The sequence below is a fragment of the Euphorbia lathyris genome, chromosome 9, assembly GCF_963576675.1.
Source record: "Euphorbia lathyris chromosome 9, ddEupLath1.1, whole genome shotgun sequence".
NCBI classification, from domain to species: domain Eukaryota; kingdom Viridiplantae; phylum Streptophyta; class Magnoliopsida; order Malpighiales; family Euphorbiaceae; genus Euphorbia; species Euphorbia lathyris.
The window spans coordinates 67,912,076-67,984,164 of NC_088918.1; the positions used below are offsets into that span (position 1 = coordinate 67,912,076).

Here is a 72,089-nt window from a genome sequence, read left to right on the forward strand (position 1 = left end):
TAAACCTTCTTATACATATATCATTCATTTATTCATTAGATGTATTTGATGCGTCATTACTTTGTTTGTATACCATCATATATGTACGTCATTCATAATTCATTTATTCATCAGACGTATTTGATACATCGTTACTCCGCCTGCTACGTACCATCCAGGGTCGTAAGGCCCATGGGGAGATAATAAATCTAGACCTCTTCATACATAAATTCTAATTTTTTTTATTAAAAGTTGAAGGCTATCTTAGATGAAATAGAGATTGTCAGATATTTCAACTAGGTTAGCACCCTCTAACGAACCCCTTATAACACTTAGGTCAGACTTTATTAATATACAATGAAAAGGAACAAAACAATTAAGAATACAATCGCAAAAGGGACTAAATAAAATCAAAATTGCTCTAAACCACTAAAGAGATCTCTCTATGTTGATATTTTTCATTTCCAAGCTATTTTCCAATCCATCAAGATCATCTCTCATCATCTATAAAATAAAGTATGAAAATAATAATAATAAAAAATTTGTCATCTCTCATCATCTATAAAACAAAGTATGAAAATAATAATAATAATAAATTGTCCGAGCATTACGAGAGCCAAAATCATTAATGATAATATCATAATCAATGTTTCCCAAAGTTTATTTCTCAATAGATAAAATTGCTAAACCACTTGAGATATGGATGACCTCAAGTAAGTTTTTATTAACTTTAATTTTGAAAAGCTTCTTTTCGCTAATGCTATGGTCATAGGCACAATTAATAAAATCATACAAGCAATAGAAAAAAATTAAGATAACAATCTCTAACAAACTCAATAATTTCAATGGTTGACATTAATTCATCATATGAAAAAGTAATTTGCAATAATTTCAAGGGAAAAGTATAAAAATAAACTTTGTGGTTACATCTGTTTTCGATTGACACCTTTGTGGTTTAAAAATTTATAAAATGATACTTTGAGGTTCATTCCGTTAGCGAACACATGACAAATTGACTAACGGTGTTAAAAAAAGTCAAAAGTCAAAGAAAAAGAGTTAATTTTATCCTTATATTTATTTATTTTATAAATTAACCCCTCTTATTATCACAAACAAATCCCAAAATAAAAAATAAAAATCAATTACATCATCTTCTCTTTAATTTCTTAATTTTCTTCTACTTTCTCTTTCTTCTCTTTATTGATTTCTCTTTCTATAATCAATTTAACATAAGAGCAATGGATGTATGTGTTCGTATATACCGATTGGTAGAGGATGTTTCTTCATTTAAGAAATTTCTTTATTTAAGAAATTTCTCCCAATTTATCTTCATCTCCAAATGAATTGAATTAGCACAAGCATTTCTCTAGCATATGAATCGAAGCAGCAACTTTGAAGTCTCTTGCTCGGAGAAATTTCAAAAGTATAATGCCAGCTTTCTCGTCGCTGGTTAAAAGAGAAACTCCCTACATGGGACATTCGGTACCTTCAGAATCAGAGAGTTTGTCCCTCCGCTCTTTGAGGGCTTTCTTCTCGGATGATTTAAGGTGAGAGAGGAAATATGTGTCTTCTTTGAAAGAAGGAGAGCGAAGAGTGGCGACCTCCATTAAAGTAGAAACAAAGCTTTTCTTTTTGTAAGGTTTTGGAGATGAAGCTTCCATGATAGAATTCCTCAAAATTATAGAGAAAACTGGTTAAAAGGACAATGCATGACAAATTTGAATTTGGGGAAAAAATAATTGAAGGGTGGAGAGTTGGATAATTCCGATCAACATAGATTAGGGGAAATTAAGTTTTGGAAGTTTTTAGAGAGAGGACTTAGTAAGAGAAAGGGTGGAGATAGGAATTACAAAAAAATGGGGAGGGAAATAAGGGTATTTTAGTAATTATAAAAGGGATAAAGGGTATAAAAGTAATTTTATATTAGGTGATTCAATTTTTGATGAATCATCTTCTACCAATCGGTATACTCGAACGCATACATCTATTATTCTTATGTTGAATTGATTCTAGAGAGAGAAAAAATAATAAAGAGAAGAGAGAGAAAGTAGAAGAAAAATAAGAAATTAAATAGAAATAGATAAGATGATGTAATTGATTTTATTTTTTATTTTGAGGTATGTTTGTGATAATTAGATAATAAGGGGAGTTAATTTATAAAATAAATAAATATAAGGATAAAATTAACTATTTTTTCTTTGACTTTTGACTTTTTTTTAATATCGTTAGTCAATTTGGCATTTGTTTGCCAATGGAATGAACCTCAAAGTACCATTTCGTAAATTTTTAAACCACAAAGATGCCGATCGAAAACAGGTGTAACCACAATGTTTGTTTTATACTTTTTCCTAATTTCAATTCAGAGAAAAGATCATTTAAATCAAAATCTAATACACCATCATGAGAAAAAGTAGAGTGAAAATTACCACGATAATTTTATAAACCATCATAATCTAATGATTTCAATTTTTTTTTATATAAAAATCCAAAAAAACTTTTAAAAATCTTTAATTGCTCAAATCTACTTTCTAAAATCCACTGCAACCAAAAAATAGTCTTGCTTAAATCTAGCTTAATTGCACAATCAAAAAATAATTTTAAGTAATCTTCATCCCCAATTTTAACAATCCAGTACAAAATGTAAAAAACAACATTAACCCCAAATACAAAATAAATAAATAAACATAATAAAAAAACTGAAAAAATACCATAAATCATAATCATATTTATATATGTTAATTGTTATGCAAGCTCTAAATTTTCTAAAAACACAAAAATTCCACAAATATGAAAATTAACTGGAAATCCTTGCAATGTGATAAAATTAAGAGTTGAAATGGAGATTTCATTTAATCTATCTATTCAGTGTTAGTTATACTTGGACAAGTAAAACAAAAGTCTCATTATATATAACTTGATAGTTCCATAGTTATAGATTCGTTTAAAGATATAATTGATGAAGGATCGTATTATGTTGCACTTAATACAGAAAAGTAAACGTCAGAATCAATATAACTTCTTATGGCTCTAAGAGAATGTGACGATTTTGCTGATAACAGTTTGCGCACTTATTCTACTATACGTTTGATTGAATTGATTTGTTTAAGTTAATTGTAATAAACGTATATGGCTAGTTGCGGTAAGAACCTAATGGATCACACACCAGAATTAAGACTGAAGGACAAAATGATAATTTTATATGGGATAGTTGAGTAGGGCCAAAATATATATGTGTATTAAAAGGATGAAATTAATTGATTTGTCATATAGTTATGATTATGAATGAAATTAATTAAACTAGGGATAATTGTAAAGAGATAATAAATTATTACTTATATATGATATATATTAAGATATATATGGAATGTAATTATGATAATATTTCTATTTAATTAAGTATTATAATGTGATTATAATACTTAATAAATCAAATAATTATTTCTTCAAAAAATAAATAAATCAAATAATTATTCTAAAAGAAATTAAGAATTCTAATGAGATTAGAATTAGAATTGTTAATTATATTTGTATTAGATAAGATATTATCTTCTTTTATTTAATTAGTTAAGCTAATATGATTAGAATACTAACTAATTAAATTAAACCTAATTGAGTTAGGGGAAGGAAAAGAAATAAAATCCCTATGTATACTACATAGTGCAATTCAACCAACACTAAGTAATCTAGGGGCAATTTTTCCCCCAACCATACATATACAATTATCTAAGTTTCATCGATTCGTTTCTTAGTTTGTGTGGATTGTTTTAGAGATAATCTACTCGTGATTGTTAATAACGGTTGATGAAGAACATTCATGACTCGGGTTGATTAAGGTTCGTTGAGACGGTTGATTAATTTACATGGAGACTTCATTTGCAACGGTAGATAATTCGTCAATGCAAGGTATACATATTTAATCCCTTTGATATGAAATAATGATTAACAAATCATATGATTAAAGGAAATAGAAAAAAAGGCTTAATACCTTTCCATTCCCTTCAAATTGGCCCAATATTGCAACTGACCCCATACTTACACTTTTAACAAGTAACCCCTTCAACTTGCTTATTTGGAACAAATAACCCCTCAAATTGCTCAATAGAATAAATAACTCCTTAAGTTGCTTATTTAGAACAAATAACCCCTAAAAAAATATTCAACATAATATTACATCAGAAATAAAAGATTTTAAATTATCGGTTGCCACATCTAACTAATCTAGTGATACATTAAGTAAATGGCAAAAAAAAAACTCCCGAAATAACCTATTTGAGGGGTTATTTGTTCGAAATAAGCAAGTTAGGGGGGGTTGTTAAAAGTGTAAGTACGGGGGGTCAGTTGTAGTATTGGGCCAACTTGAAGGGCTGAGAGGGTATTAAGCCAAAAAAAAAAACGTTGCGCTTATGTCTGTCTATTTCATAGCACCCTTTTCTATGAGATGCACAAGCTTTCTTTCTCTTTAGACATTTCTTCAACTAGAGATTCTAGTGAGGAAGACAATAATCATTTGGTTGAAAAAATAACGATATTAGATATTACTACCCACCATATAAGGACATCCTTTCCGACCATAATTAAGTATGTAGCTCTCAGGCTTTTAAGGATGCTGACATTGATCTAAACACGCTATATGAAGATGCCAATGGAAAATTGTGAATTGAAACAAAGCCATGGAGTATGTGGGCAATAGATTCGAGCATTTCCATCACCTATATACCCCCGAAAAAGCTCTTCCCCGTTAATGAAGTCGACAATATATTAATGTTGGAGGATATGAATTTAATAGCTATTGTATATAGAGTTTGAGGGGCATGTGTATTAAAGGCTCTAGGGCCTGAGATTTGAGCGAATAATTAGATGCCTAATAACGCCTTTCGAGTTTCATTGTTGTTGTTCTTTCAAAAAGTTTTTCGTGATCTTGGCATAGCCCGAGGCAAATAGGACCCACCGCTTGGTCTCAGCTGGTATCCATGTATTAGTACTGTTGGTGCAAAAGATGCAGTCACCGTCTCTCTAATGTGACTACTCTTTATTACAAAGAATAAAAAATCGTGTCATTTACATTAGAAAACATGGAACTGCCCCTTCCATTCAAAACCCGCCAATGAACTCCCCGAATGGAGAAATAAATGTTTTATTGTGAGAAATAAGACACCTTTCCCATTTCTTACAAACTAAAAACCCTCTTCCTTGGACTTAGGTACTCGTAAACCTAGAAGGGCTCTGCTCGAAGCAAAAAATGAGACTTGTGAGTGGTTATATATTGGCGTTGTCATGTATTAATATGAAGTGGACCTTTAACTATCAGTTTGAGCTTTTAGTTCAACTGGTTCTATAACATGGTATCAGAACCTCTTTGATCAAGTGGTCTAACTTTTGATTGCTTTTTGCAGGTACCACGAGTGAGAAAGAGTAGATGGATTGGTGCCTGGATCTTGATTTGACCAAAGTTGACTTCACCTTGCCCGAGGAATACGATAGGATCAACCTTCAAGACTTTGAAAGTGGCCTCAACGATTTTGTAGGTGCCAATGACTTTATTGCTCCTTATTTTACCCAAACTCTCCAAACTAGAAAAAAAGACATAAGGTTATCCAAATCTTCTGCCTCGAATCCCCCAGATCCGGGGTGGGTGGGTTGGGGGGGGGGGGGGGGGGGGGGTCACAGAGCCACAGTTAAGGGAGCCCAAAGAAGGTATGCATTGAATTCATGATTTTTATCCATATGATATTTAACCTTACCCGTTTCTTGTCTTATTTTTAACCATGTCCTTTGTTTGACCTTGGATTTTCCTTTATGCACTAAGTCTTAAAAGAAAGAAGAAAAAAGATATGTGTCAACGAGAATGCCTCACATATAACGGAGCCAACAATACATGTTGTCAAACCCGAAAAGAGGAGTTCAGGCAATGGATTCTTGAGAAGGCTACTAATTTTGGAGCCGGAGCTCAACGCTTTAGTGAATCTCCCAACACTTCTAGAATTGAACATGATACATGTAGTATGTCCAACAAGAGTAAAAAGAGACGCAAGGATTGTGATGACATATCTTTAAAAAAAAGTAAAAAAGTTCAAAACAGGAAGATATAAAAATCCACGACATTATAATTAAGGTAGTTCCTAAAGCTAACAAAAACATTAAAGGACCCCTCAAGTCGAGAGTTTTGAGCTTTAGTGTCGAGGGAGTCGAGACTAAGCAAGAACATGAGAAAAAGCACGCTACAAATAAAATTTATGAGTCTATCATCCCATGCTTCCATGCAATCTAGCAAACAACACTCGTAAATCGTTCGAGAACACCCATTTCTACTAAAAGCTTGGAGGAGCCACGTGAACGGGGATCATACTATGTTGTGGTACTCCGAGTAGCAAATATTTCGTGGAACGAACTGGAAAATGGAAAGAAACTCGAGCATGTCACTCTCATCCCTCTAGTGCCACCCTTAAGTGTTTGGATGTTGATATGGAAACATATCGAAAGTGGCTTCATGAAGATGCACTCCACTCAAATAATATGCAAAATTCTAAACTCATGCTTTTGGTGTGGACCTATTTAACTCGTTTTATGGGGTTTGTTATATATATGTTCAAAATTATACAATGTATCGTTGGGTTCCTTTTATGCTTACTTTGTTTTTTCTACCATTGGATAAGTTTACTTTGCCAAAGTTTTATTTTTGTTAAAAATAAAGTAAGTATAACCTAATTTTGTATCGTTTTTGTTTAGGTTCAAAATTATCGTGGGCTGAAAATATTAAAGACAAATTTTTACTATTTTTAATGTTAAGACTAGATCTAAACATCGTAAAGAAAAAGTTAGATCAAATTTACACTTTTATTATTTTTAATAGGGTAAAGTTCAAATAAAATCCATGTGGTTTTACTAATTTTCAGATAAAGGATTATGGTTTACTTTTTGTCAAAACGAGGACTAAGGTTTTCAACTTTAACAAAATAAGGACTTTTTCGATTGATACTATTAAAATCACCGTTAACAACTTCAAAAATTACATATTTTAAGAACTACTAATATTCTAAGCAACTTTAATTCTTCAACTTTTTTATTTCGAGATTATTTAGATGATGTTTGATAAAGATAGATAAAGTTAATGTTTAGAGAGAGAAAGTTCCAAAAAAGATGATTTTCTAAAATCGAAAATGTAGTTCCACAGAAAATATGACATTGAACAACTTTAATTCTTGAAAATTTTCATTTTCAGACCGTTAAAGATAGTTTTAATAGCATTATTAAAAGTGTGAAACTTCAGTGCTCGTTTTGACAAAAAAGTAAACCACAATCCTTTATCTGAAAATTAGTGAAACCACGTCGGATTTATTTGAACTTTCCCTTTTTAATATTTTAAATTGGTTTTGCAAGGACCAATTTGCCCTTCCTAATCTAGGGTTCCAAACCCCGTCTTCTGTAATGTCCAGACATTTCTTTCGTACCTGAGCTCAAGAAATTCTGCGATTAAACGTCGTCTGTTGTACATTCTCTTGGATTTATGTTCTGTTGCGAGAATTGTTCGATCAAACCCAACTTCATACCATAATTTCCTGTATCTATTTCTCCGTTTCCTTTGATTCAATGGTATTACCCAGAATCTCTCGTAGGGTCTCTAAACTATCCCAGGTGATAGCTCAACTCAACAATTTCCCCGTTTTTTCTCCTGTTGCCAGTGAAAACCACTTCTCCACCACGAACCCATCTTCGATTTCGCTTAAGTTTCGAGTCTTTTTCAGTACTAATGTAGTCCAAAATCCAAAACTATCTAGTTCTGCATCGATTCAATCACATAAAACCAATTTTGGTAACCATAGATCTCGTAGTCGTATTACCCAGGCTGAAAAATTGCTCTTCAATTACTTGCATTTCACTAGGAACTTGAGATTCACGGATGCTGAGCATATTAGCAAGAATTCACCTCTTTTCCTTAAGAAACTGCTCTCCAAGATTGACGATGACGAAGATGTTACTCGTTCATTAGGTAAATTTCTCAGATATCATCCAATTAATGAGTTTGAGCCATTCTTTGAGAGTTTGGGTTTGCGCCCATCTGAAATCTCTTCACTTCTTCCACACCACTTGCTTTTTTTGAGTGATGATCATCTCTTGCTTGAGAATTTCTCCGTGTTGTGCACGTATGGGGTTCCTCGTAGTAAGATTGGCAAGATTTATATAGAAGCGAGAGAGATTTTCAGTCATGAATTCGGTTCATTACATTTGAAACTTGATGCTTATGAAAAGTTGGGTCTAAGCAGAGGCACTGTTGTTAAGCTTGCTATTAGTTGCCCTTCTTTATTAATTAGTGATATTGATAAGGATTTTGTTAACGTTCTTGAGAAATTAAATAGATTAGGAATGGAGCATGATCAGATTGAAGAGTATTTGTCTTCTAAAATCTCTTATAACTGGAAAAATGTACTTGCTACAATTGATTTTCTTGGTAAAGTTGGTTATAGTGATGAGCAGTTGTATAACTTGTTCAAAAAAATCCCTCAATTAGTCCTTGAAGATTCAGGAAAAAGGGTTTATGTATTGTTAAGCAGATTCCTCAAATTGGGTCTAGATCGAAATGTAGTTTATTCATTGATTATAAATAATCCGGATCTATTGTCTGCTAAGGGTGCGAAAAATATTTTACGGGCATTGGAGATTTTTGAATACATTGGAATGGAAACAGAGGAAATTGCAGATATTTTATCTAGCCATATGGAAGTTCTGTGTCTGTGTTCTTTGAAAGGAGGTAAAACTGTTTGTTCAGAACTGAAGATCAAGAAGGATAGTTTACGTGAAATCATAAAGCAAAACCCGTCTAAATTTTTCAGCATTGCTTCTAAAAAGCAACTAAAACGCAGTGAACATATTCTATCTCAGGATTTTCATAGGATAAGAATGGAGAGAACAGCTTTCTTGTTGAGGTTAGGTTATGTTGAAAACTCCGAAGAGATAATGAGAGCTTTGAAACAGTTTCGAGGTAGAGCAGATCAGTTACAGGAGAGGTTTGATTGTCTCGTAGAAGCTGGTTTGGACTCCAATGCCGTGTCAAGCTTGATTAAACAAGTTCCAATGGGACTTAACCAGACCAAGGATGTGATTCAAAAGAAGATTGATTGCTTGAAAAGCTGCTTCCCACTTACTTCACTGATAGCATTCCCAGCATATTTATGCTATGATATTAAAAGGATTAATCATAGATTTGCTATGTATGTCTGGCTAAGAGATAGAGGTGCAATAAAACGGGATATGTCATTGGGCACTATCCTTGCTAGTTCGGATGCGCGATTTGTAAAATTTTTTGTGGATCTTCATCCAGATGGTCCTGTCATGTGGAAAAAATTGAGAAGTGCATCATCTTAATGCTTAAAGCTCAAAGACTAGTTTGACAACAATTAGTGTAGTCAGGTTGAAGATATATTTTCTGTACTTAAGTTGAATTTTTTATGAAATTTCCATTTCCTCATATTTATAGTATTCTTAATTTTGCAGGTTGAGATGTTGCTCTCCCTCATCTGCATGTGTATATTTTTCATTTCCTGGGGTTTATAGCCTTGCTTGCTGATCAAATGGGGCTGTTGTTTCACTGTTTTTTGGGGGTGAGCATGAACAAAACCGAACTTGAATAGAAGGAAACTTTTTAAACTGAACCAAGCCAAATTACATGTCGGTTTGGTTCGGTCCAAACTGAACAGAACAGTTCGGCTTGGTTTGGGTATAAACTGAACGGATTGAAAAAAAAATTGATTTTAAAATTTTGTAGTTCATTTTAAACATACTACCCAAGACTAATGCTAATTTCATATTGTAAATTTATAAACATAATACTACTAATATCATTTTACAATTATAATTATATTAAGTAATAAAATTATTATCTAGTCCTTTTACAACCATAATAATACTAATGTTGTCCTTTTCAAATCATGACAATACTAAATAATAATACTTTGACAACCATAATATGTCTAATTAGCCATTCAATTTTCGAATAAATTTAAAAATTTCTATTAACAAATGGTGAACTGAGTTCGGTTTGGTTTTATTTGGTTTAAAACCAAACCGAACTCCATGAAAAATACAAACTAAACCGAACTATAAATCGGATTGGTGCTGTTCTGTTTGGATCGGTTTTGCTCACTCCTACTGTTTTTATGGGGTTGCTTGGCTTAACCACTCTGAGCTGACCACATTCTTGCTTTTATTTATTTATTTATTTAAAAAGCCCTGTTTTGCCCTGTTTATTCAAAAATAATTTGCCCCCCATCAGGCAGGCGGGGCAAGTTACAAGTTTTAAAATGGAGGTTGCTTTATGCCTTCTATTTGAGGTGTTTTTCTAAGTTATTTTCTTTTTTCATAATGAGTGTTGATTGTTGAATTCTGTATCTATGTTCTTCATATCAATTGATGCATAAAACTTCAAGGTTAAATTACCAATCTGGTTTCCAGGTATACTAGGAGAAATAAACATCAAGTTTTATGTGGAAAAACTGAGTTCTTGCGTTGACTAATTTTTAGATTCCGTCAGTTTCACAACTGAAAATGTAAAAGAACATTATGGATTCTTGTGAAATTGGGGCTGTTTTGTTTCATTTTGCGAACATTTTGCAGGTATAAGAGAAAGTGTTTGAAGCAAATGTTGGAGGTAAGACTTCTGATTCTTCCTTCCTTTACATCAAAATTTAAATTTTGCAGCTTAAACTCTTAAACATGTTCTAAAATGGTTAACCTATAGACTCTACACACACACTTTAAGTAAAGGATTATAGGTTGAGCACTTGATCTAGTATCTTACATGATTTGGTTCAAAATTTACAGGGCATGTTCTATATAATTTTAGTTTAGGCTAAACTTCGTTGTGAAATGCCTGTTATATCAACAGATTTAGTTAGGGATATATTTGATATGAATGCAAATGATAATCGTGTCAAGCGGGTTGTCTCCGTAAATCGTGTCATCGTGTCAGAAATTTACAGTTCTAGATAATATAGTGTCATCTACGCGTGTTCACGGTTCCCTTTAGACTTGAAAGGGAGGTTGTTTATATCTAAACCTCACACTGTGTAGTTTAGTTTGTGTTCATCTGGACCGATTTTTCATTAAAGGTTTTGCTATTTTCTCTTTTGCATATCTGCATCTCTAATACTATCTTTAAGCAGCAGCCTTTTGGGAGACAAAACATCTCCTTTCTTGAGTGATCATCTGAATTTTGTCTTCTAAAACACACTGTAGTATGGATGGAAGTTTATAAGGTTGTAGTTTAGAGTTTAGACATCTTTTTCCGTTGTGTCGTAAACTAGAACTTCCATTTCAACTTTGTTATTCAAGTTAATCCTCAGTGGAGAACCCAAAGCAATAATTAGAGCTTGTTTAATTCAGTTGTTTACTGTTTGCTGTTGATGCATCTTCAGAAAGCAGTGGAGATCCGAGAAAGGGGAAGAAATCGCCGGAAATGGGAAGAGACGATATGAAATAAGAGAGGAGATCAGCGGCAAGAAAAGGAGAGGTTTAAGGCTAGACGAGTCTAAGCGTGATTAGAAAGTGGATAAACTCAACTTGCCATGGCAGCATTTAAACACACAGTTAAATGTGTATTAGTTATTAAAACCTCAAGTTGAGGCGTGCAATAGGTTCATTGTAAAGTATAAGGTACCAAATGATATAGTCATGAACTCTGGTTGAGTGTTCTGTTGTGTTGTCTTGTTGTGTTGTCTAGTTAAGTTGAACACGGATAAAATCCGAGTAAAAGATTCAGAATTATATTGAATTTAAATGTTATACAACATTTTTGTTCATTCTATCCCTGCAAGTAAAGTAATATATTTTAGGCATAATAGAGATTTGGATTCCTAAACTAAGGCTTCAAAGTCAATTAGGACCTTAAACTATCAAAACCATCAATCCAATCAGGTCTCTGAACTAACAAAAAATTATCAATTGAGTCCCAATTTTAAACAAAAACCTCCAATTGAGTTGAAAAGTTTTAGATTCTCTTTTCTAAACCCATTTTGAACCAACACAGAGATTATTATATTTTATATCAAATAGTCACAATTGATGATTTTACTTAGTTCAGGGACCTAATTGATGATTTTGATAGTTTAGAGCATTTTCAAAAGGCTCTTAGTCCACTCTTTAAAAATAATATAAATTACCAATACTCCTTATATTCATTCCTTATTTATTATTTTATAATTAAAATTATTAATGATTATTATATTTACCAATGCTGAAAGGAGAGAGACTTTTTAATAATAAATTATTAATAAAAAATGAAGTTAGAAGGCATTAAGAGTTGGAGAGAGGTACTCTATTAACAGAGAGGACAGAGAAACTCTTAATGATTTGAGGAGCCATTAAGAAACTGTTGGAGTTGATTTTTTACTCTTCCTCTTCAAATTTTAACTTAAGAGCCAATTTAAAAGGTCTATATTTTATGATCTAAGTTCATGGATAAGGTATTATCATGCCAGTTAATCAATTTTATCTTAACATTATAAGCTTACTTCTCGGTTATAATTTGATCAATTTTATCTTAACATTATAAATATTCTTACTAGTCAGTTATAAATCAAATTATCTCCACAATACATGTCTTTCATGTTATCATAGATCAAAAACAATTTACATAAATTATATTTTTTTGACAAAAGAATAATTAAAATCTAAATATTATATTTAGTCGAATTTAAAGCCATTCTAACTCCAAATCTAAAATCTATTTTGAAATTAGAGAAAACCTTGTCAATTTATGACATTCACTGGGGTAAATTGCTATTTAATTGTAAAATCTGAATGAATTTCTGCAAGTTTCTTTCTTGCAAGCAACTGAAGAACAGTTCCTATGAATTATAGAAAAACAGCGAGTCAGTGGCCAATGGCTTCAACATCTACACTTGTGCTACTAAAGTCAGTTTTCTGCTAAAATTATACAAGCAATGCCAAAACTTGAAACCCTTGTGTCAAAGCAACCTCAAAGAGGTTTATTCAACTCTGATATTATACATACATGTTATGTTGTTGCTCCTCATGATTTTCTGAGCTTCTTACTAGACCCATCTCTTAGAGAAGACGAAGACGACGAAGCTGACAACCGGGAATGTTCCGCCTTGTCCTTACTAAACGCTTTCTGAACGTCTTCTTTCAGTTCCATGAATCGCATTCTTTTCACTCGTTGTTCCTCTGGTGTGCCCTTCTCCAGGTAAAACAAATCCGGGAGGTCATCTTCCATGAACTTATCCAGCACTTCCGAGCATTTAGGGAAGAAACGTCGACCCATTTCCACTGCCATCACCAGAAAAATATACAGAGAGAGCTTATATGAGACTAATTATAGAAATATATCAGTCATCAAGCAAAAGTCTCACTTAAGTTTTGTCCTAATTCCCAAACTGTCACCAATCTGATTTGTGTCACAATCTCAGTTAAATTACATTGTGCTACTAACATTATGACTCCTAAACTTCATTTTTTGAAGTAAAAATAATTGAACTTCACATTATTGTAATATTGAAGTCCAAATCAACGAAATCAGTTAAAAATTTCACGAGAAGGCGAGGGTAAAATAGTTTCAGTAACCAGTATAAATGTATAGCCAAACACCTTAAAATGCAACAATCACGAAACTCATTAAATAAAAAAGTAACCGGATAATGGTTTTATTATTGTAAGCAAGTACCTGTTTTCATAAGTTCCTCCAGCCTAGTATGAAGTCTTTTATTGCGATTTGCTGGCGTCTCATTTAAGTCAACCTCTGTCAAATTCTTATTCGAGCCTTTTGATACAGAAACAACTGCGAATTCACGAGTCGTCTCAGCATTTGCAATCTCCATGGCAACTTTGGCTTCGGTTGGGAAGAACAATCGTGCAAATGCCACTGCAATACAAATACAGCAATTGAATATTACTTCAGCTAACCAATGCAGCATGTTCACGCCACCACCTCAGAACGGGTTGTTACAGAATAAAACAAAATAATACAAGCTTTTAGCAAAAAGATAAGTGATCAGGTTCAAAAGTACCGTCCACAAAATAATACCTCTGTTCTCCAGGTAGAGAAGCTTCATGTGCAGATCATCAGATATTGTATGGGAAGTGATGGAAGAATCTCCTGCCATCGGATTTCTCCGCATTTCCCTTTCTAACACATCAATGCATAGCCGATTCTTATTTGCTTCCTGCCCCTGCTCCGTTTTAGCATGATAATCTTTCGGTCTTGTTAACCTTCGGCAGATGCTAACAGCACTTCGCCCATCCAATGTTATGTCTAATGCACAAGCCCCTTTGTTGAGCAGAGAAACTATCACAGATGGTTGTCTTCGCATTGCAGCAATGTGGAGAACTGTGTAACCTTGAGAATTTCTCTGGTTAACATCAGCAAGGCCAAGGCCAAGAACCTCAGACACAACCTTGGGATCACAGTAAGCTGCAGCATAATGAAGGGCATTGGCGTCATCCAATGTTACATCAGACTCTGTCAGCAGAAGTTTTACAAGTTCAACATCATCAGAATCCAATGCCTTGTGTATTCTCCTGATTCTCTTTTCGCGCAAGGGGTCCACAACCTCCATTTCCACATCATCTGAAACGGGCTTTTTGCGAAGCAATTTGATGTTCTCTGAAACTTCATAGGGAAGCTCTTTCTCTATCGAGATGTTATCAACACTAGACCTTGCAATTCTATCCATACATTGAGCAACAAGCTGGTTTGCTTGACAGTGAAAAGCAACCACAAGGATTGGGATAACATCCTCAACATGAGCCTTATCGACAAAGTTAAGAAGGCGTCTCTGTAAACATGTAAAGTATCATGTCAAAATCGGCAAACCAGGTCAAATGAATATAATTTGTTTGATAACGTCTCCTTATTTAACTACCGAAGCCTTCATAACATAAGGATAGAACATGCCATGATGAATGGAAAATGGAAACATATATAATAAAAAATCCCCAATTAGTTATATGGTTTCAGTATTAGCATTCACAGTATTTTCTATTAATGCATTTGGAAAAAATCAAATGGAAAAGATGGACCTTGGATGTGTAAACAAAGGCCTAACTCACCCGCAAGAAGTACCTCAAAGGAATAGGATTTTCTCATATATATATATATATATATATATATATATATATATATCGAGCCAAATAGCTTCCTAAGTAAATATCTATAGGTGACCCAACATTGAATACAAGGCTCTGGTATGATGTAAACAAATGAGTTGAAATTCCGATCAACTAATTGAATTGTCAGAATTTGAACCCTCGACCACTTGGACTAGAGGCTTTGATACCATATCATCAACCTGTTTGATCCAAAAGCTTAAGCTGACAGGTAAGACCTAAGAATAGTTTTTATCTCCGATACAGCTGGTAGCTTCACACCACATCGCACCTAGGAAGCCCAACGAGACAACCCCTCCCCCATAGCAGCCCATTCTCTACATGGATGGAAGCCAAGGCCCATCCCATCGTTAGCCGTCATGGCAGATAAAGAAGTACATTTCAGACAAGACATTTCACCATCTACATAACCTATATATTAGCTTTAATGCCTCTCCTCAGGGGACACAAGGTTAATTAATTTAACTCTCTCTTTTTTCTTTCTCTAAGATTTGTACCTCACACGTACAACTAACTTAATCTTCGGAGCTTGCTAAGGGGCCCCACCCCAGCAGGAACATTTAGCCAACAAGAACATTCAACCACAGCAGAATTCCTGGACTTAAATGATACCTCATCATTCTCTAACATCATGAAAATGCAAAAAACAAAATAAAAAACAGCATACTAAATTTCTTCATGTCTTTCAACTATATATAGCACAAAGATCGGCTAGAAAAGGCACGTCAGTAAGCAATGAGCAGAAAGCATAAAATTCAATTCCACCACTAGCATCAAACTATGAAAACCTACCATGTGCAAGTAAATCAAAGTAACAAATGTTGACAATGATCCTAACTTAAATGATTAACTCGGTATAGCATTACATATAATACAATCCACTAACCTGGAAAAGAGAAACAAGCTCTGACACTTGAAATATGGACGAAGCATACAGCAACTCCACTGCAAAACTAATTGCAGGTCTACAAGCATCATGAGCACATACATTATCAACACAGGTTGATACCTCCATTGGAGATGGCTTAAGTTTTCCAGTATACAAATAGCTCAAGAAAATCAGGAATGCTTCATGTCCAACCTTTCCATATGGTAACAGATCAGTCATACAATACTTAGGCTTCCCTTCCTTTACAGAAGACCCTTTTTCTTGCTTAAATAGTTCCTGAAAAAACTTACTCCTAGCAGCTAGAATACATCGATGAACGCCCACAGGGCTTCCCTCAACAACAATTTCAGCATCACTATAATCACAGCTCGAATCGAGCAATAGCTGCTCCAAATTGGAGCTAAGCTTGCTTAAACTAACCACCTCAAGATTAGGCCTAGCATCAAAGCTTGACATGTTTTGATTAATCGAGCCATTTGATTGGTGAGAACAAGAAGTAAAGCTCAAAGATGATGATGGCTCAGAAAAATTAGCCATTCATTCACCACCTGAGACTTTATAGTAGGTTGTTGAGATCAAACTTCTGATCCATAGTACAAACTAACTAACTAATTCTCAATTTTTTTGAATAAAAAAATCTACATATTAGGTAAAATCAAAGAAATTGCAACCAACACAATATCCTTATGTTACACAAATCAGGGGTTTTCAAGTATATTTTGAGAATCTAAAAAACAAAGCAAATGAGACATTCAGAAACAGAAAATTACCAAAATTGGGATCACTCAGTTGAAAAATCAACATGATGTATATGCATACAATTACACACAAAAGTTGTTAAATTTCTGCGAAAATGAATTGAAATCCTTCATCAGAACCACCATAAGTCTAGGACTCAAAGTCAAATAACTTCTGTTGAATAATTCATTACAGTACAACAAACATGGGAAGGAAATTCTAACTTGAATTTCCAAGACCACCAAGTCAACATGCTAGAAGACCCAAAAATTTAGCAAGAACAACAACTCCATATATGTTTCAACTTCAAAATGAAAATAACAGCACAAAAATTGTTACTCCCAAAAGTAAATTACAAGAAAAAACAAAGCAATGATCCCAAAAAAAGAAAAAAAGTTATAATCAACCAGATCTATCCAAGATTTCTACCCACTAAGTGAAACCAAAACAAGAAAAAGTACCACAAAAACAAAAAAAAAGGTAAAGTCTTTCTTATTTCTATTGTTCGATTGTGTGATATCAAAGAGAGAAAAAGGGGATTAGAAGGAGGAGATGGGTAATGATGAATTGAAGGGCACGTGAGAAATGTGACGGGGGGTTAGGGTGGAAGCTTCAATTTTCACTTGGAGAAAGAGGGGAGAAAGAGACGTTTCTTACTGTTCTTGGGTAAGGGGGAAAAATAAAATAGCAATAAAAAAATAAAAATGATTCCTTTGAGCAACCGTGGAAATGGTGGTACTGGTGATGATGATGATGGGGTCGGTGGCGGATTCTTTGGGAGGTGAAGTCGTTTTAGTGACGATTGTTTTGGCGTCAGCTTTCGTTGCTGTGTTTGGCTTACGCATACAATGGTGTCATCTTCTTTATTATTTTTCATTTAATTTAATCTCTCCCGATGAAGACCCTGAAAAGTCTTCGCTCTCCCTATTAAAAAATCTATCCATTTACCACCATTATTTATTATTAATAATAACACAAAAGTTAATTTTCACTATTTTTTAAGTTGCTATTTCTTTGATGGGTGTTCTTATTCCCGGCCACAATTTCCCACCCTAACCACCCCAAATGATGAAAATACCTTTTTAGGTGTTGGAGTGGGATAGCCACACGCCTCACCATATGGCGAGGCGTGATGTCCTCACACCCGCATGTTGGGAGAGAAAAAAAACAAGTTTTCAACCTTATAGTTTATTGCGGATTATAATTTGAATTATTACGGATTAGTGGTTTATTGCGGATTATAATTTGAATATTAATCTTTTAGTTTTAAATATAAATAATTATATATTACAATTAATTAATATACAGGCAGTATTACATATGTTTTCAAATGTGTTAAAAACAATAAGTTTCACTATATTATAACAGATATCAGTTCGCCCAGTGCGACTCCTCCATAAACTACTCCACATCAGTCATAATAGGTAGAGCCTCCTCATCCTGATCGGCCAGGCGTGAGATCGTCCGCTCAGCGATGCCTGCCAAACGGCTAACCCACTGCAGAAAATTAAATATTAGAAACAAACATATGTAAAACAATAATAAATAAAAAATAATAATAAACCTACATATTCACTGTTGGAGCGAGAATGGTGGACCGACGCATCCCGAGGGGCACGAAGCAGACGGGAATGTGAATATCGTCTGTACCACTCCATGTAGCCGACATCACAAGCAGTGGGATCGGCTCCAACTGGCTAACATCTCCTCCGATCAACCCCACAAGTCGATGGAAATCTCCATCAAATATCATCAACTGTAACAGATGAATGCGCGAGTTTGTACGATAGAAACTTCCATGGCCGAAATGCAGTATCAGGTCTAATATGCTTAGTCGAGATAGGCTGAACATAACCGACCTGACATAGGACTCGATCGGGCATATATGGCTCAACAATGTCTCTACACCGTATCCAACCGACGTAGGACACTCGTAGCTGATCTTCATCGGCGACTGGACCATATGACAACCACGTCTCCTGCAAAAAAAATATATAATAACATGAAAATAAGAAATTATATTTATTTAAGTAAATTATTGCAAGTTATAAAATATTATTTTACCTCGGCTGTCGTCATGTGGTCCAACTGTGCACGAATAGTCTCGAGTCGGGCGACCTTCCTGTCTGGAGTCCCGACCTCCCATCTGCACGCCCGGGGAGCATCATCTGGAATATGGAGTGGTAGTCGATAGGACTGGAACACCGAAAAATACTCATATATCCACGCCTGGAGGAGGGTCAAACATCCATATATACCCGAGCACTCTCTTCTACTCGTTATCCTCAGCTACCGATATAAGGTGGCAAGTGTAGCAGACCCTCAAGAACGTACAACTGTCCCTCTGACACCACCGTGAACCTCCTAGAGATGGGACGGTCTGATCTTATCGCCACTCATGTCGACAAACAAGGTGGATCCTAACAGAAGCCATATCCACGATGTGGCTTGAGTCCCGTCCTCCCAATTGTTGGGGTTTAGTGTCCTATAGACAATTGTTCTAGGATATAAACTTAATGTAAATGAAGTGTTCTTTATATCATTTGTTTTAAATAGATATGGTTTCGTAAACTATATAAAGACAACCTCTTTTAAAGAACTAAATAAGTCTAATAAAAGGAAATCCCTAAGTTTGTTTAAAGTGATTATAAAGTGTTCATACAAGTATAAAGTGAGACGAAACTTTATAATAAACTAATAAACTTAAAACCACCCCAAGTCAAGTAATATGTTTAGAAAAATGATTGACATATCACTGCTGAGACTTGCATGTAACAATATCTTCTATCGAGACAGAGAGCTGATCTCACAAGCTTCAGATATGCAGATATCTGGACAGTTACATGGATCCGATGAAAGGGAGTTCATTAGGATTGGGGACCCGACTTGAGATAACAGGATGGGTAGATTTATCCTTGTCACATGTTCATCTCATTGGTATTAATAGGTATAAGTAATCCTCAGACTCAAAGGAATGTTAATTAGTGATTCTGAATTATGGAATGTGATGCTTTGATCCTGTTGTAACACGATCCATAACAGAGATGACTCTGGGATGTGAACGTCAGACGTTGGGTATCATAGGAAGTAATTGCAGGATAGTTATATATTGGATTGAGCATTTGTCATTCCTGATAAATGGGAGATACATCCAAGGATCGCTTGTGGAAGACTTGACTCTAAATCCTTGCAAGGTGATAGCTTAAGACTTGAAATGCAGATTTCACTTAACCTATCTAATTGGAGTTAACTCGGCCTGTACAAGTAAAACAAACGTCTCGCTATATGTGACTTGGCATTATCCATAGTCATAAGATTCAGTTCAAGGATGTAGTTGATAAAGGATCAAATTATACTGTAACTAATACGAAAAGGTCAACGATAGAATCAACCTGTCTTCTTATAGCTCTGGGGGAATGTTTCGGATCTGCCAATCACAGTTCGCGTACTCATTCCATTATACAAAGATTAAATATAATTCTGAGAAAATTAATTTAATAGTTGTATACGGCTAGAAGCAATAAGAACCTAATGGGTCACACATAAGACTTGGAACCCAAAAGAGAAATAGATGTTAATTAATTGACGGAAGCCCAACTGAGTCCACTAAGGCCTAGTAACATGAGGGGGGCGAATTTATGTATTAAATACATAAAGGAATTAATTTATTTTTAAACAATTATAATCAGATTATGATTGTGAATTAAATTAATTATAGGATAAATAAGTTAGGAGGTTTAATAAGATTAAATTGCTTCTATTATTATCCTATCAATAAGTTATTATTATCTTTATATTTAGATATAATTATAGATAATAATAACAAGAGTATTATTCCGAATATAACTCTTATTAAGTAACCTAATTCTATTTAACTAGGGTTTAGATACAAGAGGTTATTTATACCCCTCCTATTAGCAAATTTCGGCTAACCCTAGTCTCTTCCGCAGACTGAGAATTTCGACCACTACAGTAGAGGACGAAATTCCACCGATTGCTTCCGAATCAATTGATTTCATCTCTTTCTTTTTCTCCTTGATCTTGTGTTGATTAATTAGAGGCAATCTATCTTGATTGCTATTACTTGGTTGAGTTCTAATCGAACACCCATATATATTTTGTTATGTTCATGAATGTAGAAAAGACATACAAAAGAAGAAATTCGTTTTGCTTATCCTACATCAGGTCAGTTCACGATTTCGCGCATTCCCGGAGATTGAACCGTCGGATCGTCGCGATTTTTGGACAGGAGCTTCTAGACATATTCTTCCACGTTTCCACTGTTGGGACTGTCGTTCGGAGGTCTGGAAGGTCTTTTCGGGTAGGGGCAGATTGGTAGACATTTTCCATCTCTTTTGAAGTTGTGGGCACTTCGTTTGCAACGGTAGATTGATCGTCATAAAGGTATTTATGTTCAATCCCTCCTTATATGAAATAACGATTAACGGATCTTGGGGATAGGAAATAGGTAAAAATTTTATATTTCCGCTGCCAAACGTTTGCCTATTAACCAACACCGACCCCCCTCTGGTTGGGTAAGTCTCTCCACAGTATCAGCATAAACACCTCCACCACTCCAGTAATGCGCCACCGGCAATAGGAACTCCTGCTGAGTGACCCCAAACATCATTATACACATGCCCTATAGCCGCTCAACAGTGCATGTATCAAAGATCATCTGACCGTGCACCGAAATACGTAGAATCTGCTATACATCGTACAGAAGAATAGTCATCTCCCTGAACGACATGTGAAAGGAGTTCGTATCGGGATGCCACCGCTCCACGAACGCAGATATCAGAGGCGCATCCAAGTTCTTGAACATGGTGGATGGGAGGTGAGACAACCCAGTCCTCTCTACCATATCCCTCAGCTGTAAACATGACATATATACAATTACTGAATGTTTTTTAGGGTTAGGTTAAAAATAATAAGTAAAATAATTTATTGAGCAAATTATTCTTACCTCGAGTGTCGTACCCCGATACCATCGCTCCAATGTGCCACATGCTAATGATCTGTTGTAGCACGTAAGATAAGGTCGATGTTTGCCTCCCAACATCCATGAGGCAACGTGTCCTATAAAACTAGGAATCACATAACCATCACTGGGGCCACCCTCCACCGCTCCCGAAACAATCTGGCTACGGTCCTCAGTAGCTTTGGACCGTTTTCTGGTCCCTGAAATAAATAATACTAAACTTTAAATAATACCAAAATTATAAATAATACTAAACTTTAAATAATATTATATTATAAATAATACTAAAATTATAAATAATACTCAATTTTAAATAATATTATACTATAAATAATACTAAACTTTAAATAATACCTAGCAAATCGACCACCCCTGCACTGTTTGCTCGAGCCCTGGGTCGGCTGCACATGATGATGATCATCATCATCACCATCATCAGATCCATGTCGTCGCTGCGCCTCGGCTCTCTCCTGAAAATACTCATCGACAACGTCAAGACCAGGATCTCGGTCTCTAGAATCATCCGACTCCTCTCCCCCCCAACTCGAGCTGATACAACACACGCTGATCTATCTGAGCCGCCCGTAACTACTGCGTCTCAGCCGCTCTCCGTCTATGACCTGATATATCAACACCATGCCTTCTCGTATGTCGTGGTGTATCATCAGCTTCCATATCTAGCTGCCTAGCTACTATCGTGGTGTATCCTTGACATCCATATCTAGCTGCCTTCTCGTATGTCGTGGTGTATCCGGCTACACTCTCCCTCTCCATCCACACGTATTGACCACATTATTTAACTAAATTTAACAAAATAAAAATTTAACTAAACAAAATAAAATTTACAATATAAAAATTTAACTAAAATAAAAAAAATAAATTGTACAACATAAAAATTTAATTAAACTAAATTAAACAAAATAAAACTAATAGAATAAAAATTTAATTAAAATTAATAAAATAAAAATTTAGTTAAACTAAATTAAACAAAATAAAATTTACAACATAAAAATTTAACTAAACTAAATAAAACAAAATAAAATGAACAAAATAAAAATTATAATAAAATTAATAAAATAAAAATAACACAAACTTAACTAAATTAAATTAACTAAAAAAAAATTAATTCGAATTTCGCCACACGGATGTATGGGCATCACACCGTCACACAGGTGACAATGTATGAACATCACATCGTCGCTTGTGGTGAGGCGCACGGCTATCACGTCCTCACATGTGGTGCTGCGTGATGTTCATACGCCACACCACAGGTGACAGCGTGATAGTCATGCGCCCCGTGTCGCGAAACCCGAATTCAAAAAGCAATCAAAAGATTCACAAATACGTATCAAAAGCATCCAAATCAGTAGTTCATCATATTTGTAGGTGGTTAAGTCTTGAGCTTCCCTAACAACAGTCTTCTTTGCTTGCCAGTTTTTAGGACGACTCCTAAGAATCTTCTTGACTTGTTCTTCCTCAGTGAAGATCTTCCCAAGTCTCTTGAGCTCATTGATGATGTTTGTAAACCTTGCATTCATGCCAGAGATTCCCTCATCATCGTTCATCTCGAACAGCTCGTATAGTCTCATCTGCTGGTTCACCTTGGACTCATTTACTTTGTTGGTTCCTTCGTAGGTGACCTCTAGCTTCTTCCAGATCTCTTGCGCTGACTCACAACCTGATATCTTATTATATTCTGCAGCATCAAGCGCACAGTGAAGCGTGTTTATAGCCGAAGCGTGATTTTGTAGCTTCTTGAGATCATCCTCTGTCCATTTGGCCTCAGCTTTGACAACTATTTGGCCAGCCACAACCTCAACAGGAACAAATGGGCCTTGGACTATTGAAAGCCATGCACTCATATTTGTTGCCTGAATAAAGTTTTTCATCCTATTCTTCCAGAAGGTGTAGTTAGACCCAAAGAATAGGGGAGGCCGAGTAATGGATAGCCCCTCAGGTAAGATCTGAGTTGTCTGGTTTCCTGGGAGAAACCGAGTGCTGTTTTCAGCCATAGTGGGGATCAGCTCAAGGTAGTTAAACCTTTCTCAGTGAGCTTTTAAGCTCTGATACCACTTGTTGGTCCCTTATAACGTAACAAGTTAGTTCCAAGGGGGGGGGGGGATAGGAACTATTTAAAATTTTAATACGTTAAGGCTGACTTCTTTTTCTTTGAAAAAGGATTACACAGCGCGCTGAGTAAATTAAGACACTAGCTTAGTCAACTAGTGACTAAGTCAGCTTCTTTCTTTGAGTCAGGAGATAGCACTTGAGTCTATTCCTGAACTCAGATACTCAATACAACACAACTCAGCGTGACCTCTTTACTTGGTCAGTTTTGTTTAAGCAAGCAATATATATATTAAGGAGTTTAAGGTTAGAAAGATGTTACTCAGCAGATTTATCCAGGTTCGGCCTCTAAGCCTACGTCCTGTCCCCGGAACACGTTCCGAGCTTTCGAATTCTCTACTGAGCTCTTTAACGGTAGAGCATCAAACCTTTTACAACTTAGAAGCTGAGTATAACAAGAGTACCTTCCTCTATACCTCTACTCACTCCTAATCTCTCGCTGAGTACTATAACCGAGTACTCAGCCTCTCCTTTCTAATCTCTAGAAATGATAAAGATTTGTCCTAAACAACAATTGCTAAGACACATTAGATGATTGAATAAATCACTCTAGAATTTTACACGAAAGATATATAATTTGGTGTAAGAATTTTCTTTGCTTTTCCTCACAAAACTTTGAGTAGAATTTTGGTCAGCGTAATGGCTTGATAAAGTTCTGTGTTGAATGAAGCAACTGAAGGGCTCTATTTATAGAGACGTCTGAGGCATCAGTCATTTCGAATTTCGAAATAACCGTTGGAGGGAAACAGCTTCCTGTCGTTGTCACTCAGTCTTGCTCAGAGCTCTCGGCCAATCAGATTTGAGTATCTTTTGTCCTCGGTCAGCTTTTAGTCAGTTCGGCAGAATGTCTCTCCATTTATGGTAAGGTCAACTAGACAACATCCTGTGTCTTCTGAACTTTACCCAAAGTGGAAACACTTTGTCTGGAAGTTGTTCTTGCTCAGCTGCTGTCTTGTACTCTTTGTCGATTCAACTCAGCAGCTTTATTCTGAAGTTGTTCAACGAAGGTCTTCTAGATCCTTCTCTCGCTGAGCTGCATTTTTTTCATAACGACAGTGTTTTGCACACGCGGGCCGAGTGGTCTTGATCTGTTTGACTTGGGCTTTGACTTCCGTATTGGGCTTTAAGCCATTTAGTCTTTATGTCTTATAAACAATTTAACTCAACATTGAACAAACACATTAGTGTAATAAATCAAAGCATTTAAACTTAGTGTGTTTAGAATATATTTAATCTTACTTAAATAATTTTGTCAAATCAAAATCATGTGGAAAGGTGTTTCAACAAAAGAGTGGAGGGCCTATCAACAAGGGCCTCTATCAAGAGCAGGCCAGTAAATGAACCAAACCACCAGTGATGTTCCTGACATACAGCAACTGAACCAACCACCTCGACAGCAAGTTGAACAAGTTGCATCATCAGCGCACCTCCCAATCAGAACCACCATTCGACACCAGTAGAATTCCGAAGTAGGCGGGACGGTGCAGTTGTCGGATGCAGCAGCACCATCGACGGAAGCCGTGGATCAGCAACGTCAATTGTTTGCAATCCAATGTGAGCGACCGAGCAGCAGCAACACTCGGCAAACAGTTGCGCTGATGCCAGAAAGTTCGATCAACAGGCTCACATCACGGACAATGGCGATTCAGAAATGGAAGCCACCGGAACCGGGCTCAGTCAAATGCAACATTGACGGTGCCTTATTCAAGGAGATCAAGAGTAGTGGGATAGGTGCGGTAATCAGGGGTGAAGCGGGTGAGTTCCTTTTCTGCAGCAGCAGTTTCATTCTAGGTATAAAAAAGCCACGAGTCATTGAGGTGCTTGCATTACGCACGAGCCTTATTTGGCTAGCTTCTATGAGGTGCATGAACGTGGAGTTTGAATCTGATGCTAAGCTAGTTGTTGAAGCAATTCATTCATGCAAACAGGATATCTCAAAGTTTGGATCGCTCGTTCATGATTGTTGTTGAGCGATTTCCGCAAGTGCACGGTATACGCTTGTAGTAATAAAAGATATCGAACCCACAGGGAACGCTTTTTAACTAAAACTTTATTTAATTCGGTTTTAATCACGTGTTTAGGTTTAATAAAAGAAATACGTTTAATTGATGGAATTGGTTTTGGTAAATTAGGATTAGATAGATGTATTATATCGAGTTTAGAGAACAGTTCTGTCTTGGGATTTTGATTACAAGACAGATACTACCGTAATTGGAATAAATAGAAGGTATAAAACTTATTTTCATAAATCAAAGAAAACAACTTTAACTTTGTAAAGATTATGGGCATGTAACAATATAGCGATTTATTCAATTAAATGGCTTTGAACCGTAGAAATTGTCACACCCAACCCTAAATGACCTCAATCGGCATCGGGCGTGAAATAGAAAGATCACAATCAACACTTAGGAGTCTCCAACCTCGCCTAATCGGCCGGTAACCTTCTCTATATCTTGTACTTTATCACCTAAAAACAGTAAAACATTTAAAAACGTGAGACAAAAATCTCAGTAAGAAACTATCCGCTATAAAAACCAACTTTACTTAACATAGCTACATATATACCTTTAGAAAAGGATTTAATCAAAACATTATTAAATATACTCAAAACCAAAGTTCATAATATAGTCAAAGTAATAAACCAAAAACCAAAAATATATAATCTTGTATCGACTCTTGAGTTCAAAACCTTATTAAATAGTATAATCAAATAAGCGTTTTATCAAACCCAAATCGTAATCAATAAAACGTAAAACCTTATACCAAAATCAATCATAACGTAAAACATAATCCAAATGAACTTAAAACATTGTATCCATCCTCGAGTTTCTCCCCTTAAGTATCAATCCATAGCCACATATATAGTCGAGACGTCTCTTAACATTGCCTATCCCATATGGTCTTACCTGACACTTCTTTGCCATACCTAATAGGTCTTTCAAACTGTGTACACAGGCCATGTCCCTCACTGAACATGGTCTTCAAATATGGAACCACCGATCCGGATAGCTCTCGATGGATATAAAATCATAAAATCATAACGTGCTCAAATATCCTTTCACAATCAAATTCCAAACTATTTCATAACCAAAAATCATTTGGCTTCAATTAGCCCTTTTGTATGATAAAAATCATATTTGGACTTCAATCCAAAATAATAACAACAATAACCGCAACAGATTTCTCAATCCAAAAACAATTCGTAAGAAATCATCAAATTCATTTTGTTCAATATAGATTTATATTGAAACCAAAAACATATATGTATATATGCAAATCAACCAAATTAAGCCTTAAATCAACATAATCGAGTAAAATCTGAAATTCACATAGAAGCATAAGCAATAGCTTCATTTGAACCGTAATTTCACAATAAAAAGCAAAATCAGGAAAAACCCCAATTTTAAATTCCTGCATAACCCTAAAATATCAATTTTTGAAACTTCTTTGATTATATATATATATATATCTGTTTACATAAAACTCAAAATATAGGTGATAGTTACTTACCTTGGCTATTAATTGAAAACCACAAACCCGTTCAATTCGCCTCTAAACTCTGTCTAAGACATTTCCCTCCAAACACTGCCGAAACTCAAAAACTCTTTGGCTAGGACTTAGATCTATGTATAAGGATGCTATGATTCCAATTTCAAATGATTCGGACGGTCGAATCTCCGTAAATCAAAGAAACGGTGGAGAAACGGTCGAAGAACGATTTGATAAGGATAAAAGAAAAATAAACAGAGAAGAAAAGAAAAGAAATAGAAGAAGATGGTGGAAGTCTGTGGAATTTTGGGATTTATATTTCAAATTCAGCAAATATCATATTTGATCCTTCATCCCTTTATAATCTTTTATAATCATCCTAAACTTTTAATTTACACATAAAATCATCGAATTAACCCCAAACTTTTCCTATAGCACCAAATAAAAATCACACATCTAATAATTATCATATATACTAATATCAAAATATAAATTCTAGAAATTTAGTCACGGACGTGACAATTCTCTCCACCTTAAGAAATTTCGTCCTCGAAATTCACGTTCTCTAATCTAAATTTTCTTCCTCAAATAATCTCCAAGATCACAAAATTATTTCACATTATCAAGATTTCTCATAATCATCATGAGACCACAAATTCTAATGTCCATTAACTCCATGATTGATCAATATCAATAGAACTCTTAGTAACTCTAAACTTCAACCTAGTCAATTGCATCCCAATAAATCCATAATAAAATTTCACATATCATTCATATCTTCCTAACATACACCAAATCTCACTTCAATAAATTTAAATCATAATTGATTCCATCAATTGCATATATATCAAATATATTTCACCTATCTCCAAGTTCTATAGACTTCAAAAATATCACTTTTGAACCGCTACTATATACGATATTATATTTTTCTTAACCTTTAAATAATCTGAATCAATAATTTGCATCAGCATATAATCTTACTTCATCATAATAACAATACTTATATCTATAAATTTTGACTCCAATCATGATTCGTATCATTAACTTCAATCATCATTATCAATCAACTATAAACCTTATTATGATGATATAATTTCCTATCAATAAGAGTCATTTCATAAACCTTTAATATCAACATCACTTTTATAAGTCTCCATTTGACTCCTTAAAATCAATCCAGCTAATATGTTTTTTTTTTCTTTCCAAACTCCAAATAATATCTTTACACCCATAAAAGTCAATAAATCTATCTATAATATCATTCAATTTTCTTATTTGAACTATAAAAACTCAATTTGATCCTTATATAAATTAAACCATAATCACACAAACTTCAACTCGAAATAACTTCAACTCCAAATAACTTTTTTCATCTTTATCTCTTAATTTCCTACCTCAAATTGTGCTTAAGATCAGAAAAATACGTCCTCAAAATTCATATCTTAATTATTTTCCTCAAACCCTATTTAAGCTTACCAAATTTTCATATTACTCATCAAATCATGAACTCTAATATATTCTCCGACTTTACTTCTCATTGATCACTAACATCGGTATCTCTCTAAACATCATTCATATAACTCTCAATAATTCTAAACCTCAACCCAATGAAGTTCACCAATAAAACAGTAATTTAAATTTCAGATCTCATATAATACTCTAAATTAATGTTATAATCTCTCAATCATTAATCATCTTCCAAACACATTAAATGAAACCTTCATATTGTATCTTTCTCAATCTCATATAGTCCTAATAAGGAGAAAAATCAAAGCAAAAACCAAATTCTGGTTTAACGCTAAAATGACCAACATATGCCGTTTCCAGCATAACTTTTTCACACGGAGTCCGATTAAGGCGATTCAAAAACTCTTGGAAACGTAAGATAATAATAAAGAACTTTCATTTAGGACTCTATGACAGATTCAGCCTCTATGTGGTCGAAAAATACATCATAAGATCAAATACGAATCTGATTCTCCCACAACACCTATATAGACAATTCTTTATTATCTCTAGCTCAAAGTGATAATTTACTCCTATCTCATATATCTATGGTTGTAAGCTAACGGTTAAACTCTCAAATATCAACTCCAAGTGATACTTAATATCATGTATGTAACCCATGTCGCCAAATATCAAATAATTTACTAATTTTTATACACTCAATATTATACTAACCATCAAATCTCATGTCTACTCCTCATTAGCTAGTTACTCAATCCTCAAAAACATTCCAAATTATTTCTTAACTATCACCAAGTATCCATATTCCGCAATTACCATCGATTATTTCTTAGCTATCACCAAATATCGATATTCCTCAATTACTATCAACTTTAGGTCCGAAGAATTTAACCTAGAGCTCTGATACCAAACTGTCACACCCGACCCTAAATGACCTCAATCGGCATCGGGCGTGAAATAGAAAGATCACAATCAACACTTAGGAGTCTCCAACCTCGCCTAATCGGTCGGTAACCTTCTCTATATCTTGTACTTTATCACCTAAAAACAGTAAAACATTTAAAAACGTGAGACAAAAATCTCAGTAAGAAACTATCCGCTATAAAAACCAACTTTACTTAACATAGCTACATATATACCTTTAGAAAAGGATTTAATCAAAACATTATTAAATATACTCAAAACCAAAGTTCATAATATAGTCAAAGTAATAAACCAAAAACCAAAAATATATAATCTTGTATCGACTCTTGAGTTCAAAACCTTATTAAATAGTATAATCAAATAAGCGTTTTATCAAACCCAAATCGTAATCAATAAAACGTAAAACCTTATACCAAAATCAATCATAACGGAAAACATAATCCAAATGAACTTAAAACATTGTATCCATCCTCGAGTTTCTCCCCTTAAGTATCAATCCATAGCCACATATATAGTCGAGACGTCTCTTAACATTGCCTATCCCATATGGTCTTACCCGACACTTCTTTGCCATACCCAATAGGTCTTTCAAACTGTGTACATAAGCCATGTCCCTCACTGAACATGGTCTTCAAATATGGAACCACCGATCCGGATAGCTCTCGATGGATATAAAATCATAAAATCATAAAATCATAACGTGCTCAAATATCCTTTCACAATCAAATTCCAAACTATTTCATAACCAAAAATCATTTGGCTTCAATTAGCCCTTTTGTATGATAAAAATCATATTTGGACTTCAATCCAAAATAATAACAACAATAACCGCAACAGATTTCTCAATCCAAAAACAATTCGTAAGAAATCATCAAATTCATTTTGTTCAATATAGATTTATATTGAAACCAAAAACATATATGTATATATGCAAATCAACCAAATTAAGCCTTAAATCAACATAATCGAGTAAAATCTGAAATTCACATAGAAGCATAAGCAATAGCTTCATTTGAACCGTAATTTCACAATAAAAAGCAAAATCAGGAAAAACCCCAATTTTAAATTCCTGCATAACCCTAAAATATCAATTTCTGAAACTTCTTTGATTATATATATATATCTGTTTACATAAAACTCAAAATATAGGTGATAGTTACTTACCTTGGCTATTAATTGAAAACCACAAACCCGTTCAATTCGCCTCTAAACTCTGTCTAAGACATTTCCCTCCAAACACTGCCGAAACTCAAAAACTCTTCGGCTAGGACTTAGATCTATGTATAAGGATGCTATGATTCCAATTTCAAATGATTCGGACAGTCGAATCTCCGTAAATCAAAGAAACGGTGGAGAAACGGTCGAAGAACGATTTGATAAGGATAAAAGAAAAATAAACAGAGAAGAAAAGAAAAGAAATAGAAGAAGATGGCGGAAGTCTGTGGAATTTTGGGATTTATATTCCAAATTCGGCAAATATCATATTTGATCCTTCATCTCTTTATAATCTTTTATAATCATCCTAAACTTTTAATTTACACATAAAATCATCGAATTAACCCCAAACTTTTCCTATAGCACCAAATAAAAATCACATATCTAATAATTATCATATATACTAATATCAAAATATAAATTCTAGAAATTTAGTCACGGACGTGACAGAAATCCCCCTGATGTTGAGGTGATTTCTACCTTAATCAAACTAGTATTTTATGTCTGATAAGCCGCGATCAGCGATCATGTCATCCATAAAAACTAAATTTGTCAAGTGTTCAACAAAGTTCTTATATGAATAAGATGGAATAGAACGTTTTAATAAAAACACCAATTTATCATTTTGAAAATCATTTTGTCAGAACAATATCAAAATAACAACAGTAAGAATGTGTTGAATAAATAAGTATATCATTAATGAAATGTGAATTTTCACAAGTTAACAGAGAAGTAGAAACTTGGATAGCATTGTAACGAAAACTTTGAGATCCGGGTTGACAATCTTTCTCTCAAACTCCGTAGGTGCGTCAAACCTCATGCGCTTCAGCCGTCAATTCTTCTCGCTGGATCTTCGGAATAGAGACTGCTAGGTCCACTACCAGAATAAAAACTTGTCTCTGATCAACCTTAGAAACTAAACTGATACTGCGTTTATAACTAATCTAATAACAACTTGTGTATAGCAAGTTTGTTTACAGAAATGAAATCTAACTTTCTGATTCTTTTCTGAATCAGAAACTCAACATAATAACTTTCTTCTCTAATTTCTCTAACTTTTCCAACCTCTCAATTTCTGAAATGGATCACTTATTTATAGTTGTTGAAGGGTTGTAAATGATGGGTCGTGTCCGTTGGTGAAGGGTCGCTTTTATCCAAACGAACAGACGCGTTTCTCGGATTAAAACATGTGTTTTGTGTGCAGAATACTTCGCTGTCGCGACTGAGATTTTGAAAAACTCAGTCGTGACAGGGGATACAGGGGCGAGTTGAAGACTTCGTCTTTCTCCCGAGCTGGCTTCCGTAAGTTGCGACTGAGATTATGAAAATCTCAGTCGTGACAGAGAGATATTTCCCTGTCTCTTGACTGCTTTTCGTCCTCCTTGAGCGTTCTTCTGGCTGTTATGCGTTCTTGGTACGTTTTTTAGGTTTTTCCTCCATTTTAGCTTCGTTTTAGCTCCGTTTTCGCTCCTATTTGGATTTAACCAAATAATTAAGTACCTTGCATCAAAGAAGTAAATAAAGACGTAAAAGTATTCCAAATGAATATAATTAACACGATTTCAATGTAAATTTAATGTATTTATGTATGATATTTTAGGTATATTTTGGGCTTAACAAACTCCCACACTTAAGCTTTTGCTAGTCCCGAGCAAAATTTCACTGAATTTATTCTTTAATCAATCTCTTTATAAATAGAACATATATCCATATATTCCTCTTTGAATTAGTTAAACCGAAAGATAAACTTTCATGGTAAATTTATACGCAAAGTATCAAACTAGCTAGTATAAAAGAGATATATTACTCGTCTTGTATCTCAATTTTTATATTGAAGTATTCGGGACGGTGTAAGCACGCATGTTTCCGAATCTTTCATCTCAATGCATTTCTAAGCACAAAATTTCCTTTCCCAAACCTAAACTATTACAAATATAGATTTATTAAGGACTTAGGTTTGATATATTTGCTTAGTTACGCCCAAGATAAGGGTGGTCTCGATCGTAACTTTATACGAATTAATTTGCTTTCGTGTTCGTTTAAGAGGTACTGACCATGCCATGGGTGGACGCAATCGTTACTTAAAACTTTAAACACGTTTAATTTTGCTTTAATTTCTAACGTTCCTTTCATACCCCGACCGTGATAAGGGTGGTCGCAATCGTGGCCAAAAGTAAACGGTACTTAATGTTCTTCCCTTTCATACCTCGATTGTGATAAGGTTGGTCTCAATCGTGGCCAAAAGTTAAGAATACGACTACTTGATCAAATTAAAATGTAAAAATAAAATTGGGAAAAGAAAAATAGCACATTCATCCTATATTGACTTGAAATTCAACATGTATTATGGCTAAAGTTTCCTTAAAAACTTCAATTGGTTTTTAATGTAAGACGAAAAAAATAATAATATCGAGCTAAAAAGCTAAAGTTGTTAGTTCGATTTATGCCTATAAACCTAATTGAAAACTGAAAATAAGATTTATATTTATCATGAATTCATGATATAAAATAGAGATTTGAATTTAAAGAAATTTTACTTATATACATTTACTCGAGACGGTTTTGTTAAAATCGTATCGGAGATTTGTAAAAAAAAATATTTGTAAAAATATAGCCCGTATAGAAATATTATTTCTACCAATAATGATAACCTTAAAATATGCTTAACATTATTTTGAAAATAGAATTGTTTGAAATATAAGAAAAATATACTTGACAAAAAATTTACGTTTATGAAAAATAGCTATTATTTTTGAAACATGTTGCACTTTACGCAAAAATGTTGCAATTGTTTTTGCAAAATGTTGCATATCATACGTGACGAAAAATTGAATAACAATATGCAAAATAAATAGCATTCATTCTCATTCGTGGCATTCATTCGTACTTAAAATTAAAATGAATATGAAATATCTCCTCCCACACTTAATTTGGACCATGTCCTCATTGGTGCAAAAAGCGATAAAACACGAAAAATAGTACGAAATAAACCATACGAATTAGAATTGAAAATAATGGTACGATAACATTCAAACATAATAATAAAGATAAGTGTACCAAACATAAATAAAAATATTGTACCAAATTGAACAAGACATAATAATAATAACGAAAATGAGTTAAAGATGGAAATGATAAAACCTGTCAAGGTGAACTCGGTGGAGAAGGCGTAGTCTCAACTCCTTGGCGTCGGAAGAAAGATAGCAACCGGCGACGAGTAGAGTTGTGCTCACGTCTCAATATAGTGATATTGGCATCCACCGTGTTTATCCTCGAAATCATTTCGGTATTGGTGGCAACGACTTCATCTAACCGCAGATTCATGTGACGGTTATGCTCGTTCATTTGTTGCAAAACACGTTGCCATCCAATTTGTTCTTCAACATTTGGTTCTACATTTGCTTGCTCGGTGGTATTAACATCAACATGCTCCTCCTCCTCCTCTTCTTCATCAAAGTCCTCTTCATCATCCTCTTCATCATCTTGGGCACCCAAACCTTGAGAACTCGAGGCTTCACTACCCATGGTAGCAAAAACACGTCTTGTACGAGCTTCATAAGAGATAAAGGTGGGCGGTCCATTTTCTTCAATAAATTGGCCCTTTGAAGTGCCGTGAGGTCCAATGAAGGTAAACCAACATGAGGCATATTTTGATAATCCACTAATTCACCCCGAGCACCCAAAACAATGCCGGTAATTAAATTGCCCATAGGCACTTGCTTATTGCGGGACTTGGAAGCTCGAACTAAGTAAATATCATCTCGATACTATCAATGGTCAAACCCTTAAAAATACTATCAAACACAACCAAATCACGAACTTGCACTTTTGAACTTTCAACCCGACCAAATAAGGAAAATGATAAAAACTTGTGAAAGAAGAAGATACAATCATCCTTAAGTAGCTTACTAGATGTATTCTTTGGATTAAAAACATCTAAACCGGTTAAAGATTGCCAAACCGTGTGTGAATTAAAAGGCTTTGGTTTGGAATAAAAATTCCGAGTAGGAAAACCAAACCAACGGTTTATGGCCGCATACCCAACGTCATAACGAACTCCATCATTCCGAAAAGAGATAACTCCTTTCTTCTTGTCATAGGTTAGAGTAACCAAAAACTCAATAATATACGATTTAAGACTAGGAAAATGCATACTAGAAAATTGTTTCCAACCAAGAACGAAAAGAAATTCATCAATACGCTCGGTAAAAGAAAGTGTGTTTACCGTGTCGGTGTCAAGAAAAAGCATGTCGACGAACTCTATTTGGCTATTAGAAAATCGGCGATATTTGCGTCCTTCGGCTTCCGTCGCAATATCGAACGGTGCTCCATATTGAACCCGTAATCGATTGACTTCGGTGGCCTTAGCTTTGTTAGCAACGGTCTTTTATCTAGGCATTTTGTTTGTGAAATTTGGGTGAAAGAGATGAAGAAAATATGAAAGGATGAAAGAAAGAGTAAAAGATAATGGTGGTGATTTAGGGAAGAAGAAGATGAATAGGGTAAAGATTTATGGGGAAGATGAGTGAATCTTGGTATTGGGAAGAGAAAAGATGATTGATTGGTGTAAAAAGAGGTGGTATAAATAGGTGTAAGTAATAGGTATTGATTAGGATAGATGAATGGGTAATTAATTAGAGTAGGAAGAGGAAAAGAAGGAAAATTCACCCAAATCCCGTCCCTGTAAGTCGCAAGTCGCGACTGAGATTTTCAAAATCTCAGTCGCGACAGCAAGTACGTAAGGGGGTCGAAATTTCGCTGAAAGTTGTCCTCTTGCTGTCTCAACTGAGAAGTCAGAATCTCAACTGAGATTTTGGAAATTCTGGGTAAAATTGTGACCATTTTTGATGATTTGAACACTTCTAAACCAATTCCTCTTATAATTAAGTGACATTAATGTAAATATTAATCCCTGAAACTGAGATAAACAAAACTGAAACATTAAATTAAAGGAAAACCAAGGGTTGTTCCTTAAATAAAAGAATAAAACTAAGGAATTAATGCACTTTATTTATTATAATAAAAAATATAAACAATACCGTATTATATATATTACATAAAAACATCTTACTCCTAAAAATACAAAATAGAAACACTCATATATATAATAAAACAACAGAAACTCAAATTATATCCCTAAGTAGATGACAGACGACGTGCATTGGCCCTATTAATCTTTGTTTGAATGAAGACTTGCCTTTCTGGTGCAGAAAGGAATGTTGGACCAGAACGAAAAACTCGTTCTACAAGCCCCTCGTTCTCCAAAAACTCGTAGTCTAGAATAGGAAACGGTTCTGTACAGTGGATAAAAATTCCAGAACCCAATTTCCAATAATAGGAAATTTCATAGAAACAAATTTGGTCCAACCCAAATTAGTAAGATATCGATCAATGTCTTTGCTTATCCCAAGTTCTTCGTTCAGAAACTCGTCCATATACATCATGCCAAAGAATTGAGCATATCTAAATTGCAGAAAGCGTTTCCCCTCGTCATGGGTATAAATTGGAAACCATGCACCATAACGATCGGAGATATCAACTTTCCCATTTTGAGAAGAAGTGTGTTGTCTAACATTTTTCAAAGACTTAGTCATGTTTGTGAGAGAGAAGAAAATGAAGTCTGTAGGATTGAGAATTTGAGAAAGAAATTCAGAAAGATAAAATGAAATGATTGAAGTCTGATCTTACAGGAATATATAAGACCTATAAGTGAAAGGTTGTGTCTGTTAAAAAGAAAAAGGTGCCAAATTGATACCTCTTTGATTCAACTGACAGAAATTTTCAAGAAAGAAGACTGTAATCCCTTACAGTTATTCCAATTGCAAAAAACTGAAAATCTCAACTGAGATTTTCGGAATCTCAACTGAGATTTCCAAATCCTGAAACATGGAAAATCTCAACTGAGATTTCTGCACATTTAATTTCTCAATAACACTTAACACTTAATGAAATCATTTTCAAAACATGACTAAATTAAAATTTTAATGTTATCAAAACTCATTTGTACACAAAAATAAATATAAAAATAAAAATAAAAATTAAAGTAAAAAAAAATAAAAAAAATAAAAAAAATAAATTAAAAAGAAAAAGAATAAGATTGATGAACATAAAATAAGAAAACTATAAATTAAAAATATGAAAACTAAATAAATTAGTTTTCATAGAATTTATCCACGGATTCAATTGCTTGAATTGGAGCTCCGTCGAAATAAACCTTGCAACGATTACCATTAACCTTAAATCGTTCGCCATTGGATTTTTCTAGCTCCAAAGTTCCGTAATCAAATGTTTTAATAACCAAAAATGGTCTAGCCCATCTAGATTTTAGCTTACCTGGAAATAACTTTAATCTCGAATTAAAAAGTAAGACTTTATCCCCAACATTAAAGTTTTTAATTTTGATTTTGGCATCATGCCACTTTTTAATTTTTTCCTTATAAATTCTGGCATTTTCGTAGGACAAATAGCGTAGTTCATCCAACTCGTTTAAGTCGAACAAACACTTTTTCCCTGCGCTTTGCAAATCATAATTAAGAGTTCTTATAGCCCAATATGCTTTATGTTCTAATTCAACCGGCAAATGACAAGCTTTACCATAGACTAATCTATAAGGTGTCATTCCGATAGGTGTTTTAAACACAGTACGGTATGCCCATAATGCATCGTTAAGTTTATGTGCACAGTCTCTTCTAGAAGACGAAACTGTTTTCTCAAGTATCCATTTGAGTTCTCTATTTGAAATTTCTGCTTGACCATTCGTTTGAGGATGGTATGGCGTAGAGATACGGTGGTGTACTCCGTATTTTTTCATAAGTGATTCAAAACTTCTATTTACGAAATGAGTACCACCGTCGCTTACCATAACTCTAGGAACTCCAAATCGACAGAATATGGAATTTAAAAACTTAACAACTACTTTAGAATCATTTGTCGGGGTTGCAATTGTTTCAACCCACTTTGAAACATAATCTACGGCTACTAATATGTAATTTTTGCCAAAAGAAGTAGGAAAAGGACCCATGAAATCGATTCCCCATACATCGAAGATTTCAACTTCCAATATGTTCGTAAGAGGCATCTCATCTTTCCTTCCTATATTCCCGGTTCTTTGACATTTATCACAGTGGATAATAAATGAACGGACATCTTTAAACAGAGTAGGCCAAAAGAATCCGCATTCAAGTATTCTAGCTGCTGTTTTGCTTACGCTATTATGACCTCCGTAAGCGCTAGCATGACATTCCAACATTATGGAGTCATATTCAAACTCACTAACACATCTCCTAAGTATTCCATCGCCGCATGTTTTGAACAGAAATGGATCTTCCCAAAAATATTTCTTAACTTCTGAAAAGAATTTCTTCTTTTGCTGAGAATTCAATCCATCTGGCACAACATGTGCAGCTAAGTAATTGGCAATGTCCGCATACCATGGAGCTATGACACTTTGTACTTGCATGAGATGTTCATCGGGGAAATCATCTCGAATGCCTGATGTTTCACCGATGGGACCGTTTTCATCCTCAAGTCTTGATATGTACCATAAGTCCCTTTCTTTTGCCGTCCCTCCCTCGATCCATGTTTTTCGTTAATAAATTAGTCCGGATTAGATTAAAGGGAGTTTAGGTTGTTTGAGAGGATTTGAGAATTTTGAAATTTGAGTAAATAGTATTTCAGTCTTTTTCCTATGCTAAATGTGGGAAATGGTGACTAGGTATAGTAATCCACTTTTTTAATTGTCTTAATACATCATCTGTCCTTGAATTTATCCCCAAAAAAAAATTGATTGACATCCTGAACTTTCAAAGTGTCCTGATAACCTCTGAACTTACATAACATGTTCAATTAATCCCCTGAACTTCTATAAAATATGATCAATTAATCACTCGGTTGTAAAAAAAAAGTAAGTTAATGGGGAAGATGGATCGCACGGTCTTAAAAGAAAAGTAAAACAACCAAGGTCGAGGTAATGTGGTTCTAATATTAGAGAAGACAGATTTTACAGTTGAACAAGTAAGAACATATTTTTAATCTATTACGTGAATTATGTAATAACATTCTAAGGCCTGTGCAATACATTTTCTGTACTTCACTTACTTTTTTACAACCGAGTGATTAATTGATTATATTTTATACAAGTTCAGAATGTTAACTGAATATTTTATGCAAGTTCAAGGAACAGGACACTTTGAAAGTTCAAGGGGTCAATTAAGCTTTTTAGACAAGTTCAGGGAGCAAATGATATATTAAGCCTTTTTAATTTGATATATTTATAAAGGCCTGTTGCTCCTTCAGTCCCCTTAACTTGTCCAAGTTGGCCATTTTACCCTTCCAACTAATCGAATGTCTTATTTACCCAATTACCTCAATAAAAATTGTATTTCTCACCCCCTTAACTTGTCCAAATTGCTCAGTTTACCATTTCCTAACTCATCGAATGTCCTATTTACCCCCTTAACTCTATAAAGGTGGTATTTTTCACCTCTTATGATCTTATTTACCCCCTTAACTCCATAAAAGTAGTATTTCTTATCCCTTTATAGTGCAACATTAATAAGACTTGTTCAAATGAGTTTGAAAATATTTTTTTTAATATTAACTATTTTATTTTGTTTTAGTTTGATAATTATATTGATCATTCGTGTGTTTATTACAATAATATTGTATTACAATAATTAGATAATCAAAATTTAACTAGTCAAAAAATTGAAAAGAGAATGAACGAATAAAAGATACAAATAACAAGAACATTAATATAAACAAGTTAAAGACATTATATGTAAGGATAAGGTATCAAAATAGGCCTATAGTTTTTGAAAAAGTATCAATTTAGGTTCCACGTATAAAATAACACCAATATAGGTTTAACGTTTAAAAAAATGTATCAATTCAGGTCTCGATAACAGATTGCAAGGGGTGAGAAATATCACTTTTGTGGAGTTAAGGGGATAAATAGAACATTCTGTGAGTTGGGGGGAGGGGTAAATGGACAAGTTGAGGGGGTAAGAAATATCGCTTTTATGGAGTTAATAGGGTAAATAGGACATTCGATGAGTTGGAAGGGTAAAATGACCAATTTAGACAAGTTAAGAGGGCTGGGAGAGCATTAGGCCATTTATAAACACACATTAATTAGTGAGTTTTTTTTGAAAGAATTAAAGAATTTTATTGATCAGCAATAAGCAAGTTACATAAAAAAAAGATGGGGTGAGCCAACCCACAAACCCGAACCAGACAAAGAGTCAGCGGCCTTTGCTAAAGCATGGGCACACTGGTTCGCTGATCGACGAACATAACTGAGAATACAGCTTTCAAGGCTTAGTAACATTGCCTTACAATCTTCAATGATGACACTAGAACAAGAGTCATAAGCTTTGTCGTTGTTAATCGCCATAACCATTAGTTGTGAATCCGATTCAAATTGAATCCCGACCACCTTGCTGCTGGCTAGAGATCCTCTAGAGTTGAAATCCTCTAGAGTTGGTGGAGTTATATACATCTCAACCATTAATTACAAAATGAATGGATGAGATTTGATTGATCAATAAATGACTAATTAAATATTAAAATTTATCAATTAAATCTCATTCATTAATGTTGTAATTAATGGTTGAGATGTATATAACTCCACCAACTCTAGAGGATTTCAACTCTAGAGGATCTCTAGCCAGCAGCAAGGTGGTCGGGATTCAATTTGAATCGGATTCACAACTAATGGTTATCAATCAAATCTCATCCATTCATTTTGTAATTAATGGTTGAGATTAAAACTCCACCAACTCTAGAGGTTTTTCAACTCTAGAGGATCCCTACACCTTGCTGCTTCGCCCAAGTGAGAGCTTCACGACACGCCAGAGCTTCCGCCAGCAGCGCATCCTGTAAACATATCAGGAATCCATTGGCCCCTGCAATGAAAATGCTATCAGAGTTCCTGCTAGAAATCCATACGACATCGCCTCAGCGTCTTTCCAAAAGGCAGCATCAACGTTTATTTTTATGGAATGAATAGGCGGAGGTAACCATGTATTTCCAGGACTAGGCGCTGTCCTTCCACACACTGTTGTTGCAGCTTGCCATTCCGCAAGGTAAACTTGCGCCTCTTGATAGATCATTACAGGGAGTAGATAGTTTCGGTTCCAAGTCTAATTGTTCCTATCGTTCCACAGTGCCCAACACACACAGTTGCTGCTAATTAGTGAGTTCTTAGTTTAATGGAAAACTTAATTGTAATTAAGCATTAATGCATATAAGTTAAAGGTATATTATATATTTTTTAGGATTTAAAATTTATAAATTAAAACAAAAATATACTTTATTTGTTTTTTTTTCTTTTTTTTGGGTAATATATACTTTATTTGTTAATTTGTAATTTTATAACTAATTGTCACTTTCATTTAAAAAGCCCATAAAAGAATGCAATTAAGCCCAATATGTAATGGTATGGGTTGGACTGACACCATTGATGTTTTAGGTCCACTCTATTGCTGGGTTTAGAGAAAAATATGGGCTACCATCTCAGCCAGACCTAAGCTTTCAAATATACTAATTTCAGGCTCAAAATTACAACACTACCAAATATTTTTGCAGGCTTAAGCATTAAAATTAAAATTGAAAGGAAATTATCCTTTTAGGAAAACAAAATTATCCAAATAATCCTGATCGGGAGTAATCACAATTAAAACTCTTACTCTTTCCTTCCCGCGGATGTGTTTAGTGAGAATCGAACTTATTATCTCTTTGCACAAACTCAACCTGAGTCGATCCAGAGTGGGTGATGTTTAGGTATAAATGATGAGTAATGAGCGGTTTTAAGAGATGACGATAAAGCAGGAATAAATTAACTCCTAAATTTAAATGAAGGGAGAATGACTGAATCTTATTAGTAATATGTGTGTCCCATGATTGTCAAAACCAGATAAGTCAAAGAACCGAAAAAGATAAAGGATCAAAGGATTAGAGGTTCAATCGGTTTCAACGAGAGTTCAATGAAATCATGTCAAAAATAGACCCAACACTAATATTATGAGCAAATTCAAAGATCAACGCACCAACAGTGTTCTAAAAAACTATACATTTTTATGAGTCCGTTGGCCTGTCCAATCCGCCCATGTCTGTCCTTTATAGGTTGGACTTGGACATTCATATTTGATGTTTGGCCTGATCCGGTTCAAACCTATTCAAACCCATGCATAAAATAGGTTGGGTTTGAGATTGGTCTCAAAATCCCAAGTGAACCCCATCCGGTCCGATTTTATATTATATAATATTTTTAACTTTTTATATATATATTATTAATTCTGTATAGTATAATAGAATAATAGGTAAAATAAATTAATTAATAACAATATATCTAATTAGTTAATGATATAATTAGATAGTATACTTTAAAAAAAATTGCTCTTGTCACATTATGGAATGAAAAGAATTTAAGAGAATTGATATCAATAAAGTTCTAAAAAAATAATTATTTTTATTTTTTAATATCAACATATTAGATGGGCGGGCAGGGCCGGATTTGGAAATTACTTTTTTATAGTCAAGCCCAGTCCGGTCCGAACCTGATATAAATATAAGTGGACTGGGTTGGACTTGAACAAAATAATTATATGTAAAGTCCGATTCAGCCCGATCCAAGAAAAGGTCTATTAAAACCCCGCTCGATGAAAATAGCTTCAAACTCCAGCCTCGACATCCCAAATATCATCCATGACTCATGTGTAATCGGCCAACATCTCAATCATCATCCATCTCTCTTGTGTGACAACTTGTTTTCTCAACATATCTCACCGTCAATCCCATCTTTCACAACCGTATGGTAAACATCTTGAAGTTTATACCTTCTTTGTTCAGGGTCAATTCACTAAGAATTTCTTCAATGTTCGGTTTATTCCAAGTGTCAGATCAAGTTAACTTCAGGACAAGTTAAGCCTTTTTCTTCAAACCAGCTCAACTTGTGGGATAGTGATAAGTGTAGTAACATCAAATTATGTTAATATTTTTAACGTATATTACAAAACTAGCACCTTTTAAGGGGTTAGTTTTCTTTTCTAACACACTTTCAAAATCTCACCAAAACTAACACATTTCATTAACTATATTCCAACCTTGCCCTCATCTCTAACCTTTTATAACGTTGTCTTTCCCCCCATTTTCCCCTTTTCGTCCCGCTCTCGCTCTCTCTCTCTAAAGAACGAGATCAATTTACAGACGCCGATCAACATTCAATCCAATCCACAATGTGTGCTTCAAGATTTTATACACAATCATATAAGTTTTACATTTATTTACAATATTTAAAGCTTCGTCCTATTCATGGTTAAGATGTATCATTTTGTTTCTCTAAAACCCAATGTATATCGTTGCTGTTGCCATTTCATACTATTACTGTTCGTGCGAAACCCTAAAATGAGTGACATTGTTGTAAGAAGATGCATTTGATTTGGAACTTCAATCTGCGGTTTTCCCGACAGTGTGTCGATATTTGTCGATATAGATGAATATCGACAGACAGAAAATAAGGAAAAACACAAAGCACATAAAACATAACCATATATTTTTATATTAAAATAAGGAAAAACATACATAAAACATAAGAAAACGAGAAAAAACACAGGTAAACATAATAAAAAAACACAAAACACATAAACAAAAAAAAAGAAACAAACACAAAACACCTAATTATAGTACGTAAACATTAAAAACAAAAAAAAAACACATAATAAACTAAAGGTACTCATGACCCATTAACGCCTTAGCGTAGTCCTTCCTGGACTTCTCCAAGTCCCTCTTGAGGCGCCTCACTGTCCTCCTCAGCCGCCTGTTTTGTCCCATGACTGACTCCAGAAGGTCAGACGTTTCTTCTGCAGCCCAAGATATGGTGTGTGCCATGCCCCTCATGAACCTCACTATTTCGTCCGTGTCTCCATCACGGAACGAAAGGATGAAAGCAGCCATGAGTTCTTCGAACTCGGGCAGAAGATGAGGTGGTGGTGGTGGTGGTGGTGACTGTGGTGATCCTGGTGGTGTTGCTGCATTTTTTTTGATAAACTTGAGAGCTGAAGAGTTTACTAGAATGAATAATAAACTATGAACAGACAACGAGTCTATTTATAGATGAAGGAACTGTAATATGCATGGGGAATCTCAACAGACTATATATTCATATGCGAATAAGAGTGATCATTACATGCATTTAATGCTCATTAACAGATCATTCTAGAAAAAAGTCTATTCATATTTCGTCGATATATGTCGATATATGAGCACTATCGACATCTATCACGACAATACTTCGCAGATATGTGCTGTTATATGTCGATATGTGCCGATAGGTGTCGTAACGTATGTTGTATCGACATATATCGACGCATTTAATGCTTAGAGTGAAAGTCAAAGTGATCATTACATGCATTTAAGGCACCGCTTAACAGATCATTCTAGAAAAACGTCTTTTGACCTTCCGTCGAAATCAGTCGATACATGATCACCATCGACATCTATCACGAGAATACATTGTAGATATGTGCCGATATGTGTCTATATTTAAGTTGTATCGACATATATCGACATATCTTATGTTTGAAGTGTGTATACCAATAATATATAATTTTCGTTAGCTTTCTTCGTTTAGTTACAATAATATATAATTTACTTCTGTGTTTATGATAATGCAGAAATATGTCCACCCCGAATATTTGTCTGTGTATGCTTTCGTGGGATGGAGAATGGAAAAAAAAGGGACCCATGGACACTATGATATACGTTGGTGGGCAATCGAAGGTGCTCCATTTTTCAACACCAACTGACTATCAAACTTTGAGAGATAGAATTCACGCTTCCTTGAATGTTGATGCAACCTGTTTTGACATACAAATGGCAATGCACACAACATACGGTCCAAATAAACTTTTTGGAAGATTAGCAAACATAGTGGATGACAGTGATATTGCTGGTTTCGTTGAGTTTTGTAGATGGAATAAACCCGATGTGATGCCATTATATGTGACTCTGACTTCTCGAACAAGTGTTGCGGAAGTAAGGCGACCAATGGTTGCTGAAGTACGGTGACCAAATGTTGCGGAAGTAAAACGACCAATTGTTGTAGAAGTAAGACGACCAATTGTTGCTGAATTATGGCCACAAAATGTTGCTGACGTAGAGGCAACTAGAATAAGTTATTGTGTACCTAACATAGCAATTGAGACTCGTGGTCCGGCAAAACATGTCATGAATCCATATACCCAATCTCCTGTTGGGCTAGACGATATTACATTGGATCACAATTGTGGGTATGATAATGTAATGAACGGGGATGATCAAGGATACGGTAATGGATGTGATAACGGTGACCATGGATATGATAACGAATACAATGGATTTGACAATGATGATCACGTATATGATAACGATGATCGCCAAAGAGACGTTTCAGAACCATCGATTGATAATGTTCAACCAAGTTTGCATGAGATTGATGATGAAGCAGGAATGAGAAGGAGAACAGATCCATTTCAGTTTGTTCCACAAGTACCAGAGGATGTAGACATTCCGATGAAAACTATAGAATCTTCGGGGGATGGTGGGTTGAAGGCGCATGATATGTTCAAAAGCAAACGAGAACTTCAAGATGCACTTGGGAGATATTCAATTGATAATATGTTCGAATGGAAGGTGCACAAATCAACTAAGTCTTTGTTTGAGGTCCGATGCAAGCATGTTGACACATGCAAGTGGCGGGCTAGAGGTGGAGTCATACTCAGTTCAGATATGTTCATGCTCCGGAGAATTGGCAGTATGGACAGTCACACTTGTGATAGGGGTGGACAACTATTGCCACATCATAGGCAAGTGGGGAAACGAGTAGCAGGTATCATACTTAGTGAGAAGTTAGATATGGAGAATCGGGTGTACCGTCCAAGTCACATCATTTGGGAGATTGAAAAATTGTTTTCAATCAACTTATCTTACATGCAAGCTTGGAGAGCAAGATGTTGGGCGGTAGATAGCACGAGTGGTACACCTGAAGAATCGTACATGTTGTTACCTGATTATTGTGAGACACTGAAATTTGTTAATCCAGGTACGGTGACACATATTGAAACTGACGATGAAGATAATTTCAAATTCTTCTTCATGGCCATTGGTGCTTTGATCCGGGGTTTTAACGCACATATTCGACCCGTTATATGTGTAGATGGAACACACTTAAAGGTTAAATATGGCGGGGTACTTTATGTTGCAGTTGGAAAGGATGGTAATAATCAAATTTACCCAATTGCATTCGGAATTGGGCCGAATGAATGTAATGAATCATGAGCTTATTTCTTCACCAGGTTGAAAGAATGTATTGGTGATGTTGAAGACCTCGTTATAATATCAGATAGGAATAAGAGCATTGATTATGCAGTCAATATGGTGTATCCAAATGCGGTACATGGAAGTTGTGCTCAACATTTGAAACAGAATGTGAAGGCTAAGTTTGGGGGCGGGAAAAAGTTAGACATAGCGTATTGGCAAGTTGCAAAAGCCTGGCCGACCTCTGATTTCCAGGAAAGATTCGCCAGACTTCGTAGTATATGTCCGGGGGCAGCGGACTACCTAGAGGAAGCTCGAAGAGAGAAATGGACACGTGCGTACTTTTGCGCACGTCGGTATAACATTATGATGACAAACATATCAGAATCATTCAACGCGAGAATGGGAGATGGTAGACGTCTACCGATCACATTATTGGTTGAGTATATAAGGACAATCCTCCAAGCATGGTTTCATGAGAGACGCACAAAAGCAGGTTTGATATTAGGACCTTGTCCCTAGTATAATGTACTAATAGTTCTTATATGCTCATATATTGAAAATGTTTTTGCAGGGGAACGGGAGACATATTTGTCCGCGTTTTATAACAAGAAGATGCATAAACATGTCAATAAGTCAGTTCGGTGTTCATATAAGCCCATTGATGCTCACAATTTTGAAATCGGCGATCGAGGTAAGGGTGGAATAGTGAATCTGCGCGCGGGAACATGCACGTGTAGGAAATGGCAATTGTCACAATTTCCATGCAGACATGTATGTAAGATTGCATCAATGCATCGATTAGAGAATGCATATGCGTGGGTGCATCGCTACTACAAAAATGAGACTGTACGATTGTCCTACCATGAACCCATACATCCACTAGGCCACCAGTCTGAATGGAAAGTTTGTGAGACTCCTAAGCGGGTGCTTCCTCCAAAAAAGGCTGCGCCTAGAGTGGGACGTCCGAGAAATCAAAGTCGAATACCGTCAAGGGGCGAGGAGGTAACTCCAACAAGATGCACCAGATGCGAGCATACTGGTCATAATCGAGCGAATTGTACTAGTATGTTACGAGTCCCATCTCGGCTTCCACCAACAATATCAAGTGAAGCAAGCTGCTTTAAAAACTCAGCTGGCAAATAATGTACTCTATCTTGTGTATTGATAATTTATGTATTGATAATTTGTGTATTGATAATTTGTGTATTGATAATTTGTGTATTTTTCCATGATAATTAAACGATTGAGAGTTTGTGTCTTTTGAATCAGGAGTTTACGCAACAATATGTCATATATACACGCCGATATGATCCAATATCGACTATGTACACGCTGATATGGTTCCATATCGGCGTCTATCAAGGCCGATATGTTCCAATATGTCCAACATTAACACCGATATGGTCCCATATCGGCTATATAGACGCCGATATGTTCCAATATGTCCAACGTTAACGCCGATATGGTCCCATATCGGCTATATAGACGCCGATATGTTCCAACATGTCCAATGTTAACGCCGATATGGTCCCATATCGGCCATATAGACGCCGATGCGTTCCCATCTGTCACCAACAAGTGTATATCACCAATAATTCACATTAATAAGTTACCAACAATTTACATTCATAAGTTACCAACAATGGTTTACATTTTACAAAAGATTACAATCCAAGCAAATTAGGCCTTGTAATTAGATCATTCTGGTTCAACAATCGTTGGTTGAAGAGTTCCAAGCACACCCGCAGCCTATAGAAACGTCCATCAAACCCGGAGAATCCATAATCCGTACATAATGGCCCTTTTTCAACATAATGCTGAGCAAACAAGCATAGGAAGACACCACAATCATTGGATTTGCGCAGCTGTTATGGGCACCCGCGAGCCCTCTCCCACTTTATCAACCGATTACCGTTATCAGGCCTCCCACTTTTATTCCAATATTCGACCTCTTCCATTGCTCTTGTCATAATACGAAACCGGGGTTCTAGCCATTTGTTTATTGATTCGTTGGATGCATTTGACTCCAAACTATCATAGAACTCCATCCTCATTTCTTCAAAGTAGAACACACTGAGTAACCAGTGTTCTCCTTTATAGTTGATGGGTATTAGCACATGTTTAACATCATACCAAGGCCGAGTGTGAAACTCTTTCATCCCAGTGATTCGTTGCACAAACAACTTGGATTGTCCCCATTTTCCGGGTTTGTCATAATTCTTGGTCATATTTGCAAACTCCATAAATCCAAAGAAATTTGAGTCGATGGCAGTCCAATCCTGACTCTGATGGATGTATTTTCCGTTCAATAACCACAAAAATGCATTTACAAGCTGCAACACATGCAAAAATAAGTACAAACACAACACATACAAAGTGAACAACATAAACCAAAACATGGAAAGTGAGCAATATCTTACTTGGCTGTCTATGTACTTTCCAGTTATCTCTGCCTCTTCAAACCACGATACAGTCTGTCCCCAATCGGTTCCACCTAACGTCCTCAGCTGATCATAGGGGGTACTCTTCTTCCAGTCATCATATGTCTGTAGAAGGTGTCCTTATATACGATCGCGACCATCATGTTGTTCCACGGGGTACTGGGCATCATCATCATCAAAATGATATTCCATCCGCGGATCAGTGAATGGTGACTTAACGTCTTTCCCACGTTTCTTTTCTCGCTGGGGTCTCCCTTTCACTTCTTCCTCCTTGATGTTTCCATCCCTTCCTCTCCCTCTTCTTCCTCCTCTAGTCCCTCTTCCTCCCCCTCCTCTCCCTCTTCCTCCTCCTCTTCCACCTCCTCTTCCTCCTCCTCTACCTCCTCTTTTACCATGCCCTTCCTCCTTATGTTTAACCTCGATAGTCAAATCTTCTATTTCTCCTTTGTCTTCACGTCTAGGTAAAGATGATTAGACAACTTGGTTAACCAGAAGAGTAAGCTGTCCATGATCGATCTCAGCATCATGGCCGTCATGGCTCTCATCCTATTAAAACACCATTTAGAAACACAGATTATATCATTGTGACCTCAGTTAAAAGCACCATATTAAACGTTAAAAACAAACTTACATCAATCATTATAACAATTTCCCTCTCCTGCTCTTTCTTCTCCATATCCTCCTGCTGTTTCTTCTCCCTCTCCTCCTGCTCTTTCTTCTCCCTCTCCTCCTGCTGTTTCTTCTCCATATCCTCCTGTTGTTTCTTCTCCCTCTCCTCATGCTCTTTCTTCTCCATATCCTCCTGCTCTTTCTTCTCCCTCTCCTCCTGCTATTTCTTCTCCCTCTCCTCATGCTGTTTCTTCTCCCTCTCCTCCTGCTCTTTCTTCTCCCTCTCCTCATGCTGTTTCTTCTCCCTCTCCTCCTGGTCTTTCTTCTCCCTCTCCTCATGCTCTTTCTTCTCCATCTCCTCCTGCTCTTTATTCTCCATCTCCTCCTGCTCCGTCTTCTCATTATCCTCCAGACCTTATCCTCCAATCTCCATCTCATACATATCAACATCCCGTTGTGACTCCAGTTCCTGCACATCACGTTCTACAATGGACAATCTATTTACAAATGCATTCATTATCCGCTCTTGCTGACCAAACTGTTCAGTTATCATCTTCTCTTGCTCAGCAAACTTGTCATTCATTTTCTTCTCGTGCTCATCAAACATCCTCCTCAGTAGTCGTTCCAGACCAGATTGTTTCTTCTTCTGGACAGGTACTCTAGGTGATACAATGAAGGCATTTTCAGCATTATCAGTCTCAGATTCACTGCCATCCTCTACATCAACATATCCCCCTTCATATGTACCCAATCCCTCATGTTCCTCCTTTTCCATGCCTTCATCTTCTTGCTCCTCTTTCCCCTCTTCTTCCACCTCCTTCCCCTTTGCAACCTCTTGCCCCTTTTCCTCCTCTTGCTCCTTTTCCAAATCGGTAAACACTTGGTCATAATTACACTGCAGACCATCCACATGGTTTACTAGATGATCATACCATGAGCTTTCTTTCTCTCTTTCTTCAGCTGTAAGTTTCGTGGCATTTGGTTTTACACCCGACTAGAAATACAAATGTACAAATAAACAAGTCAGTCAGATGTATAGCACAATAGTGACACATATAGGCACAATGCTTGGTCAACTTACCGATGCTCGTAAAGTATATAGCATTTAATAGGACAAGTGTATCCTATCGCAACAAGTAATATTGTGCTAAGCACGAGATCGAACCACAAAGACTATTCGTTATAACTAGTAAATCTACCTAGAATGATCTAATTGTTTAGAGGGTTGGATAAAAGTTGGGTTTTTGATAACTAATTAACTAATTGAAAGCAATAAAGATAAAAAAATAAAGTGAACAATTGACAGGGTAGAAGGTGAATTGACGGATGGCACAATATAGGTTGAGGACTCCTTTGATTAAATCCTAGGTATGGGTTAAGGGAGTTCAGATTTGTGTTTTACCAATGATTGAAGGTAATTGTCCTAAGTGAAAGACAAATTTGTACGGGATTTGTCTAACCTATTCACATGCATTCGGGTGACGGCTTGATTAGGCATATACCCTAGGTCATGCAAAGCATTAGGTTTATTGACAACTAAGGCTAAAGCCGTAGCCCAGCCACAAAGCCTCATTCCTAGTGGTCTCTAGCGAAGTCAGGTTAATACAAATTCGGGATAGACGATTCCGTGGTCAGGTTCTCATCTATCTATAATCCTATTTAATGTCAGGGTCACAGGCATTAGGCACATTATATACATAAACAGGCTAGTTGATCATTATCAATGTTCATTCTAGCATAAATCCTGTTTCTAACAATATCTAGGCATTAAGCATGCATAAACTGATCAATCAAAGGTCCTAGATCCCTAATCATACAACCAATTTCATCCTCATCCCAAATTGGATGGAGATCAGTTCATAGACAAACCAATCATAGGAAAAAGGATAATAGGAATAATGGAAAAAGCTTCAATTAAATATAATCGCAAAAGATAAAAGGGAAAGAGATAGAAATCCAAAACCCGTTTTGCCGATTCTGATTACAAAAATAGAAGATGAGGAACTTCTCCCATCAATTGTTCTTGAAAGAAAAGACAAAACAGAAATAAAACCTAATCTAGAAAGCAGGAAATCTAATCTAAAAGCTAAAAATCTACATTTTGGAGGAGAGAAAACCCTAGCGGCTCTCTAATTTATTAAGTGGCTAATCCCCCCTCAAAAGATTAGGTTTAGCTCCCTATTTATAGAATTAGGAAGGAAACCCTAATGCTTCAGGGGTAAAAATGGCATTTACAAAGTATTTAATGGGCTTTTGGGCCCAGATCCGCGAATTTCAGCAAGGGGGAAGGTGCTGGTGCGCCTTTCCCCGCCTTGTCTCGTCGAGACAGGGCATGTCTCGACGAGACGAGGGCCTGTCTCGACGAGACAGGTAATGTCTCGCCGAGACAGGTCCTATTTCAGGAACTGTGGCTCCGGCTTTTATCTGATTAGGTCCCTGGGCTTCCGAAAAGTGCTCTAATGGTCCCTGACGAATCCCAAAAGTGCTCTAATGGTCCCTGAATGATCCGGAAATGCTCCAATAGGCTTGGGTCTGGTTCGAAAATGCACGAAAGGTCCTTGAAAATCCCTGAAAACACCGAAAATGCCAAAAATAAGGGAATTTGCTAATTTAAACTAAAAGATAATAAAACGCTACTGAAATTAAAAGGAAATAAAGCAAAAGGAAGCTAAAAGGGGCCTAAAAACCATATACAAATGGGAGCTATCACTTACTTCAAAAATGGCTAGGACTTTGGGCAATTTAGCGATACTGGTCTTTTTCCATCGTAGCCATCGTGGGATGCGAGTGCCTTTCTTCTCATACCATGTCCGAGTGGCATCCCATACTTCCAACAACCAAGCCTGCAACAAAGTTCCAATTCATTATTTATACCTATTACCAACATTTCTAGTATACAGAATATACACACATCATACCTGAAATACGTGTGCAAAACCATATAGGTTGCATGAGACACGTTTAGTCCTTAACTTCGCCCTATAAGCGATCAATTGATCAATTCGGTCTTTTCCACCATCTATCCCATTAACAAGAGACCTGTAGGTCACATCCCAGCCACAAACACCCCACGGGATCTCGTTAAACATTCTTGGAAATTCAGCAAGTTCCAACACCCAAGGAAGAACTTTTTTTCGCGAGTGTTATCCAACACACAGCCAATGGAAAAATACAACATGGCAAATGAAACTGCATCCTGATCAGATTGATCCTTCCAAACAGTTTGCAGCATAATTGTTTCCACGTCTTTATAGGATGGTGTAGGGATGCCTGGAAAAAACTTATTCCTAAATCTATATGGCTTATTTATCCCACTGAACCTTTCGAGAAATGCTTCCATGTCTCCAAACCGTAACCCACTTAGGAGTCCAAACTCCCAATCCCCAAATCTTAACTCAACACCTCTAACTTTGAAGCAAAGCTCCATGGGTTTGAGGTCTTCACGTATGATCTCCCTTGTTAAAACAGTATGGCAGAGGACTCCTGCAAATACTATATTGGTCATTTCCAAATACTGGCCGAAGCAACTCTTCCTAAATAGATTTAGTTGGTCTGATGTTAAGCACCCCTTTATCTGGTTTGCTGCTTCTAGGTTACACCTAACTGTGATGACGCTTTCCGTTCCAAATGCTTTTTTGTATTTATATGTAGATTTCTTCTTGGCTTTCTTCTTCGAAGGAGAGCCATGCTCATCTCTCTTCCTCTTGTCTACACGATCATGCTGAAAAATATCGAGTGACATATCATCAGGGAACATACAATTAAGCTAATTATAACGTTGAGCTAGAATGAGCTAGCGTATGCTAAAATAAGAGAGTTATCAGTAATAGGTCGTCGATATGAATGTTCTATCGGCAATAGGTCGTCGATATGAATGTTCTATCGGCAATATAACGTCGATATGAATGTTCTATCGGCAAAATGATCGACGATATGAATGTTATATCGGCAATATATCGTCGATATAGATGTTCTATCGGCCATTAGGCTGTCTATGACTATGTACTATCTACAATTAGGTTGCCGATGAACATACACATCGACGAATTTCAACCAAACCGAATGACTTCCTAACACCAGACGAACCCAGAAAAAACCCTAACACCAGAAGCAGTAAACGAAACGAAACGAAACGAAATGTTCCTTCTCAAACACAACAAATGTACATGCAATAGAAGAGAGAAACACAAATGTAAAGTCAAGTTATTTACCCTCTTTTTCGTTCTTCCTTCTGAATTCGATTCGTTGTCTGAGCTTGGTGTTCTCGCCATGTCCACTCGAAGTAACAGAGATTCGCCGGATGAAATGTACAGAATCGGCCAATGAATCGCCAGAAAGTTAGAGAGAGGAATAGAGGGGTGTTAGGTTAGAGTGATGAAAGTTCGAATGTTGAAGAGCGGGAGCGGAGTGTTAGAGATGAGGGCAAGGTTGGAATATAGTTAATGAAATGTGTTAGTTTTGGTGAGATTTTGAAAGTGTGTTAGAAAAGAAAACTAACCCCTTAAAAGGTGCTAGTTTTGTAATTGTCCCATATTTTTATGGCCTAATACATCACCAACTCTCTGAACTTGTCCATAATAGTAGATTGGCTCCCTGAACTTGTCAAGTGTTTCACCAGCTCCCTAAACTTGCTTATTTCGTATCACCAGCTTCCTAAACTTGCTTATTTCGTATCACCAGCTCCCTAAACTTGTCCATAAAAATTTATTAGCTCCCTAAACTTGCTTATTCCGTAACAACTAAATACAAAAATCATAATACTAACTCAGATTAAAGTGCAAAAATACTCCTAACATTTTGGGCCAAGAGTAATTTTACCCCTAACGTCTAAAATGGTGCAATTTTACCCCTAACATTAGTAGCCAAGAGCAAATTTATAAATTTGGTGAATTTTTTTTGTCCAATTCGTACAAAAGTCGGTATTTTTTTTATTTTTTTCACATCCCAACATATGTTTGTGATTTGTTACTGATAAAATGACGCACGTGTGAAGTGTAGATGACAAGATTCATGACCGAGAAGACAGTTTGATGAATTATTTCTCAAATTAACCCAATTTATCAATGTTAGGGGTAAATTGCTCTTGGCTTCCAACGTTAGGGATAAAATTGCACCATTTTAGATGTTAGGGGTAAAATTACTTCTGACCCAAAATGTTAGGGGTATTTTTGCATATTAATCTGAGTTAGTATTATGGTTTTTGTATTTAGTTGTTACAGAATAAACAAGTTTAGGGAGCTAGTGAGATATTTGCAAAGTTCATGGAGCTAATAATTTTTTATGGACAATTTTAGAGAGCTGGTAAGACACTTGTAAAATTTAGGGAACCAATCTACTATTATGAACAAGTTCAGGGAGCTGGTGATATATTAAGCCTATTTTTATTGATTAAAGTATATGTAACATCAAATTATCAGTCTAATATACGAATGACGTGTAGTATGCATAAAATATCTCATTTTTTATATGAAAAACAAAACTTAATTATACAAAGAAGCAAAACATATTAGAATAAAAGATAATTTAATAACTTGAAACTAAATGATGAGACATATCCATTGATTAATCAAGTAATCAGCATAAAATCAAAATTGCTGCAATTAAGAAGTTTCATCTAAAGCACAATCCATTGGTTGAAACCCAATTCTCTCATTCTCCAAATCATAAACAACCTTCAAATTCTGTTGCTGAAAGCTCCCAAAAACAGCAGCAGGTCCAAAATCCCCATCTTCCATGCTTTGAAACAGCAGACATTTCACCACACTTGAATTACTTGGAGCACTCATAGCATAAAAATGGTTTTCTTGAGGCAAAACAACACTCACATTGTTCAAAAAATGGAAACTAATTGCTGGAAATTCAAACCCATTTGATGAACTATTATCAGAACAAGGAACCTTGTAACAAAGATCAAACCCACTTCTCATTTCAACCTCAAAAGCCCTAGGATAATCAATGGCTGATTTAAGAGCTGAAAGAAGTTGAGAATAGAGTGGTTCAGGTAAATGGGTATAAGTAGTTCCTGAATCAATTAACATTCCTCCATTACCTAATGAATCAAATTCCCTCAAATTTGATTGCACTTGAGTATTAATTGCACTAATGTTGTTGTCACCAATTAGGGTTATGGATTCTAGACCAATGTAGTAGTAATTAGGGTAGATAGGGCTCTTCAACATTGGAGTAAATTGCATAAAGTTATCATCTTTATCATTAGAAGATAATGCAACATCTCCTATAATCAACGAGCTTGAAAAATTTGGGTTATTTGAGTATTTGAAAGGCAAGAAACAATGAGAAAACCCCTTTTTAACAAGCCCTAATTGGGATGGGAAAGAAAGTTTCCCCCTTCCAAATCCTGCAATTCCAATTGGTTCATGATAAGTAGAACCAACACACCCAAAAACAAACTTAGAAATCTCTCTAAAACTAAAACCCCTATTTTCATGAACCCTAATTGAATCTCTAGTTAGGGTTCCAATCACAACCCCTCCAGCTCCATAAGTGTAAGCAAAAGAAGGGCAAGGTCTAGGGCAATTTCCCTTGACAATAGTAGCTAAAGAACACCCTGACATAGTGCAGGAATCAAAAGGGTTATCTGAGCTATGAATTTCGATGCAAAAGGGGCTAGAACATGAATCTCTGTAATATGTTGAAGAAGAAGAAGATGAGAATGCAGAAGTTAACTTACTGTTCTTGTATTCGTCGCAATTCAAGCAATCAAAAGAGAGATTTCCACAGGGAACCCAAGTGAGATCACTGCCTGTATCCATATATACTTGAATGACTTGTGGAGGTGTGCCAATGTTTAGAGATATTAAGTAGCCATCTCTTACTTCTCTAAGTGGTTCAATCATGGTTTGGTCTAGTTGGGTAAGTTTGGTTCTTGAGTGTTTTGGATGAGGAAGAGAAGTTGAAGAATGGGTCAGACTCAGAATTAGTCTGTTGTTAGGGTTTTTTTGCTTAGCTAAAGATTGATTAGAGATGAAGAATAGATGGAGAATGAAGAGGAGAAATTTTGTGACTTTGTTTAGTGTTGCCATTAGAGGTAACTAATAATTTTGTTATTTGTTTTTAAGATTGAATGATAGATTGGGATGCTAACATCTATTTATACATGATCAAGAAGTAATTAATTAAGGAAAATTCCTGTATATGTATATATATATATAGTTAAATTTGTACTAGATTCTCTCAAATTAATTAATGATGATAAATATAAAATTGTTCAAGTAATCTTCTTTCTTTTATTCAATTTAAAGTTATCAATAAATTGATTTCAAATAAAACTCGGTGGTTTCATTTTTTTTTTTTTTGCAGATTGGTGATACGTGTGGTTGATAAAATTTTCATCTTTTCAAATTTAACCGATAACAAGCTCAAAGTGAAAATTTTAAGAATTAGGGTGCGTTTGTTTTGATGTTTCTGTTTGATGTTAGAAAAAACTAGTTTTCAAAAAGCACGGATTCCCAGCTTTTGTAAAATGTTACTTTTCAGGTGTAAAAGATAAACAGAAGATCACTAACCAAACACCTAAAACTCTCATTTTTGAAGTGAAAGGGCAAACAGAAGCATGAAAATGAGCAACTAAATACCCATTAGAGTTGTTTAGTATCATATTTACTATGGAACCACATTTTTTATTTTTCAAAATCATAAATTTTGGAGTTTTCTGTCTCTAAACGTTAACTTTCTTTCTCATAAAAAATAACACCTAAATAACGTTAAAAATTTGAAGAATTAAAGTTGCTAAAATATCATTTATTTTTTAAAAATTTTCATTTTAAGGTCGTTATATGCCAAATTTGGAAAAATGAAAATTTTACCAACCATAAGTACCAATCTGCAAAAATGTGAAACCACATACTTTTATTTGAAATTAACCCGAATTAAAAGAAGCATTAAATTTTGAAGATATTACAAAGTCTATCGAAGCTCGATGAATTTCGCGACGATTCTACAATTTATGAATATGTTTACAGATCGTTTTGTTGTAAATTGGGTGAATCAAAATTAATAAAATTTTACCCAAGAGTCATGCAACTTGGTAATTAATTATGTGCATAATTCATAATTAATTAGGCAAAAATAAGTATAATTAGTGGCAGAAAATGAGGAATTATGCAAAAAGGTAGGAGAAGAATATGAGTGACAAATAGGATATTTGAGTGGGGAGGGCGTGGGCATGAGATTTCTAATAGTAGAAATAAAAAAGAGTGGAACCCAAAAATGGTATATATATAGCAATTAATTAGCATCTAATCAAAAACTAATCTAACCTAATTAGTGGGCATGCATTATGCAATTTTGTACTTTCAAACTATTATAATATTACTTCTCAACTTATTAAATAAAGAAGAGAATCATATGCTTCATTTTCATGTGGGTACTAGTGCCTAGGAAATTTTGATAACGTATATTTGGATAGCACGTGCATGACTCGTGTATCCTAGGTCATTATTTCTTTTTATAATTAATTCTATTGTTCGGTTTGAAACTCGTGACATATCCATTGGTCCCGTTCAGTAAGATGTAATGATATTTGTAATGGAATGATCATTATATTGAAGGTTCGTTACCATGTTTGATTGCACATTACAATTTTGTTGTAATGGAATGAGAGAACCATGAGTTAAATTTTTTTCAACAAATCTTAAATCTTGTAATTCCCATTACATAGAAAAATGACTTGAATTATTGTTAGATCTAAAACATCTAATCCTAATTCCTACTTTCAAAACTCCATCTAACCTCTTATTTGTCAAAATCTCAAATCTCAATCTAACCTCTCATTCTTGTAAAAAACGTAAAATGTAGAAAAACATGAAAAATTGAAAAAGAGAAAAAAAGAGAAAAAGGGAAACCGGAAAAAGGAGACAAGAGAAAAACAGTGAAAAATATTAAAGATGGAAATTAAAAAAACGAGAAAAAAATAAAAAAATAAAAAAATAAAAAAACAAAAACAAAAAACTATACACTAATTTATTGATTTCAGTTAATCTAATAATTTTATATTTGATTTCGATTCAATTTTTTTTTTTTTGCAATTTTTCATATTTTTCACGGTTTCATATTTGTTTTATTTTAATTATATAAATAAAATTTTATGATTACATTTAATTAGGAAGACACAAGTATTGTAATGGTAATTACATTCCATCATTTTCTTTTTTATTTGTCAACCAAACATGGTAATAAAATCACTATTCCATTCCATTCCATTCCATTCCATTCCATTACAATTTTGATTACATTATATTGAATTACGATATATCAAATGGACCCTTTATATTTTTCCTAATTATAGTTTGTTGTGTATATTAGGATTCGAATAAAAAATCGATAGTTTAAACGATTTGGAACTTTTAACCACTCAATAAAAGCTATTACTAGATGTTATTTGTCACACACATAATTATATATACTATTGAACTTCTAGTTATTAAATAATGATTAACAGAAACATTATTTGGTTTTACCTACCTGTTTAACCTTTTGGTTAAATTGGTTTCTTGACACAGTAACAAAGTCACTTAGATCAAATAATTTAAAAATCTTTATAATTCCATTTTGTTAATAGAATTTCAATAGATAGCAAGATGGGTTTGTATTGTACAAACCTCAAATCAATAAGCATTCACGCACATGAATTTATCACATATAATAATAAAATCAATGTTGTACTTTACGTATCAGGTTAAACTTTTGGTCAAATTAGTTTTTTTAACATAGTATTAAACTCTCCAAACAAGTAGTTTGAAGTTGAAATCCTAACAACTTCATTTGTTGATAAAATTTCAAGATGAATTTGTGTTAAACATACTTCAAGGTTTCAAAGGGGATTAACATAAGGATGTGTGAAAGATGATGATGATGATAATAATAATAATAATAATAATAATAATAATAATAATAATAATAATAATAATAATAATAATAAAAAAGCAATTTTGGAGCTTTATCTATTGATGAAGCATATGGGCTTCGAAGGCCCACAAACAACATCCTAACGAGGATTAGTTAGGCCCACTAGCAAAGCCTAATCACCTCGTTGTCACACATAGCCAAAACTGGCAATCATGCCCTAACCCAAGCTAGAGGCAGTAAAGACTGTCATTACACCACAAGGGCAAGCCTATAATAAGAGGATCCCCACCCCACAATAAAGGATCCACACTTTCTCTTTCTACTCACTCACTCACTCTCTATATATCATTCCCTTCCTATCACTTGACACTAACGTGATTATATGAGTGTATCCCAATCCAAGTACATGTATAGTAAGCAAACTCGGAAGGACGTCTAGATCCCAACATCTCATCACCTATCAACTTAAATTACTTTTGGACCAAATGGTTCATTGATATTATTTTAGAGTCTCTGTTCAAATCCTAATAAATCCATTTATTAAGGGAATACCAACACATGATAATTAGGATGAGTCTATGTTGTGCAAATTGCAAGCTCAAAAGGAATTCATACACGGGGTGTATCAGAGGTAAATATAATAATAATAATAATAATAATAATAATAATAAAAGCTATTTTGGAATTTTACCTATCAACTTATATTCAGAGCCGCTTAACACTATGCCATTTTCCCTTTCACATGACACAAGATACATGACAGACATTTGTTTTCGTGTCATCTGAATATTTTTCGTGACAATATTTTAACTGTATGTCATCTGAAGGCGAACTAAAAAATACGCTCGATTCTCAGATGACATTACGATTACAGAATCCTGTCATCCAAAGAAAACGCGCGTTTTCGTTAAATTTGATGCGCTCAACAGATGACACTTCTAATAAATGAATGTCATTGTATGCCGAAAACAAAAAAGCGGCAAATGAAATTTCACTTACGCGACCATACCAAATTTTAGGCTCTCTATATATAAACCCTCTCTCAATCCCAAACCCCAGTTTAGGTTACACAAGCTTCATCCCTCTCATCCCTCATCCCTCTCTATCTCCATGGTTGATTTGAACATGCAATCACTGGGTGAGCTCGAAACACTACTGGTAAGCCATATTTTCTTCGTTCCTAGATGTATTAGAGTATCATTATTCCTTTACTCTATCTTTTCCTCATCCGATTTACTTTTGTGTATGTCGATTTCAACAGTTGGTATAAGGATCTTGTGATTTTCAGACCTATCGTTGAAAGGTTTAGATCTCTCGCTTAGCTACACTGATTTTATTGTATTTAGATTCACTGCTGTAAAGCTTGGGTCTTTATCTTTTTTAATCTAGGGCAAGACAGTGTCTGATATTTTAGATGGTATGAACTCATCTGATTCTTTTTTATTTGAACACAATATTTGCAGGGATAGTAAGAATGCTTCAGTACATGGGAAGACTGATGATAACTAGGGATGGATTTCCGATCAATTCTCTTCCCTGTGGGGGTGTCGTTGGGTTCGACGGGGGGAAGCTCCGATGCCAAAGTTAGTATGGTAAAAGGAGAATAAACTATATTGACGAAGGTAGGGTTTAAGGAAGAGAGTGAATGTGTACCTCAATAGCTTGGGGTGCAAGCTATTTATAGTCATGTGATCGTAACCCCTAGTAACCAGAAAGTCTCCATTAATGCCTCATTAATGGCGGTTACGGATCTCTCTTAACCGTGGCCGTTAGCTCATTAACGGTTCATTAATTGCCTTTATTGGGAATCGGCTCGGGCGGGCGGATCGAGACGCGTAGGCGGATCTCACGTAGGTTTGACTACGGATAGCGTGTGGCGGAATCTAGGTGATCCGCTACATAGATGACTTGCCTGATACGCCACTGCTTCCCCGGCATTCCCAATACGTTGCCGTTTCGATAAATATCCACTTTGATCCCATGGATAATATCTCGATGTTATCAGAAGCCCCCCTAAGTTTCGTTAAAGTCCTTTAGGGCTTTTGAGCTTCTTCGCACGCCGTCATTATGAACTGCATTTATGGTCACTCTGTTCCAGGCCATACATTAGGTGACAGGTGTCATAGGCGCGCTGCTCGAGGGAAGAGCGAACACCTTCTTCCGTCTCCCTCTTCTTTTCCAGTTCATTTGCGTCTTCTTCTTTCACTCTGCTTCGACTTTTTCCAGAGCTTTTTCCAAAGTCTAGAATCTTCAAAGCCTCTAACTCTCATGTAAGTGAATCTTTTCGCTTTGTTTTCTGGATGTTTATGAGTTCTTCCTCTGAGTCTACCCTCGAACTCTTTAATTTGACCACTTCCTCTGAAACCATAATTAGCTGGACTTCCTCTTCTAAGAGTTCTAATTCTTCCGAAAGTACTGCTAGTTGTGACCTAACCGAGTTGCGCAACTCGGTGAGTAGTGGCTATCGAACTCGTTTAGTTAGGACCCAGAACTCTCCCGTTGCCGCGACCCATATTGTTCCGGCGATAGATTCTAGGAGATTTTCCGGAACGGAGGCTTCTCCTTCAACTTCGTTTAGGAAAAAGCAGCCTAGGGCGGAGTCTACTTCGTCCCGTATGAGCGCTTCGGATCTAGCCAATTTGGCGGATCGTTTCCCCTGGATCAAGGATTATGAGACCGAGTTGGCGGCTGCTCATCAGCGACCCGCCTGTCCGCCCGTTGGGTACTTGTCCGTCTATAGCTGTCATGTGGAGAGGGGATTCCGTCTTCCTCTTCCTAAAATGATGGCGGATATCCTAGAGTACTTTGGGATCAATGTCTGCCAGCTGCATCCAAATGGCTGGTTAGATTTGGCCCTAGATTGTTATTTGGCTTCGAACCTAGGGGTAGTCTGTAACCCTCGAGTCTTCCGGTCTCTTCACAAACCAATGAAACGAAAGGCCAAGTCTTTTTACACTTTTGCTAAATTTAAGACTTATTCGCCCTTCTGCGGTAAGATGTCAAATGTCCATCTCTGGGACGAAAGATTTTTCTTTGTAAAGATAAAAGAGGGCGAACCTCTGGGATTTCCGTCGGTTTGGAATGCCAAACCTCTGCACATGGCTGGTGACTTACGTATATTGAGGGACAACGATAAGAAAGTGGCGGATCTCATGAAAAGCATCAAGGCGGACGCTTGGACATATGCTGTCGCCTTGGATTTTATGATGAACGACATCCCCTTGATCCGCCGAGAAGGGGACAAGATTACTTACGTGAAGTTTACACAACTAGAAGGAGGTAACTTTGTTTCTTCCTTGAACTTTGATTATTTTATTGTTCCCTTGTCAGGGGTTTGTCTGAGGCCAGTCGCGCCCTTGTAGAGATGCGTAAGAAGCAAAAGGATCTGGAGGCCCAGAAGGATATGCAGGTGGCGGATCCCCATAAGAGTGCAGGAAAGCGTCCTGCTGAAGAAGTTGCGGATCCTCCTCTGCAGAAGAATAAGAAATCCACAGCTTCTGGTGGAGGAAAGTTAATGGCGGATGCCATGAGAGCTGAGAAGTCTTTAGTGGAGAAGGAACAGGTATGCTTGCCTCAATATCTCTCCTTTCCCTGCCGTGAATCTTGGTTTTGACCTTTTAATTCTTGTACAGGTGGTGAAGCCTGACTTAGGTGGATACTGGCTTGCCAAGTATGGCGATAAAGGGTCCGTGAGGAACGAGTCCATTATCAACGATCTCGATGAGGCCCTTGGTCAACTTGGAGAAGTACAGGTGAGCCAGGATAAGTTCTCCGGGACAGCCCATGCCAAGATGATTAATAGGGATCTCCTTCTGGTAAGCTTTTCTTTTTGCTTTTCACATTTTTGGATGAAAGAGTGATCTCTCTTGAGGAGATTTTGGTTTTTACTTCCTCTTTTGCTTTGATAGGCCTACACGCATGTGCGTGCTCTAGAGGCGGATCTACTCCAAGGGGTGGCGGACAAGGCGACCATAAAAAGGCTAGAGAAAGAGGCCGTCGTTGCAAACACGAACGCCGCTTCCGCCATTGCTCTTAATGAGAGTAAGGATGCTGAGATCCTCAGATTGAAGGAAAAGATAGATGCAGATGCTGAAGATCACAAGGCTGCTTTATCTAATGCGGAGATTCTGGCAGGGGAATGAGCTTACTATTATGGCGAATGGATCATGGCATATGTCAGGCTTGCTTATCCTGAGATTGATTTTGTGGATCCTAAGTACATGGTCCCTGAGGTGGAGGATTGCCTTAAGTACCGCAAAATCCCGAACATCAAGGACTTCATCCGTGATCATATTCGCAAGGTGATGAATGGATCTACCGAAGAGAGCAAACCCCTTGTTGATCTTGAACCAAAGGATCTCGATGAAGCATCCCAGGAAGCGGGTGATAAGAATAATGAGCTGATAATAGATTGTACTATTCTTCAGGAAGGAAACCATTTCTGTGGAGAAGGAGGTCTCTCTGGAGGGCGCATCTGGTGAGAAAGATGCTAAGGAGGATGCTCCCCTAGATGTTTAGTTTTTGTAAATGTAACTAAGTAAACTTTTTATTTTAATCCTTGCTATAACCATTTATCTTTACTTTACGCTTTATATCCTTCAACAAGTAAGTCTATAGGTTTTAGGATTGGTTCTGCTAGTTCGAGGTAGGTGCCCAGCCATACCCCGGGATGTGAGCCTTTGTGATGGCTTGGAGCTTTTATTCCTTTAGAGGAAGTTAAGCTGCCTTAGGCGATCGATTGGCTTCCTATCTTTGAGGTGAATTCGATCCGCTACTAGGACTTCGGGCTCTTCTTTGGAAAGAGTGTGTGAGAGCGTAAAGATCTCACGTCTGAGAAATGTTTTAACTCTATCTCTGACGGGGATTAATTTGTTTCCTATCTTTGAGGTAGATTGATCCGCCGCTGAGATTGTTCTCCTATCTTTGAGGAGAAAGTAGTTATGCCATGATAGCATTATCCTACTTTGTGGGAATGCGTTTGTTGCCTCCCTCCTTTTTTTCTGGAATATTTATATTACTGCAGGAAAAGTACTCAAAGAAAGAATTTGCAAGATGAAAATTGCTTTTTATTAAATGGCGATGTGCCTTATTACAACAGATTGGTCTTATGTATGAGTCTCGTTAAAACCTTTAATAAGAAAAGCCATATGGGATAAAAACTTTACTAAAGGAAAAAGAGTACTCAAGACCTTGATTACATTTTACTTTCTGGCGAAATATTTGCGGAGGTTCTAGATGTTCCACGTCCATGGCAGTGTATTTCCCTCCGCATCTTGTATCTTGAAAGTGGCAGGTCCAATTTTGGTGACAATTGTATATGGCCCCGTCCAGGTGATCCCCAACTTTCCCTTGCCTTCCGAAGATTGAATTTTTTCTGCCTTGCGAAGCACGAGATCTCCCGGGTTTAAATCCACGAGTTTGGCGTGTTTGTTGTGATAGGCTGCGACCCTTTGTTTGTAGGCAGCCATCCGTATATACGCCTTCTCCCTTCTGGTTTCCAATTGGTCAAGACTCTCCCTTAATCTCTGGTCGTTCCTGTCCTCATAGTAGAATAAAACTCTGTCACTAGGGACCTGAATCTCAACGGGAATTACTGCTACTACTCCGTAGGTGAAGGCGAACGGTGATTCGCCTGTCGCAGTTCGAGGTGTGGTTCTGTATGCCCATAGGACATTCATGAGGTGATCCGCCCACTTTTTATTATGCTCTCTGATAGGGGTCAAAAACCCCTATCTTTGGGTACGGTTTTAGGACGGTTTCTAGTGTTATTTCATGAATAAGCGAGCAATTCTCGCATTTATATGCTTTTGTGTGAGTTAGTTAGAAATTGGAAATGTTTTATTAACTTTTCGTTGTTTAGGCTCGTTTTCTGATCATTTTAGGCAAATAAGGCCAAAATGGCATGTATGTTATAATTCCGTTATCTTTTATAGCTAATTGATCCGCCAAAAGTCGCACCAAACGGAGCGTTTGCTCAAAATGAGCGATTGGCGGGTCAATTTAGCCTTGAGACTAATGCTATTTGGAGTTTTCGTGCATGCGCAGGGATAAGTTTGGGCAAAATTTACATCATGGGACATCGAGCAACCGCGCAGAGGCGTGTAGGGCAAAACCGCTCGTCGGACTGGCCTTTTTAGGCCTGCTCGTCGAGCTGGCACGGCCAGCTCACGACAAGCTGGCCTTTATAGGCCAGCTCACCGAGCAGGCCTCTAGGGGCCAGCTCGGGCGAGCTGGCCTGCAAGGGCCAGCTCGCCGAGCAGCGCGCCCTGCTCAGCGAGCTGACCTGCGGGAATTGGTCAAAAATCTCAATTTTGCCCCCACGACTCCACGACCGGTCCCACGACTTCCTACCTGCATAAGGACACGAAATAGGTCAAAAAGAGGGCCCGAGCTACATCTATAAATAGAACTTTTCCATTGTAAATTAGATATCTTTCATTATTGTAAATTTACCTTAGCCTTCACCCTTGAAGATTCCTCTCCACCTCCTCCATCTCCTTCAACCTCCATTGAAGCACCTTCGAAGCTCCGCTCACCGAGGAATATTCAAGGTCCGTCCTTAAGACCTAGGAAGCCGGCTACAGAGTAGACAGGTTCCCTGAAAGGGATTTTCGTATCTCCTTTTATCTTTCCTTGTTTGTACTCTTTGATACAGTCTATGAATCCTAGGCTAATTGTATCCTGTGATATTGTTCTTCGCCTTTAATAATATTTTAGCTCTTATTTTGTTCTATGATTATTTGTTTAATCTTTGTCTTACGCTTTATTCAATTGGTTTAATTCATTCAAAAGCCCCAAAATCTAGTAGGCACATATTGCGAGCTGAATCTGACCTAGTCAGAGCCTAGGAGATTGACGACCTCTTAGTTGATTAAGCCCAAATTGCTGAGCCTTAGACCTAGTTTCGGCCTTACAAGGGAATCACTCACTAGGAACTTCAGGAGGGTAAGTAGGGTTAATTGCCTTGAATACAAGTGACTTAGATTAGGTTTTTACTTAATAGACCTAATAATCTATCTTCATTATTATTGTTCAGACCATGTTCCTTCGGGTAATTGCATTAATGAAAGATCACCTAGGAGTAGTTTAACTTAATTAGGGGTAGAGTAACTTAATTAGAATTAGATAACTTAGCTAGGAGTAGTATAATTCAACCTAGGAGTAGATTAACTTAAACAAAACCAAACTCAAAACCCCCAAAGCCTAGATAACACCTGAGACCAAGTAGCTTAATACTTGCAGAAATAAATCTTGTGGACGATACCTGGACTTTTCCAGAATTTTATTACTTGATAACGACGGGGTACACTTATCCCTTAGTGAGCCTTGCGGTACCGAACGCCGTGAGGCGCATCAAGTTTTTGGCGCCGTTGCCGGGGATTTATTTCTTCTGCAATATCGAACCAAAGGTTGATTTGTTAGTTTAGGCATTCTTTTGTGAATATCCTTTGTTTATATCGTTTATACCTGTTGTAAACACCGAGTCGGAGGACCTGTGACGAAAACCTGGAAACAAGATGGTCGAAGCGATTGATTCTGGAAAGTTTTGAAAAATATATAAAGAATAATAAGCGGAGGAAAATTAACGGCACGGCACGGGCGCGCAACGGCATCCCGCACGCGGACGACGATGGTCGAACGCCCGCTCGACGGCTCGAGACGTGCGCACGGTGTCCATCGGACGCACCGCGAGTGGCACGCTCTCGACGTCCGAGCAATGCCTGGGACCGCTGGCGGTGCGCGCCCTCGTGGGCCGTTGAGCGCACGTGCCTGGCAGCGTGAGGCGCGCGTTTGGCGGCCGCGACGTGCGAGCGTCTGGCTGTGCGGAACGCGCGCTCGGTGGCCACGGAGTGCACACGTCCGACGGCGCGGGGCACACCCCGAGGGTCGCCGGGCGGGCGCCCAACCACGCCGGGCGAACGCCCAACGCATCGGGCGGACGCCCGACGAGGATTGGGCGCGGACGCCCGACGAGGATTGGGCGCGGGCGCCCAACATTGTTGGGCGGCCGCCCAACCACAATGGGCGACGCCCAAATTTTTTTGGGCGTCGCCCATTGTTCCGGGATCCGTTTCCCTATATAAGGGCACAGATCCCAAGGTGAAAGGGAGGAGGCCTTTAAGAGGAAAAACTTTCTCACTCTAAACATTTTTAGAGAGAGAGAGAGTGGATTTTTTTTTGAGAAAAATATTTTTTTCTCAAAAATTCCAAATTTCCTAAGTTCAATTTTTACTAAATTTTGATTAAAATCGGGAGCTCGCGGTTCGTGGAATCAATCGGCTTCGACTGTCAGATACCGAATCGAAGGTATTATCCGAGGACTAGACTCTTTATTTTATTTAATTTATTTCTCTCCTTCTATTTATTTTTTTATGCTATAGTTTTTATTCCTTTAGTCATTTATTTATTTTGTCATGTTTTATTTAGTTAGCGTATTTATTTAATTTTCGTTTCGTGTTAAATAAAATTTGGTTTTGTTTTAAAATAAAAAACCTCGTTTTGGATATCCCAATACGAGCCGTGATCCGATAAAAAGGTAGTTCGGGTATCGAAAATGTTGTAATTATAAGTTTTTTTAATTTAAAAGAGGTTTCCAAATAACGTTTTAAAATGAAAACATCGTTTTAGGAACTTCCGTTTTCGACTATGATCCATCTTTGGTAGTTCAGAAGTCCAAAACGATTGAATTAGATTTAATTTAAAGCTTTTGAATAAATCTGGAAAATATTGGAGTGCTGCTGTAATTTGTCAATTCTGTCACTAAATGCTGTTTACCGACGGATTTTCCGTCGGTAAATCTGCCAAAATGTAAAAAATGCCATTCCGGTCCCTTTTTCTTTACTTTTAAGCTTTTAATCCTTGGTATATATATATATAGTTATGTAATACATGTTTTTCAAATTATTTTAGAACTTTAGTATATATATCTATTTTAGAATATTTGTATATCTCTTTTTATTCTATTTTGTAATATAAGTATAAATATATATATATGTATTTCCCTTTTTTATTAACTTAGGTTATATTTAAATATTAGTTACTTGATATTTTGAGAAATAATGAATAGACATTAGCATATGGTATTTTTGATATTTAAACTATATTAATTATGTATATATATGTATAGTTTTTTTAGAATATTTGGGTTATTTTAGTGATTATTGAGTTAAATTATTTTTAGATAAGTATTACTTTCTTAGTTATAGGATTTACTTATTATTTTCACATTTCAAAGTATAAGATATATTGTGTTTATTATCTTCATATACATATAGTGATTTTTGGTTAAATCTTATTTTCTTATCTTCCTTTTTTGATTTAAATGTATACATATATATATATAGTCTAAAACCATTTTCTTTATTCTTTTGGCCCATTCATGGGTCCATGTTCCAAAAGGGCTTCATTTGAGTGTAAATGTTAGTTTATTGTAATTATAATAGTTAAAGAGTCCATTAAGTAAGTGGGGAAAATAAATCACCAAAAAGAGAGTTTTCAATTGAATTATTTAAACTAATGTTTTTTTTAGATTTGTAATGTAAATAAATGGAGTCATTCTTGTTAATATTTCAAATCGTCTTCAAAATACCAAGTTTTAAAACCCTAATCCGTTCCAAAGGCGGATTAAAGGATCATTGTAATTAAAATCGTTTTCTTTGCGAATAATAGAGTTTTGAACCATTTCCTTAAAGAATTTGTACAAAATAAAATTGACTTGTATGTTTAACCATGTTTTCTCATTAAAAGGTTTTTTTATCTCAAACGTTTTCAAATACTCGAGTCGTTCCAACGGCGATTCGGGTAAACTTCATCAAACGGGGTTTTAAAACGCACCTGAATCGTTCCAACGGCGATTAAGGTGCGAACCACGTAAATAAATCCGTTTTTGGGAAATAAGTTAGTGTAGAATAAACACACGACATAATATTTAATACGGTTGTAAATAAATCACTTCTTTCTTCCCCCTCTCTGTGTATGTATGAACATAAATGGGTGATTCTTTACTGATGTGGCTTTTCAATATCATATGCTCAAAACAGTTTCTAAAAAGAGAAAGAAAAGGGTTTCAAATGAATTTTAAACTTAAAGAAGTATACGATTAGTCCGTTATCGCCTAACATGCTGAGTAGGAGGCCGGTGGTTCATAACCGGGCGATGTCGGGGTGCCTAGTAGCCTTTCTCCGGAAAGGAGCTAGCCTTCTCGGCTCGTACCTAAGTTTCCCGAATCCACACTGGTCTCCCGCAAGGGATCGGTGTTCATTTTCCCATTCGTGGGTGGCGACTCTTCCATATCTCCGAGCTCCGGTCCTGCCGAGCAGCTTGATTCCACGATTGGTTGCTTTCGGCGCCAATCACCGCTTACATCGCCATGAGGTTGTCCACTCCCCGGTCCGCCCGGGAGATTAGGCCGCGGCACCTCGTCTAACAAGTAGCGACTCTGCTGGGGAAGCGAGAAATTTGATTCCGGAAGGCGTGTATTAAGCCCTTAACGGGGACGGATCGTTTTACTTCTTTTCGTATGCATTCATGTGCATTATTGCAAACCCTTTGGGTAATTTCCGCGAAACCTCTAGCGAGAGTCCATTCGTCGCTCGAAAGAGGCTAGTGTAAGTTCCCCCTTACAGTAAGGCGCCAAAGGGTCCCCATCCATTCGTTAGGGGCGAATTTGTGCGGTCCTGTGAGGTCCCGCGGTCAGCCGTGTCAGCATATAGTAGCCTTAGAAGTTTCCATAGGATTACCCGTTACTATTTTTGATGTGATAAATGAATCAATTCGTGTGTTCAAACCGCCACGATACGTGTCTAATCCTAAAGTAGGTAAAGAAAATGAGACGATGCGTTAATATATACTCGTGAATCGATATACTAATTACCCTAAAACATCGAAACAATTTGAACTAAAGACGACTTAGTCATCTCATATGAATGAACATGTGCGACCCGCCTTGTCCCTTTCGGTGTCCCGACGAAGGCACATGTTCAGGAAATGTGTTATGACGTAAGCACGTATTAGTATGAATCGGTTCGGTGTTAAGGATAGTTACATCTCGATACAAAAGACTATATTAACAGTAGCCGTTATTCACATTCTTTAAATAAGTTGGGATAAAACAAGATCATGACGAAACGAAAACGAAGAACATTTCTGTTTCGAACGACCCTGTCGTAACGTGAAAAGTTTCGCACAAGTAGCCCGTCCCTTCCGAATAAAAGACGAGCTTTTACGTTATGCCTCGTGTCGTTCTTAAGAGAAATGGATGTTTCCGCAAAGGTGACTAAGAAAATAAAAGAAAAGAAAAATGAACTAAACGACCAAAATCATTCCGAGTCTACGATATATGTCAATCTCAAGAGTAGTTAAAGAAAATAAACCAATACCGTTGAATACGTGCCTCGAACGAGTGTATACCCTGTTTAAAACTTTGAAGCCGAATTAAGCCAAACCATATAATTGCGCCATATGGACGAGACTGCAGGTTTTGACTAACGACTCGATCATTTCAACCGTTACCAAAACTGCAAGAAATATGGCCCGATATACGTGTTTGCTTAATTCACGCCTAAAGGAAAGAGAACGGTGATATCCTCGCCTCGAATAAACATGCGATTCAACGAAACGTTGATTTTCTATAACCACACTAAGGTGATATATCCCGTAGATCGGAAAGAATAAGAGATTGTTGTTAGCCAAAAGATTACCGTGCGCTCAAATAAGACTCGCCGTCTTTTCGTGTAGCAAAATGAGCAAACGAATCCTCGACGCTAAGAACAAACACGTTACGCGATGAGTCCGTTCCCTAAAATAAAATCCAAAAGTGATTCCATCACTAAATAAACGCATGGTTACGTCTCTCGATAGATCCAAAAAGATCCCGTTGTAATCCAAAAATCGAGACACGAATCCACGTGAATAAAAAAGGAACGAGTCATTTGCAATAACAAACGATTGGAATAGAAGAATAACTCGTACCACGTTTAAAAACCGAGATGCGCTCAAAGGGAGTCAAAACCCGAACTAATGCGTCTCACGAAAGAATGAAAGACGAGTTATTCTGAAAGGACAATCCAACTTGGTCGATTTCTTAGTCACTGAACGTGGTACATCAAAACGAACTGTATTGTCTGATGGGTGATTTATTTTTCCGCAATAATCGACGGTATCACGCGTCCTCAGGACCATGATGTGAGCCCATACCAAAATCCTAGGAAAGAGACTTGGACCAGCGAGTGTGTGGAGGAATAAGGATGGAAGAGAGATGATGTGATGATTGTGATTATTATCTAACGTTTTCTTATTGCAATCTAATTACGCGTTATGTACGATTTTCGCTAACTAGTTTGTTCGTATGGATTTCTATCTGTTTGTACATCAATCGAGTCAGATTTAAGTCATAATGCATTCTATGCTTAACAAATCATTGCAGTCGTACCATATAGAGCGTTGCATGCTGACCAAATTGTGTGCAGCTATATTAGGTTTCATAGACTTAGGACATATTTATTAGGAATGTGAGAAAGAGTCGACCCCAACGTCGCGTGTCATTCTGGAGGCATACTAGTTATGTCGTGACGTATCCTATACGTCTTTGCCTTGTCATACCTAGGTGCTGGGATGCATCCTATGCGTCCTTGGCACGTCTCGTGCATCTTCACCGTGTCGTTTGTATGCTAGCTAGGAGGCATGTCCATTATGTTGTGACGTATCCCATCCGTCCTTGCCTTAGCATACTGTATGTATGGTAGCTTACCTCGTACATTTCTCTCGTATCCCAGGCACTAGTCAGAAGGTACAACCCTTATGTCATGGCGTATCCCATACGCCTTTGTTTTGGCATACCCCGTATGTCACGACACCTCCAATACGTCCTTACCCTGTCAAGAGGCGTACCATTCTCTGGTGGCGTGCCCGCTATATCCTTGCTGCGTCGTGTCATCATGTGTCCACC

General features: G+C 36.3%; 3 protein-coding genes across 3 annotated transcripts; 1 reads left to right on the forward strand and 2 right to left on the reverse strand.

The window, feature by feature from the left end:
• Positions 1 to 7,381: 7,381 nt before the first annotated feature.
• On the forward strand, positions 7,382 to 11,759 carry LOC136206243 (transcription termination factor MTEF18, mitochondrial-like). Its single transcript, XM_065997215.1, has 4 exons — positions 7,382 to 9,384; positions 9,469 to 9,575; positions 10,588 to 10,621; positions 11,388 to 11,759. The coding sequence occupies exon 1, from the start codon at positions 7,567 to 7,569 to the stop codon at positions 9,337 to 9,339; it is 1,773 nt and encodes a 590-aa protein (XP_065853287.1). The 5' UTR covers positions 7,382 to 7,566; the 3' UTR covers positions 9,340 to 9,384; positions 9,469 to 9,575; positions 10,588 to 10,621; positions 11,388 to 11,759.
• A 979-nt stretch (positions 11,760 to 12,738) lies between these two features.
• On the reverse strand, positions 12,739 to 17,391 carry LOC136205154 (BTB/POZ domain and ankyrin repeat-containing protein NPR1). Its single transcript, XM_065995644.1, has 4 exons — positions 15,983 to 17,391; positions 14,015 to 14,765; positions 13,655 to 13,852; positions 12,739 to 13,260 (listed from the first exon to the last, which is right to left on the reverse strand). The coding sequence occupies exons 1-4, from the start codon at positions 16,520 to 16,522 to the stop codon at positions 13,004 to 13,006; spliced, it is 1,746 nt and encodes a 581-aa protein (XP_065851716.1). The 5' UTR covers positions 16,523 to 17,391; the 3' UTR covers positions 12,739 to 13,003.
• Positions 17,392 to 54,876: 37,485 nt separating this feature from the next.
• On the reverse strand, positions 54,877 to 56,319 carry LOC136207405 (probable aspartyl protease At4g16563). Its single transcript, XM_065998667.1, has one exon. It carries the CDS (start codon positions 56,317 to 56,319, stop codon positions 54,877 to 54,879), a length of 1,443 nt encoding a protein of 480 aa, XP_065854739.1.
• Between the last annotated feature and the right edge of the window lie 15,770 nt (positions 56,320 to 72,089).

Excerpts from the sequence above, each read along its gene's own strand:
- LOC136206243 (XM_065997215.1), top strand. The coding sequence starts at position 7,567 with ATGGTATTACCCAGAATCTCTCGTAGGGTCTCTAAACTATCCCAGGTG.
- LOC136205154 (XM_065995644.1), bottom strand. The coding sequence starts at position 16,522 with ATGGCTAATTTTTCTGAGCCATCATCATCTTTGAGCTTTACTTCTTGT. Across the intron at positions 14,766-15,982 it reads AGCTTGTTTCTCTTTTCCAG|AGACGCCTTCTTAACTTTGT; the intron begins GTTAGTGGATTG and ends ACATGTTTACAG. Across the intron at positions 13,853-14,014 it reads TCTCTACCTGGAGAACAGAG|TGGCATTTGCACGATTGTTC; the intron begins GTATTATTTTGT and ends TTTGTATTGCAG.
- LOC136207405 (XM_065998667.1), bottom strand. The coding sequence starts at position 56,319 with ATGGCAACACTAAACAAAGTCACAAAATTTCTCCTCTTCATTCTCCAT.